The following is a 72,089-nucleotide window of genomic DNA, read 5'->3' as shown; positions in this document are numbered from 1 at the left end:
ATTTAAACCTGGATTTTTCTGGAAGGATAGCAACAAATAAACAGAAGCAGAGTAACAGCAGCAACAGGAAAGAAATGTTAACAAGTTAGAATATGAAAATTAAAAAAAAAATCCTTTTAGTGCTTTTGAGTAAGCCTACAAATCCCTGTAGTTGGCTCAAGCATTTTGCTAATCCAAAGCCTTACACCTCCAAGACACAAATTCAAATCCAGCCAAAGTTGTCACTGACTGAACATTTCTGTAATGTAATAATGGCTTTTTGGCAGCCTCACCTATTTAAAATAAGAATAATAATGATCCTGCATTTATTTAATAATTAAATTCCTCCACTTTATTTAAATCATCATTTCATTGGTGGGCAAAATGATCCTATACAATCAATCATTTTGATTTGACACACAGACTCTAATAATATCTAGCTTTTATACAGCACCTTTTACCTGTAGATGTCAAAATGCTTTACCAAGGAAGTCAGTATCATTATCCCCATTTTACAATGGGGAAAACAAAGAGTTACCCAAGATCACTCAACAGGTTAGTAGATGAGCCAGGAATAGAACCAGGTTACCTCAGAGCTAGGCCAGTATGTTAGCCACTAGGCCACAGCACCTACTGTAGATAGTGGGATAGTATAATGATATGTAAGTATAATGGGATCATTTTACCCACCACTGGAACACAGCTACCTCTCTGATGAGTAACAACTGTTCGAGGTCCCAAGCCTGCAATAGTCATGCCAGTGACTAATGAGGGTAAAGTTACTTGCATGTGTAAGTGTTTGCAGGACTAGGGCCTGAGACTACACAGGAAAACTACACATTTCAACACAGAAGGCAAAGGCTACTCTGTCAAACTGAAATAAACTAGAATATAGGTAAATGGAATGTAATTACACATGTGAGCATTTAGCCAGGAAATCAGGGTTAACACCTGTACTCTTCTCAGAAGAGATGTAGGATGCTACCACCTCCATTTTAATTCCCAGCCAAAAAAATGGGAGCTCTATGAGCAAAGCAATTTTCTAATACCACTGTAGGGCCATTGGCCAAGTAATGACTAAGGGTATGTGTAGACTGAGCTCATGGAATATGACTGCCGCTTGAGCCAACATCACCACGCTAGCTTTAATCTAGTTTGCTCGGGTACCAGAACAGTAAAGCTTCAGCACCATGAGCTAGCCCCACGCGTAATTACCCAGGGTTCCTGGAAGGTTGCAGCCTGTGCTGCAACCATAGGTGCCAACTCCAAAGTTGGCGCACCCACAGGGAAAAAATCAGTGGGCACTCTGCACCCACCGGCAGCCAAGCTCCCCGCCCCGCCTCACCTCCTCCTCCTCCTCCGCCTCCTCCCCGGAGCGCGCCGCGTCCCCGCTCCTGTGCCTACCTCCCAGCGCTTGCCACCGCCAAACAGCTGTAGCAAGCTCTGGGAGGGAGTGGGAAGGAGCGGGAATGTGGCATGCTCAGGAGAGGAGGCGGGGAAGAGGCGGGGCCGGGGCGGGGATTTGGGGAAAGGGGTTGGAATGGGGGTGGAGTTGGGGCAGGGACTTTGGGGAAGGGGTTGGAATGAGGGCGGGAGAGAGCGGGGAAGGGGTGGAGGCGAGGCGGGGTCGGGGGCAGACGCGGCTCGAGCACCCACTGGCGCCAGAAGAAGTTGGCGCCTATGGCTGCAACAGCTTCACTGGTCCAGGATCTAGACTTTTAAAGCTAGCTTCGGTATGTTCATTGGCTCTAGCTGCAGTCACACCCAGTGATTGCAGTCTGGCTATAACCTAAGAGAAAAAAGTGCCACCTACTGAAGCACCAACCCCTTTCTGCACCTATGTTTTCCTTAAGCAGCCTCCCATCCAAATATTAATTGCTTCAGTTATGAGCTCTGACAAGACCATATGAGATGGCAACTAGGCAAATGTCTAATCGCACAAACCCAAATACCTCTGCCCTGCCCTGCCCCTGCCCCAAGGCCACGCCCCTGCCCTGCTCCTTCTCTAAGGCCCCACCCCCCACTCATTCCAGCCTCCCTCCCTCGGTTGTTCACTCCCCCCCACCCTCACTCACTTTCACTGGGCTGGTGCAGGGTGTTGGGGTGCAGGAGGGCGTTTGGGGTGCGGGCTCCAGGAGGGAGCTTGGGTGTGGGAGGAGACTGGGTCAGGGGGTTGGGGTGTGGAAGGGAGTTAGGGGTGCAGGCTCCAACCAGGAGGTGCTTACCTCAGGGGGCTCCCGGAAGCGGTGGCATGTCCAGCAGCGGCTCCTAGGCTCAGAGGCAGCTAGACAGCTCTGCACGCTGCCCCCACCCACAGGCACTGCCCCCGCAGCTCCCATTGGTCGAGATTCCCTGTTCCCAGCCAATGGGACCTGTGGAGTTAGTACTCAGGGCAGGGGCAGAGCACAAAGACCCTCTGACTCCCTGTGCGCCTAGGTGCCGCGGGACATGGCGGCCACTTCCAGGAGCAGCGTGGAGCCAGGGCAGGTAGGGAGCCTGCTTTAGCCCTGCTGCACTGCTAGACTTTTAGCAGCCTAAAATCTCCCAGATTGGCTTCAGTAGCCTCCAGGAGATCGAGCCTGATTCTGGGAGACTCCCAGCCAAATAGGGAGGGTTGGCAACCCTAGTGGAAGCACTGAATTACTAAGGATTCAGGCTTGTGTATCTGAGCTCCACTTAGCACTGAGGAGAAAGGGACCATCGGGAAGCCAATTAAGAACCCTGATTCAGTTCTGGCCTGGCCCTGGCATTACTTAGAGCAACTGAGGGGTTACTTTAACTCACAGTAGTGAGGAATTGGCATAATGGATCCCAATTCTGCCACATCCCCATGCTCTTTGTCTCACCTGAGTGGCGCAAAGTGGCTAGAGCAGATTGGAGTCCCAAACATTTATGTAGTACATTATTTTTCAAAGTGCTGTCCATATAGCCTTGCAAACTTCCCAACACCCCTAAGCTTTGGAGTATGATGAGGTCTCAGAATTACCAGGGAAGCAGGCAATCCCTTAACAGGAAAGTGGCAAAGGCTTCTACACACACTATTTCTAACCAGCTGAGGGGTTTATTTGTAATAGCACCGATAATTCTGCTATCTGAGCACTCTCTGGGTTACTTGGATTGGCACAGAGAAGTCCTCTGTAGAGTTCATGTGATCTTCAGCTCTTCTCCCTTTTGGTATTTGGAAGCTCTGTTTGAGGTGTGGTTTTGGTTTGGTTTAGGGAGTTTCCTAGTGGTGAGAGGATAATGATAGAAAAGTTTTATCGAAGAGGAAGGTCTTGCAGTACAGCCTGAAAGTGGTATACTTTTTGATTAGTGTAATCTCCTCTGGGAATTTATTCTGCAGTGCATCCACTTGACTGAGAATGCTTTGTCTCCTATCTTATTTGCTTTGACCTGGGCTTTGTGATCTGCATTGCCTAAGAAAGATACAATTGTTTGGGCATTTCACAGATGAAGATTCAGTCTCTAATGTAGCTGGGACCTTGTTACTTAATGGCTTTGAAGGTCAATTTAGACGTGGAATGGGAGCTAGAGGACTGTCCAGAGCAGAGGGGTAATGTGCTCAGAACAGGTAACCCAATGGAGGAGGCTGCATTCTGCTCATGCCTTTGCATTGTTTTCACATGCAGTTTCAGAAAATGATATGAGGTCTGGACTCACAGCAGGCCAGGAGTCTGTGTGGTTTCCCAGACAACTTCCTGGGCCACCCTCCAGGTTTAAATTGTGAGCACAGACCAATCAGAGGGCCACAGAGTGCTATCGCGCTGGACTCTTTGGGCGATACTTCCCGTGGCATGTAATCTCCATGGTACTCCTTGGATGTAGGTCTGCATGGGCTCCTAGTTGAGATGTGGGAATGTCAGCTGGCCCAGGCTCTGTAGATCCAGCTTCCAATCCCATGGATCCTTATATATGGATTACAAGGTCCAGGCCCTCATCCAGAATGAAGGGGCAAAGCTTCCTAGTAAGCAAGAGATGGATTAAGGTACTTTCTGACACTACCTGATCATCCTAGGCTCAGTGCCAGCATGGCTGATGCTGGGTGGGGGAAGGAATCTTTACTTGTCAAGGAACAATAACCGAGGAACCTCAATTGTCATGAGTATGGACGTGTGGATTCAGGGGGAAAGAAAGTAAAAGACTGTCAAGGAAAAAAGTCTTTGACTAGTTTGTTGTGTCACACTGAGAGTCCCCTACTGCAGACGCATAACGTGGATTTTGTTTGAACTTGCATTGTTTTTTAAAGCAGATGTTAACAAAGAGAGGGCACGAAAGAGATGTTGGTTCAACATAAGGTTGTATCATGTGGCCTTTCTGGCCCACAAGCATGTGCATGTGACCATATACAATATGTTTAGTCTATGCCATCACTCTAGCTCCTGTTATAGCAGAACCAGCCTACTGTTCAGCTGCTCAATGGGACTTGGCTGACTCAGCTACCACAAAACCATATCAGTCCTCCAGTAGTCCAAGTCCAACGCAAAATCAACTGCTTCTCGCAACTGGCATTCACATTGAGCAACCAAAAGGTTATAAAGCTCTGTGCAGACAGAATCTTACCAAGTTAAGAAAAGCTTCTGTCACCAGAATCTCTCAGGCTCCATTGTCTCAAATACATTCTGCTCATTTTCCACTTCAACTCATAAGCCAAGTCTTTCCCTTCCTATACAGTTTCCCCCTGCCCCTGCCTGATGGAGGAGAATGCTCATTAGCTAAGACCAGCCTCGTTTTGTCGCTCCACATCACAGAAAGGGTTCTCTCCATTTGCTGCAGAGAAGGCATATACTGGTCATTTCCTTGATCTTGAGCAGGTTTTTAATAGTCTCTCCACTAGACTCAGAACTGGGTCTATCCACTCCATCATACAACTTTATCCACTTACACTGATTTTTGAGACATTATTACCAAAACAACTAAACTCTGCAGGAGATAAAGATACCAGATTAATAGAACAACACTGATTCCATGTCACCTACCCCAATTATTCTACCACATTAGGGAGGCAAAAGAATAGGATTCCATTAAAGCAAAAAATAATAGCATCCATTAGTTTTAGGGTGAGAAAAGCTATCTGGAGATTATGATCAAACAAAAATGTCCCACATTATTCTTATTGGATAGTCCAGTGCTTTTATGGAATATAATACAGTCAAATTTATTATCATATTGATACTATTTTAGAGCAGTCCTGTTCTCATGCCAGGATTATTTGTAGTTGTGGCTGTAAGCCTTAAATTAAAATTTACATATACAAAATTAAAAATTGCACTAAAGAAATTTATTCTTCATTTGACTTAAATTGTCATTAAGGGACCATTTTGCCTAATGCAAGTCAAATTTCTATTTTACTTAAGATAACGTATACCTTTATATGCTAGATTTGATTTTATTGTAGTGACGGAATTATGTATTACATTTTCACAGCAAATCATAACAACATATCTCCTATGCTTAATGAAGGGCGGAACACCTGGCTTTCATTATAATTACACAAACTTTGTTTTTGTCATAGTAAAATAGAGATTGTTAGTATTTTGGGTGGGAGAAATAATTCAAAAATCCAAGGCAGAGTTGCTGATAGTTCCACAGCTCATTTAGTTTACATATTAAAAGTCATTCTGAAACTGAGGTTGAACTGGGTGGAACAGTGTTACAAGTGTTTAAACCATGAGAACAGTATTCTTAATATAGCTGTGTGCAACTAACACAGTGGGTGGAATTCCCAAAGGAAACCAGTAAATACTGTTACCATATGTTAAAATAACTTCACTTTAAAACCCTGAAAGCTGTAATCATATTGATATGAATGTGCTGGAAAAACTGATATGCATTTTGGCTCAAGAAGCGAATGTTTTGATGACAGATTCTTCACAGCAACAGGCACCAAATGCCAACAGTAGAAGTACAAAAAAAAAGGCACAAAAGTGTTATAAAGTGGGAGGGGGCAATAAGTTGAAGAATGCAAAGTAGAACCATGCAATGTGCTAAAATGCAAATGAAAGTCTGTCCCTTTAACACAGACAGCAGGGTCTTTCCCTATACCCCATCCCCATCTGTAGTGTGTGCACATGAATGGAATACAAAAGGCTTTATCTAAGAATGCCAAATACCCTAAAACACCAGGCCATTGACCTTATTCTGACCTCAAGAGGCAACAGTAAAAAGACTCTAGCAACAGAACACTTGAGATATTACAAGCTATGCAAAAAGCTAGGCAAGTACAAATTTAGGTTTGAGATTTTAACTGCACAGCAGTCAGGATATTCTCCCACAGCAAATTTAACTTTGGCTCTTTTTGCATATGCACTCCAAGAAAGCCTTTTGTTTTTCCACATGATCTGCCCTTAAACAGTAATTTTTATGAAATAATACAGTGTTATATGTGTATATTTAAGGTGCTGTTTAAGGTACAATTTAGTGGGAGTGCAGTACTAAAAATCATTTGATGAGCAAATACAATACAGCAACCGTTTTTAACATGCTGGGTGCATTAGGTATGCACATTCTAGGTAGACTGCTATGGGTGCTGCACACTGGGATAAAAGAGATCATATTTTATAAATCTAAAATATAAATAGACAAACAAACAAGCCCTGGCTTCTTTGGCCACTGGTAGTACCTGGCCCGCAGTGCCATTAATTTCAGAATGTAAAGGAAAGGGCAGCTCTGTTCCCTATCCTCCCACTTTCTCCGATTGACCAGATGCCTCAGGAGAGTGGCAGGAGCCAAGAAACAAAAAACAAGGGGCAGAGAGCACTGAAGGAGGTGAGAACAATGGCGCTGTCATGCCCTGGGTCTCCTTCCACTTCCTGCTCATGCCAGAAAGCAAGGGATACAGCAGGCAGCTCTTTAAGCTGCGGTTCATCCTCCTGCAGCTTGCTCCTGAGTGGACTCAACTTCCAGAGCAGCACAGAGCCCTATAGTGGGTTGGGAGAGAAGGAGAGCAGAGCTCCAGAAAGATACAGAGAATCCCCTGAGGGAAAACAATGGAACTGAGAGAGCAGTGTTGAATTGTGGTCCAATGGAGCGAGGCCTGGGGCTGCAGTGAACAAAACACAACGTCCACTAATCAAAGATGAAAACAGAAAATTTTCCACAAATGTTTCCATTTTTGTTTGGATTGGGTCTCATGGTTCGTTCCAGCCCACGGGATAACTCTCTGGTCTTGTGGATGCTGTCTCATGCATTCTTATGCATGCCTGAAGCTGGGAATGTTCACTGAATGCAGCATCAGTAATCTCAATACAGAGCCAATGCAGAGCCTTTGGAGCCTGTGAAGCATGCCCATACCCCCTACCCACGCTTAATCTTGGGGAATGGGAAATGTCAGGACTAATCTCAATTTAAAAAAAATCTAGCCCTTCTCCTTGTGAAGTATCTTGAAAATGTAAATTGATCACTAGGACTGAAAGGCTGTCATTGATTTCTCCTAATGTGTGCTTATTTGGAGTCCCTCTTACAGCCATGAATGGTCCTGTGAAAACCATGCTCTTAGTTCCCTCAGTTTTTGAGAACATCTCAGACTAACTTTGTGGCTGTGTGCAGAAGGACCAAATCAAGCTCCCTCTCAGTCAACTGCCTCCTCTACTGGTTAGCCAGCATAGCTTCTGACCACAAGAAGGAGCAGCTCAACAGCACGAGAAGCAACATGGTCCAGTAAACGAAGTCCTGATCCTGCACCACTGAAATCAATGGGACTCTGCTTTTTACTTCAATAAGAGCAGGATCAACCTCTATATGTAGAACTGGTAGCAAGGGACATCTGTGTTCTAACCCCAGCTCTGATGCTGCCTTGTCTGGAAAGTAGGGCTGTCAAGCGATTAAAAAAAATGAATCACAATAAATCGCACGATTAAAAAAATTAATCATGATTAATTGTGCAATTAATCGCACTGTTAATAATAGAATACCATTTATTTAAATATTTTTGATGTTTTCTACATTTTCAAATATATTGATTTCAATTACAACAGACTGCAAAGTGTACAGCGCTCACTTTATATTTATTTTTATTACAAGTATTTGCACTGTAAAAAAAACAAAAGAAATAGAATTTTTCAATTCACCTAATACAAGTATTGTAGTGCAATCTCTTTATCATGAAAGTTGAACTTACAAATGTAGCATTATGTTAAAAAACCAACCCTGCATTCAAAAAGAAAACAATGTAAAATTTTAGAGCCTGAAAGTCCACTCAGTCCTACTTCTTGTTCAGCCAATTGCTCAGACAAACAAGCTTATTTGCAGCAGATAATGCTGCCCACTTCTTGTTTACAATGTCACCTGAAAGTGGAAACAGGCATTCGCATGGCACTGTGGTAGCTGGTGTTACAAGATATTTACATACCAGATGCAGTAAAAATTCATATGTCCCTTCATGCTTCAACCACCATTCCAGGGGACATGCATCCATGCTGATGGGTTCTGCTCAATAACAATCCAAAGCAGTGCAGGCTGATGCATGTTCATTTTCATTATCTGAGTCAGATGCCACCAGCAGAAGGCTGATTTTCTTTTTTGATGGTTCAGGTTCTGTAGTTTCCACATCGGAGTGTTGCTCTTTTAAGACTTCTGAAAGCATGCTACACACCTCATCCCTCTCAGATTTTGGAAGGCACTTCAGATTCTTAAACTTTGGGGTAAGTGCTGTAGCTATCTTTAGCAAAAAGAAAAGGAGTACTTGTGGCACCTTAGAGACTAACCAATTTATCCGATGCATCCAATGAAGTGAGCTGTAGCTCACGAAAGCTTATGCTCAAATAAATTGGTTAGTCTCTAAGGTGCCACAATTACTCCTTTTCTTTTTGTGAATACAGACTAACACGGCTGTTACTCTGAAACCAGATATCTTTAGAAATCTCACATTGGTACCTTCTTTGCGTTTTGTCAAATCTGCAGTGAAAGTGTTCTTAAAATGAAGAACATGTGCTGGGTCATCATCCGAGACTGCTATAACATGAAATATATGCAGAATGCAGGTAAAACAGAACAGGAGACATACAATTCTCCCCCAAGGAGTTCAGTCACAAATTTAATTAACACATTATTTCTTTAACAAGTGTCATCAGCATGGAAGTATATCCTCTGGAACGACGGCTGAAGCATGAAAGGGCATATGAATCTTTAGCATATCTGGCATGTAAATACCTTGCAATGCCGGCTATAAAAGTGCTATGCAAATGCCTGTTCTCACTTTCTGGTGACATTATAAATAAGAAGAGGGCAACATTATCTCCTGTAAATGTAAACAAACTTGTTTGAGCAATTGGCTGAATAAGAAGTAGGACTGAGTAGACTTGTAGGCTCTGAACTTTTACATTCTTTTATTTTTGAGTGCAGTTATATAACAAAAAAAATCTACATTTGTAAGTTGCAGTTTCATGACAAAGAGCTTGCACTACAGTACTTGTATGAGATTAATTGAAAAATACTATTTCTTTTATCATTTTACAGTGCAAATATTTGTATTCAGAAATAATATACACTGATTTTAATTACAACACAAAATACAATATGTATGGAAAATGTAGAAAAACATCCAAAATATTTCATAAATTTAATTTGGTATTCTATTGTTTAACAGTGCGATTAAAACAGTGACTAATCGCGATTACTTTTTAAAATTGTGATTAATTTTTTTACTTAATCGTGTGAATAACTGCAATTAATCAACAGCCCTACTGGAAAGCTCTCCCCACACCTGCTGGCCAAGCTCTCACTAATATCCTGGGGGACATGGATCAGCGTTCACGTCGCACTCCCCGTCAGTACTTGGCCCAAGCCAGGGAAGCTAATGAGCCAACCAGCGGACCAAATTCAGATGAATCCTAGTCATGTGCCACCTGAGGCATGTTGCACATATGCTAAGAAGAAGACTCACATCCTCCTAAAAACTTGCTTCTGCCATTTAACCCAGAAGAAGTGAGATGGTGGAAATGTTCATCAAAACCAAAAGAGGTACCATAACCCTCCAGATGTGTACATAGCTTACTGAGATACGTAACCATGGGATCTTAATATCATGAGGCCTGTCTGTCCTTTCCCCTTGCCCCCTTTTTTGTCTGCTTATGACCTTCATTTTGTTGTCTCTTGACAAATTTGTACTGTACAAACTTCTGGCCAGGGGCTGTTTTTGTTTGTTTATGTGAGGTGCCTAGCATATTTTGGGTGTTCAGAAAATAACTAGTGAATAATTATCGAAGTCTTGATCCTGCACCCTCTTAAGAATTAGAGATGGACAGGAAACATTTGTCCCATTCTGTGAAAATTTTTCAGATTTCAAAACATTTTCCATTCCACTATGGGACAAAACAGGTCTTTTAATTTTTTTCGCATACACATGCATCACACGCACGCGCACACAATAGGCTTGTAGTCAGAGCACTCACTTGAACCCAAGTCTCCCATGTCAGTCCACTAACCACACAACCCTTTCCTGAAAAAAGTTTGGTTAGACAAATCAGTATGTGCTGACAGAAAACCATTCAGTCAGATTCCCAACCAGCTCTACCTGGTGGGGTGTTGTGATAATGAATTAGTTAATGGTTGTAAAGCACTATGTAACTGCTAAAATTCACCAAATACACATAACCCCTCCTGTATCTACTAGAGGCTCCCAGATCTCCAGTTTAGGTGTTGAGAACTATGCATTGACCCTGGCAATAGCAGCTGGGTTCCACTTCTCATACAGCTGGAGGGCTGGTGATAACCTGAAGATTACCTGCTTCCTTTTTATATAAAATAACTCAGATTTGGGGGATGAGGAGTTGGTGATGGGCAGAACAAGCAAACATACAATCAATCACCTCCCTTAGCCCATGCCAGGATCCTCAGACTGCCCTTGTGCATTGTGGTGTTGTCCCAAGGACAGGAGTTGGCTAGATCTGAGAAGCAAGAAAAATAGTTGGTAGCAAGTTGATTAGTTCCTTTCATCAGGTGAAGGGGGTTAGGGAGCATCAGTTTTAGTCTTAGCCCAGGGTATCAGGAAGGATAGATCTATCACTGGACAGATTGAAAGCAGAAATCTGGGATCAAAGGTGAAGTGCATTTATTTCAAAATGTTAGACGCTATGAAAATGCTACATACTGTGTGCATCTTCGTTTTACGTTATGCTCTGAACTTGTTCTTACGGATTTTAGTCAGTCCTCTAATTACTAATATTTGTCTCTGTACACATGCATCAAACTGCATGGATTCTGGAGTTAATTTAGAGGGAAGAGCACCACCTACTGGCTCACTTCCTGTGCTTTTCTTGACTGGAGGTTTCTTGAGAAGAACTTTTAAATAGTAGTCACTATTTTTGGATTTCAGCTGTCAGGGTAGGATGCAGCTGTCTTGCTACAGTATGGCCCACCTGTTTTTTTTCCAGTTTATTTCTTTCCTTGATAGGGATCAGGTTGATAAAGTCTGTGCTGCATCTCCTGGGAGACACAATACAGAAGGTGAGGCCCAGAAGCACGAGAGGCAAAGCAGGTTTTACAACTTCCTGCAGGTTTTACACCATCCTGCATTGCCTGGATTCTGGGATGCTGCAGGAATCAAAATGACCCAGACGAGTATAAATTTGAGCAGCAGCCTTATTGCCTATGGGCGGCTCTGCAATCCAGAACTTCCATAGCATTAAGTATTACAGGTTCACCCTTTCCCACTCCTTCCCTTGCCCCTCTATACATGCCCCTATACCAGGGACAGCAAAGGAGTACAGCATGAGGCTGTTCAGATGAACCCTATGCGATTCTCAGACCATTGCCTCCCCTTTATGAGCAGAGCAGTGTACAGGTCCTGGAGAAGGGGCCATAAGCTGACCCAAGATCTTTTGTGTTCACTATAGGAACACAAACAATAAAATAAATACTTCCCCAAGACAAACTGTTGGGGATAAAAGCAACAGGAAAATATCATGGCATACCTGATAGACTCTGAAGTGAATAACTCACTTAAATCTCCATTTCATGCAAGTAATTTAGGATTACAGGTTTCTGCTAATATTAGACACAAGTTCAGACACTCCCTTTTAAATAGCTTTGTCAGTTACCTCTGCAGCATGTTAGGAAATATTTCTAAAAATGCTCTGACAGTTATTGCCAAAGCCAGCCCTGGGGTATCACTGTTTCAAATATATTTAAATGAGATTTGTCTGGGAAATAAATAAAATATTCTTCGGAGCAGAATTAAATACATTTGCCTCAATTCCGAAAAGTTTTAATCCCTGAAACTTTTTTAAAATGTGTGCTCTACATACAGAAAAGGGATTACACACAGCAAAAGCAGTAACTTGAGACACTTCCATTTTTAGTGATATACAGAAACAGTTATCAAGTGAAGACATGACTTCAAGAAGAAGAGCATGGTCAATTGTGTCAAAGCTGGCTGACAGAATAAGGAGGATGAATATGGAGTACTGGTTCTGACATTTGCCAAAGAAGAGGTGTCAAGGTTCCTTCCCCACTCTGAACTCTAGGGTACAGATGTGGGGACCTGCATGAAAACCTCCTAAGCTTATTTTTACCAGCTTAGGTTAAAACTTCCCCAAGGTACAACCTATTTTCCTTTCACCCTTGGACTTTATTGCTGCCACCGCCAAGCGTCTAACAGATATATAACCAGGAAAGAGCCCGCTTGGAAATGTCTTTCCCCCAAAAATCCTCCCCAAACCCTACACCCCCTTTCCTGGGGAAGGCTTGATAAAAATTGCACCAATTTGCATAGGTGACCACAGACCCAAACCCTTGGATCTTAAGAACAATAAAAAATCAATCAGGTTCTTAAAAGAAGAATTTTAATAGAAGAAAAAGTAAAAGAATCACCTCTGTAAAATCAGGATGGTAAATACCTTACAGGGTAATTAGATTCAAAACACAGAGAATCCCTCTAGGCAAAACCTTAAGTTACAAAAAGGCACAAAAACAGGAATCTACATTCCATTCAGCACAGCTTATTTTCTCAGCCATTTAAAGAAAACAGAATCTAACGCATATCTAGCTAGATTACTTACTAAGTTCTAAGACTCCATTCCTTTCTGTTCCCAGCAAATGCATTGCACACACAGACAGAGAGAGACTTTATTTCTCCCTCTCTCCAGCTTTTGAAAGTATCTTGTCTCCTCATTGGTCATTTTGGTCAGGTGCCAGCAAGGTTATCCTAGCTTCTTAACCCTTTACAGGTGAAAGGATCTTTCCTCTGGCCAGGAGGGATTTTAAAGGTGTTTACCCTTCCCTTTATATTTATGACAAGAGGTCACTAGAGACTTTGGCGAGAGCAGTTTCAATTGAGTGCAAGGGTCAGAAGCTAGATTGGAGAGAGTCTAGGATGGAATTGAGGAGAGGAATTTCAGAGAGTGATTGTAAACAGCACACAATGACATTAGAAGATTAAAGGGAGATGGCACAATAGTTGGAGAGGCAAGTGGGGCTCTCGTCCTTGACTAGGGCTCCTAGACACTGTAGAATAATTAATTAATAAACAATAATAATAATAATGGCTCTGCAATGCTAGTCCTTCAGTGAGGGGTCAAACACCTTAACTGGCCAGGGCAGCTGTCTGAATGCACTACAGTAGGTTGTCTTTGGTTGATTTCACTCAGAATATAACACGGAGTTCATACTTTGACAAAAATATAGCCCACTTAGTCACAGTTATAGCCATATAAACAGTGTATGTAGACCAGGCCTAAAATGGTGGATAAGGTTTAAATAGAAATCAAACCCAAAAGTGGCCTAATGTCCAGAGATACCTAGAATGAGGGAGGACCTCTTGCCTATAATCTGGTGATCCACTTTGGCCAACACCTAGGCGTGGGGTTGATAAATTCTGAAGGGAATAGCACATAGTCCTCCACAGCCAGAGAGGGGGTCATCATAACACAGAATTCTTGAGGGTGGCAAAGAAGGAATCCAGGAAAACAAAGGAATCCTGTAGGATGTACTCTACTCCTAAAAATGCTGTGATAATTACATCCCATTTAAGAGAAAGGAAGACAGTTTAACAAATTCATACTGAAGAAAACAAACTGCAGCAGATATTACATTTGTCTGCTGCCTCCAGTCAAAAGCCTGTCTTGAGAGGCAAAAAGCGCGTGTTTTTCAATCCTTTTAGCTCAGTCAGGTTTCTTTAATACAACTGAAAAGGCCCAGTAAGATGCAGGCTAACCTGTTTGAAGCCATGTTGTCTGATCCTGTTGGAGTCTAGGCAATAATACAGCTCGCTATGTTTTCACATTTGTTAGCCTGCTTCTTACAGAAGTTTTTCAACCCTGTTAAGCTAAAGACATTGACCCAATGTGATTGAAAAAAAAAACATCCTTTTTTGCCTCTCAAGAGTAATGCCAAAGAGTAATGGGATTAAGAAGTAAAATTCTTAATAGGTCTGTTTAGAGACTAGTGTAATGTATGGATTTGGAGAAGGAAGTAGACAAAGAATTAATGAAGTCTGGTTGACAACACTCAATTGTTGCAACTATTAAATCTCATAGATGATTGGGGAAACTCCAGATAGAATTAGACACACTGGAGGGATTGAGTAACACTACAGATGTTGAATTGGAACTTGGATAAATGCAAGATTATATACACTGACAAAAAATAGTCTAAACTCAAGTACCGGTGGCTCCTGTATGGGTATCCTGCAAGGGAAAGAATTAGGCATCAATATTGGTAGCTTATTGAAGACATCATCCCTTTGTGCAGCAGCAGAAAAATGAAAATAGGAGGCTAGGGTGCATTCCAAGTGATAGAAATTAATGCGTCTGCTAATAACAATGGTATACGTCCCTTTCGAGTGGTGAGTTTGACTTTAGTCAAGCGATAGTGAAGAGATCCAGAGAAGGGAAATGGCGGTGATTATCGTTAAAGCAGGATTCACACACAACAGGAAGTGAGCCAAAGAAGGATTAGTTTGCAATGAAAAGGGGAGTTCCATGGGATATGATAAATGTATTGAACATTTTGAATATTGTAAAAATGGATCAGTCCCCTTTTTTCCTTTAAAACAGTCCCATACTATTAGAACAATCAAATGAAGGTCAATTTAAAAGTAATTATAGAAATACTTCTTTACACATCGTGCAGTCAGCCTGTAAAGTTCATTGCAGCACTAGGTTGCAGAGTCAAATACTGTAGGTATATTTATAAAAGGCTAGAAAATTTTATGACCTATAATATTTACAGTTACACTTCCTAACATAAGATGTTAGCAACTCTCATGTTTCAGGCTTTTAATTCTCTCCTGTGAAGGTCAGGAGGAATTATTTTCCTTCCCATTACACAACTGACCAGCTATCTCATAAGCTTTTTTTTTTTGTACCTTTCATTTTAGTATCAAATATTGGTAACCGGGTTTACAGCTATACTTCAACAAAAAACCCACAGCACCAAGTCTCAGAGCCCATGTCAACTGACTCAGGCTTGTGAGGCCCAAGCTGCTAAAAATTGCAGCACAGACAGTTGCAGTTACAAGTTCATCAGCGCTTCAGCTCAGAACAAGCACACGGTCTTGTGAGGTCTCGGTAGGCCAAGTCCTTCCAATCAACACCTCAGGATTGGATAGATCAGAGGTCCTGTCCATTTACTGGATCAGGAAGAACGTCCTGAGTCAGCTTAAAACCCAAGCTTTTACCCAGAAGTCTTTTCATTTGTCTGTTGGTCTCTGCAGAATCAAGTTTGAACTTGTATAGGCATATCTCCCCAGGAGGGTGGCTTCAAAGATGGATAACTAAGGACATTCATCAGCATCTCCCCTCCCTACTTGAGAAGGTACATATAATGCCACAACACATACACAATTGCATTTTTAATACAATGGACCCTCAAAGATATTAACTCTAATTCAATAAGGTTTAACTTAATTCCATACAGTTTATCTTAATTCCATAAGGTTTGCTCAGGATATTGTCAGCCTGCCACAGTTTTAACCTGTAAGAACTGCTGCTGTTTTTTTAAATTAACTGCTTTTTTCATTTGGAGTTTGACCTCAATGCAGGTCAAATGATGAATAATTAAACAGGTAGGTACATGCTCATATTTCCTAGAAGTTTACCAACAGGATATGGTCGCCTCCTTAATTTCATCTAAGCAATCATACATATGTAATCATGTCTGAGCATGTCGTATGGTACAGAATAAAGAATGACTATATGAAATAAATTATCTTTATTTTCGTACTGCAGCGAGTCTTTCGTTGTCCTTTGAGTTTCAATGCTGACAAAGTTGAGTTTTTTAAACATTTTCAACTCTACATAACAGTTTTAGACCGAAAGCTTAAAATCACATATCCAATTCAAACTAAAGGGGAAAATATCGGCAGGATCAACTGTAATTACCTCAGCTGGAATTAGACCTGACTGTTATGGCTAAACTCATAGTAAATGTTTGCCCAGCCCAGTTTTAGTTGATTTGCATTTGGCTATCCCGAAATAGTCTTTGGGGCTGGCATAATATTTTCATTCCATGATATGACAACATTGCAGCATGGCATGATTTTTATGCCCCCATAAAGCAATATCATGATGTAGCAATTCAAACACCACAAAAGCAATATCATAAAGCATCATAAAGCAATATCATGATGTAGCAGTTCAAACACCACAAAAATCATGGCACGATGACTGGAATCATAGTGGGTTATGCTGAATTGTACCGCTGCACTTTTAGAGTATTTTTTGTAATGTATTTTAAACTTATGTCGAGGGCACATGTAGCTTGTGCATAGTAGATCTCTAAATCTAAGGAATAAATTAAAATAAAAGGTCAGTTCCTGCTCCTGTTGAAGTCAATGGCAAAACTTCCATTGACTTGCATAAGGGGGAGCATATTTCTTGAGTGCTTCCTGATGGAGGAGTGTGGTACTGCAGTATTTTTCTCAACTCTGGCACCCCCTGCAGGCTGCCAGCCAACCTTGGTGGGTCTTCAGCAGCTTGACCCTCTGGCCACATCACAAAGTCCAAATGCACCCCCACCAGGGCAGGAAAGAGTCTAGCAAACAGACTATTTGCCCTCTCTAGGGTTTTCAGCTCTGGGTCCTTTAACTTCAGCCACTTGTTCAGGCTCCCAAATAAGGCCAGTTCCCTTTACCTGTGACCAGTGGGGAAACCTGGGCCTGTCCACTACTCCAATGTCCAACCCAGGGACCCTCGACACGCTCTGCTGACTCCAATCTGTTGCTGCTATTTCCCTGACTCTCTTCTTACCAGGCCCCTTTTATCTCCAAACCTATCTCAGGGCCAGAGTCCCCAGGTTCTGCTCAATTGTCAGGACAGGGAGCAGCTTCCCTCCCACCCACCCACCCCCAATCCCAGCCACAAACTGAGCAGCTTAGGCCCTGCACCTCCTCTTATCTGAGTTTGCTAAGCTCTGGCCATGTTCCTTGCTATCTTGTTCCTTGCCCTGCATTTCTTAGGGACCATCATTATATGTGCTTCTAAATCCCCCAACCAAGGGAAAAACATGCCACCCACTGGCTCCTCTGAACAGGGTGGGAGCCCCCTTCTTGGGCCATTTCTTTCACACTCTTGACTTGAACAGCCTTTCTGCTGCTGCCTCCCCAGCTGCCCTGGGCCTGGAACCTCCTCTCCGCATGTCTTTCATGTCTCACTAAGTCTGTTTCTGCTGAGTCTCTGTCTCCATTTGTACTCCTGTGTCTGTCCCTGTATTTATCTGTCTCTACATGTGCATATTTCTGCATGTTCTGTGTCTCTTTCCATCTGCATATGTAAGTCTTCATATGTATAGCTGGTTTCAGAGTAGCAGCCGTGTTAGTCTCTATTCGCAAAAAGAAAAGGAGTACTTGTGGCACCTTAGAGACTAACAAATGTATAGCTGTGTCAGTGTCTGCTTGTGTGTCTTTTCCTGCTTGTGCATCTGTCCCTGTATGTTTCCCTGCATTCAGACTGTGTATGTATGTCTCTCGCTCTCTTGCTGTGTGTTTGTGGCTGCCTGTGAGTGTGTGCAGGTCTTTACTTCTGTCGTGGCATGCCAGTGTATCTATGTGTTTCTGTTTCTGCATGTCTGTGCATCTCCATGCATCTCTCCCTGTGTGTTTGCATGCTTGTCCCTGCATGTCTGTGTCTCTGGAAGTCTGGGCGTCGACCTCTGCACGTCTCTCTGCCTGTCCATGTGTCTGTCTTTGCATGTGTCTTTGTGTGTGCATCTCTGTCAGTCTCTGCATGTATGTGCGTGTTTCAGTCTCAGCGTCTCTGTACCTCTCCCCGTGTATCAGTTCCTGTATGTCCGCATCTGGCATATTTGCCCCTGTTTGTGTGCAAAGACCACGCCTGAAGGAAGCCATGTTTACTCCGTGGCGGGAGGATTTTCCTACACTAGGGGTGCTGTGATCCCGGAAGATTTTTCTGTACACAGTTCTGCACAGTCCCTGTCCCAATGTGCAAACAGCAGCCACAGCTCGGTTACATGCCACTCTTCCTGGTGTTAAGTTGGGTGGCAGGCAGAGGCTGGGAGTCTCCCTGGGGCATGACTGGGGTTTCGGCATTGGTTACATTCCCTCCTTGTGAATTTAACGAGCCCAGGAGAAAAAAACATCAGCTACCAGGAGTGGGGTTCGAACCCACGCGGACATGCGTCCATTGGATCTTAAGTCCAACGCCTTAACCACTCGGCCATCCTGGTGCAGGTGCAAGACTTGCACGCAGACACTACTACATAGCTCGCGCCGCCGCCAAGCCTAATTTGCCCCATCTACGGGAGGAGAACGGGGCCATGAGCCCCCAGCGGGGCCCCCCGCAGCTTGTCATCATCAGCGCGGGAGGGCGCAGAACCCAAAGCAGCGAGCGGGACGCGCCGGGAGAAAGGCGGGCCGCGCCCGCGCGGGGAGAAGCGGGCGGGGGATTTAGTGTGAGAAGGGCGGAAATCGCGCCCTGCGCCCGGCAGCGCCAGGTTACGGCCTCATCTCACACCCCCGCTCCCCCACGATGGGAGCGCCTGGACCGGCCGCCCCGCAGCCAGGCCGAGACACGGTGCCCCCGGAGCGCCCCCCTACTCCACACCCACCACTGCAGCCCCCCAATCCACAGGCCACTCCCCCCACATACTGCACCCCCCACTGCATCCCCCATCCACACCCCACACTGTGCCCCCACACTGCATCCCCAGTCCACACCCCACATGGCACCCCACACTGTGGCCCCACTACACGCTGTTTCCCCCACACGCTGCACCCTCCAGCTGCACCCCCCCCACTCTACCCCCGTTTCACCCCTCCCCTGGACACCCTACGTGGCACCCCCACTGCGCACTCCACACTCGTTCCCGACATGCTGCACACCCCACACGGTAACCTACTTCCTGCAGTCCTTCACTAAATGAACCCGCACCCATTGCACCCCTATAGGCAGCCCTGCTTATACGCCACACCCCACTGCACCCCACATCACCTCCCACATGCCTCAGTGCACCCTCCCCCACCCACTACACCCTTCACTGCCCATACACCTGCACCCCATACACACCATTACATTCTCCATACACAGACACTTGCACTACTGTACCCCCCCCCCAAAAAAAAAATCACTAACACACTCCCCTCCCTCACAAACAGCCAGACAGAGAGCATGGAAACTTCTGCCTGACAAAAGGGTAAATTTTTCTGAAAAGTTGTAATTTCTGGAGTTTAGAATAAAAGTACTTCCACCCCCAGCATTCCAGTGCCCTTGTTGGGTCACCAAATGAAATTAATGGGCAGCAGGTTTAAAACAAACAAAAGGAAGTATTTCTTCACACAGTGCACAGTCAACCTGTGGAACTCCTTGCCAGGATGTTGTGAGGGCCAAGGCCATAACCGGGTTCAAAAAAGAACTAGATAAATTCATGGAGGATAGGTCCATCAATGGCTATTAGCCAGGATGGGCAGGGATGGTGTCCCTAGCCTCTGTTTGCCAGAAGCTGGGAATGAGCAACAGGGGATGGATCACGTGGTGATTACCTGTTCTGTTCATTCCCTCTGGGGCACCTGGCACTGGCCACTGTCAGGAGACAGGATACTGAGCTAAATGGACCTTTGGTGTGACCCAGTAGGGCCGTTCTTATGTTCTTGTGGTGCTGTGTCATGAAAGTGCCACTCTTAATAACCATAACAGGCTACTGACTTTGCTCCATTTTGCGCAAAGCCAGCAAGAAGCAGGTATCATGGCTGAAATGCTGCCCCTCACTTTCTGTTTAATTTATGTAATAAAAGCAGTTTTAGAGGTCTTCCCTTTCCCCTCAGTCCTGCATGTGGTACACACCCTTGGGCCTACATGAAACTGAAAACAAATCCTTCCTTGCTCTATTTCACACTTATGGAACAAATGACATTTTGTTTGTTCTTTGGCCATTTAATTAATGCTCTGAAAATGAGATTAAGTTGGCAAAACAGTCACATTCTAAGGCAGTGAAACCCTATGGTGCAAAGTATTTCCTGGCAAAACTGTGGTTTCTTTAAGGAAATGAAGAACTGTTTAGAAAAAGTCCCAATCAATTGTGATAATGAAGAGACCATCAGTCTACCAAAAAGGAAAGAAAGAGAAGAAAACAGACACTAACTTTATTATTTACTGGTTTCAGAGTAACAGCCGTGTTAGTCTGTATTCGCAAAAAGAAAAGGAGTACTTGTGGCACCTTAGAGACTAACCAATTTATTTGAGCATGAGCTTTCGTGAGCTACAGCTCACTTCAAAGTGAGCTGTAGCTCACGAAAGCTCATGCTCAAATAAATTGGTTAGTCTCTAAGGTGCCACAAGTACTCCTTTTCTTTTTATTATTTACTGACATTTTACTTATTCCCATTTAATTGTATGCTGGAACATACGTGCCCTGGCCGATAGAAACAGGATTCTCTAGTTAAACAGGTTTCTTTAGGGGGGCAAGTGTTACTCCTGGAATTGTATGGTGTCGCCACACCTTTCCCTTCAAAGGCATGTTCGGTCCCACAGAAATCTGAGCACTATGTATGACACATGAAATCAGGCAAATAGTTACATATTTTCTGTATGTAATAACTAAAGGCAAAAGCAGGATTTGACAATGAAAAATGTTTCATGTCTTTCAGTTCTTCTTTTTCTGTAAATATATAGGTCATTTTATATTGAGGTTCCATTTATAAATAGCATATATTAACACTTTAACAAATCATTAATCAGTTGCTAGTATCGCACAGGTCACTATATTGCTTCTAATAATTTATAACTCCTTTAGCTGATGTTCTTGGAATTCTATAACATATGCTATCTATATTAATGGATCCTAAGGTTAGCAGTGCTGGATTTACAATGGCGCCAATGGCACCATGGAGCCGGACCCATGCTCAGAAGGGGCCCTGGCCTGCTCCGCTTGCACTGCACCCCGAGACTCCTCCAGCCCGCTCTCCTGCCCCACGCCCACCACTTGCTCCTCTCCACCCTCTGGCCCCACCTGCCTGTTCCTCTCTGCCCCCTGGATGGAACCCAGTGCACCTCTGGCTCCGGGAACTCTCTGCTTCCCACCACCTATGGGGACCCACCTGTCTCCCCGGAACTGAGCTGCCTGGGACTGGTGCAGAAGCCTGGCCAGTCTCGGCCAGTTGGGGCGGGGGGAGACAGTGCAGGGGGGGTTGGCTGGATCCCTCCAGGCAAGTGGACCCTGAGGGAGCCCAGCCGGGGCAGGCCCTGGCCTGGCTGATTGCGCCACTCCCAAGGGGCGGGAGTGATTCACCGCCCTGGGACGAGCCCTGGTTGCACTGGTTCCTCAGCCCAGCAGACAGTCACCTCCCAACAGGGCTGGTGAATGCGGCCAGGAGGCAGAGAGTGGGGTTGGACTCTGGGGAGGTGTTCTGGGCTGTGTGGGGGGAGGGAAGATCTCTGTGTGTTGGGGCACTAGGGAGTGGGGGTTCTGTGTGGGGTGCTGGGCAGTTGTGGTGGGGCTGTGGGCCGCTGGGCAGGGGTGGTGTGCAGGGAGCTGTGCATTTGTGTGTGTGTGTGGGGGGGTGCTGGGCATAGTGGGTCCAGGGGACTCTGGCCATAGGGAGTCAGGAGGGTGTTGCAGAGCTGCCGACTTTCTGATTTCCCTGGGGGTGCTTGACCCCCCACTCTCTCCCTGGCCCTGCCCCCACTCTACCATTTCCCCCAAGGCCCCACCCCTGCCCCGCCTCTTCCTGCCCCATTCTGCACCCTCCCCCGACTGCCCCCCATCCTCTCTGTGACGTTGCACTCTATATGATTTTTATGAAAATATGCTAATGAGTGTGAATATAATGTAACTGAAATATGCTTCATGCAAAAGGTCTCTTGTAAGGTATCATTACAATGCTTATAATCTACTGAGTGTGGTCATCCTATTTGTATAAATGTATCACTCTTGTATCTGAAACTAGAAATATGAAATATAACTCTGAGGGCCTATTGTAGTTATGCAAAGTGTGGGACATTAATGGTGGTTTGGAATCTTGATGGCTCCCATCAACCAGGACAACTGACTGTGGATGGCTCTGTTTGCAGGCAGGCCTTCCAATGAGTCAGGCTGGGAGGAATGAAGGCTTGGGGGTCTCACAGGACATATGATCATGTCACCTGGTACTGGAATCCATCTTAAACCTGGTGCTTTTCCATTTAGAAGGAGGGGTGAAAACCCAGAGAGAGACAAAGGATTCCTGCCTTGTGCAAAAGATATATAAGTGGGTGGAATAGAACAAAGGGAGGTAATCATGAGAAATCTCCGAGCTACCACCTTGAGCTGGAATAAGGGCTGTACCAGGGGAATGGATTGTGCCCAGACCAAGAAGGTGTCCTGTCTGTGATAGAAGCTTATTGAAACATCTGAGGGTGAGAGTTCATCTGTAATCATTAGGTTTAGACGTACGTGTTTTATTTTATTTTGTTGGTAGTTTACTTTGTTCTGTCTGTTATTACTTGGAACCACTTAAATCCTACTTTTTGGTATTTAATAAAATCACTTTTTACTTATTAATTAACCCAGAGTATGTATTAATACTGGGGAGGCGGGGGGCACACAGCTGTGCATATCTCTTTATCAGTGTTATAGAGGGAGAACAATTTATGAGTTTATCCTGTATAAGCTTTATACCAGGTAAAATGGATTTATTTGGGGTTTGGATCCATTGGGAGCTAGGCATATAAGTGTTAGAGACAGGAACACTTCTTAAGCTCTTTTCAGTCAAGCCTGCAGCTGCTGGGGGATGTGGTTCAGACCTGCGGCTGTGTTTGCAGCAGGCTAGCGTGTCTGGCTCAAACCAGGCAGGGCACTAAACCCCAAAGCTGGCAGGGAAAGCGGGCTCAGGGGTAGTCTCAGCACACCAGGTGGAAGTCCCAAAGGGGGTTTCTTGTAATCCAATCCATCACACTCACTTCATCTCTTCCTGCCCCTGTCCCTCCCCCTCCTCCCCAGCACCTCCTGCCCGCCACTGAACAGCTGATCAGCAACGGGCAGGAGGTGCTGGGGGGAGTGGGAGGAGCTGATCAGTGGGGCCGCCAGTGGGTGCTCAGCACACACTATTTTTTTTCTGTGGGTGCTCCAGCCCCAGAGCACCCATGGAGTCGGCACCTATGGGGTGTTGAGGGAGGGGGGCTATGTGGAGCGGTATGGGCCCACCCCTGAGGGCAAGGGGCACGCTGGCATCACAAGGTCGGGCGGGCCAGTGTGCATCTGACAACTGCCAGTTTGTAAATAGTGTCCTCGCACTGGGCTGGGCAGAGCGGGGCCACCCCTGCCATACCATGCCCCATTGCCTTTGGCTGGCCCCACGTTCTGGGGACTGACCTCCCCGTGCCATGCTCCATTGCCTCCATTGCGGCCCACAAATGTGTTTGGCTCTGGGCCCACAAAAGATTAATCCAGCCCTGAAGGCCAGAAGAGACCATTGTAATCATCTACACTGACCTGTAAAACACAGGTCATGGGATTTTCCTGCATTAATGCATGTGTGTATTAGAACATATCTTGTAGCAAAACACCTGTACATATCTGTAACATGCTCATGACATTAATGATTTATTAAGCCATATTATTATAACATATGACCAATGTAATACACACACAACCGCACATATGATGATATACACACAAGACATTAAATGTCATGTAATATATTAGTAGCCAGAACCCCAGATCGAGCCAAACATGCCTTTGAATGGAAAGGTTGATCAACTCTTGTTATTAGAAACAAACAAAAAAAACCCAAACCCCACTGTTTATATTATACATAAGAGAGAGAGAGACTCACTCAGGTCTGGTCTACGCTACAAAGTTAGGTTGACGTAACACCTTGCGTTAACCTAGTTGTGCATATGTCTATACTTAAATTTTTCTCCCACCAATGTATGTGCCCCATTATGCTGTCGTAGTAACATCAGCTCCCTGAGCAGCACTAAGTCACGGTCAATATACGGAGACTGACACAACACGACTGTAGACCCTATGTTACCGACGTCAACCCTAACAGCCCTCCAGCTGCTGTTCCACAATGCCCAGCACTGACCACTCTGGTCACAATTGTGAATTCCACTGCCCAGGTGTCACACATACTTGGAGTGTCCGCCCCCCCCCCCAAATCCTTAAAACCCCCACAAATGCTTGAAATGTCTTTTTCTGGTTGTCGAGCATGGTGAGCGCACCTCTATCTGCTCTCCGTTGTTCTGAGCAACTGCCCAGCTGACCATACGAGCTACATACTCCAGACATGCTCTACTTGGAGTAGACAGGAGATTTTAGATTTCCTGGGCCTGTGGGGAGAAGATGCTGTGCAAGCACAGTTCCAAGCCAGCTGTAGATATTTTGACATCTATGAGTAGATTGCTTGGGAAGTGCAGTAGATGGGTATGACAGGGACCAGCAGCAGTGTCACATGAAAGCCAAGGAACTGCAGCAGGCACAGTAGAAGGCCAAGGAGGTTAACTATTGATCCAGTGCCAAGCCACAGACCTGCCACTTTTACAAAGAGCTGTATGCCATACTTGGAGGAGACCCTTCCACCACCCTGCATGCCACCGTGAATACCTCCAAGGAGCTTGAGTCACAGGCCCCTGCCATGAACCGTGAGGAGGAGGAGGAGTATAGCGGCCAGGCGACCAGGAAGTCCAGCTGTGAGCCAGGACCTGTTTTTGACTGCACCAGATTCAGCCAGTCCCTGAAGCTGAGTATGGATGATCCTAATAGAGGGGAAGGAACTTTGGGTAAATGTGTAAATACATTTCTCATTATGGTGATGCCCCCCTCCCCCACAACTTCGTTATTATCTGCTTTTCATTCTCCTCCAGAGTTAGGTGGGAGGGGCATGCATAGCCGTTTGTTTCTGTAAATAGGGATGTCACTTGAATCCTCCTGAGAGATCTCAATGAAACTTCCATGGAAGTACACTCTGTAATCCTCTCCTGAAGGTTTCTGGGGATGGCAGCCTTATTTCTTCCTCCACAGTAGGACACTTTCCCATGCCAGTCAGTGATAACTCCAGCAAGCACCATCGCAGTAAACAAGCTATCGGCATATGGGCCTTGTTGATTTTGGGATGCCAGCAGCAGCTGTGCTCTCTCTGCCATTGTTAACCTCAGGAGTTAGACATTTGCTAGAACCATTGCCTGTGGAAAATGGTGCCAGTATTCATGGCCAGTGTCCTATACTAATAGTTTCATGGAACTAAGCAATTCCCTCCTCATTTCCCTTACCCCTGGTGGGTCAGACTCACCATGGCTTGAGCTGAGAGTGGTACCAGCACAAACACTCAAAAGTAGAAGTGTCAATGAGCATGTCTTGTTTCACACTTTAGGGGAGCAAGGGAAGGGGGGAGTTCTGAATGTTAAGTTTTGCTTTCCATGGTTATACTAACAATGGGGCACCTGGCATTGGCCACTGTCGGAAGACAGGATACTGGACTAGATGGATCTTTGATCTGACCCAGTTATGGCTGTACTTATCCTCTAATATTTTTATGTTCTTAAGAATAGTACTTCTGGGAGTTTTATCTGTAGCTGTGGCCTTGAGAGGGTCCCCTTCCACACCAGTGAAACAACTGGTAGGACATGATCTCTGAGATTCTGGATGTCAGTGCAGCATCAGACCTTGAACAGAGGGCATGGAGGGTGAATACTGCAGACTGTATGGAGATGGAAAGAGCAGACAGGAGAAAGACACAGGAAAAGGAGAGAGGGATACACCAGGACATAGCGAATGGGTCTTCTCCATCAGGAAACTCAGATGCTGCAGTGTAGACTCCTATGGAGCTCCAGGTTCAACAATCCCAGGCTCGACTCCCATTGCAGTCTGTGGAGAACTGCAGCATAGTTGTTCCCTAAGCACTCCCCCGCCCCTACCTAGTATTCTACATGGCCTCAGGGCCTTCACATCTGCTTCCACTCCATGCTGGGAGAAAGCATGGACAACCCCAGCTTCATCTACACTGACGTGTGAGAGCCACGGTTGATATTTGTGTAGCTACAATGGACATCAGTGTCTGCTTTATTTATTAAGGTTCCTAAATATTTTTAAGTTAAAATGTATTTACTTTTAAGTTCTTCAGGAAATTTTTGAGCTATTTTCATAAGTGAATAAAACTCTTTTGTTTTGAAAGTGAGTCATCTTCATTAGTTTACAACACATGGTGTATAATGCCTGCTGGCGGTAAAAGTAATGGTCTTGCATACTCACAACCCATAGGATCAATGCCAAACAGTGTAGTCATAAATGTATAGCAAGCCCCCACCATTAATAAGTGCACTGTCAGGAAGCACCACACAATTCCTAACAGGCCCACAAACTGCAGTACCACGTTGAGTCTAGTACACTACAGCACATTAACAGTGAGCCACAATAAAGTGCTCTTTCAAAGCCTCCCGGAGCTGTATAGCTCCTCGCTGAGTTAATCAGATAGCCCTTGTGTCTGGCTGTTCAAACTCAGCAGACAACCACTCACCCTCCAACCCTGCAACAAGTTTTCTCCCCTTGCTTAACAAATATTATGCAGGACACAATGGGAAGCTATACCCACTGCAATATTCTTTCGCACTGAGATCCGATCTGGTGAGGAAACACCACCACTGTCCCTTCAATCTATCAAAAGCACATTCAACTGTCATTCTGCACCTGCTGAGCCTCTGGTTGAATCTCTTATTCATGCTGTCAAAGTGGCCAGTATATGGCTTCATGAGACAGGGACTAAGGGGTAGGCTGGGTCCCCCAGGATCACTATTGGCATTTCAGCATTGCCAATGGTAATCCACAGGTCAGGAAAGATTGTCCCTGCTTGTAGCTTTCTGAACAGTCCTGTGTTCTTAAAGATGCACATGTCATATACCTTCCATGAGCAGTGCACACTGATGTTGGTGAAGTGCGGGCACGACCACGTAGCCCATTCTGCTGATGTACTCTGGGGCTAAAATAGGGATATGCGTGCCTCTATTGCTCCACTGCAGTTTGGGAACCCCATAGCTGCAAAGCTATCCACTGTGTCCTGCATGTTGCCGAGAGCTGCAGTCCTGTGTGGTTGGAGATAGTTAATGGCCCCAGGCACTTGAATGAAAATGGCCTCCACCGTGGATCTTCCCACTCCAAAATGATGTCTCGCTAACTGGTAGCAACATGGCGTGTAAGTTTCCGCAGCATGATAGCCACTTGCTTCTCCACTGTCAGTGCAACTCTCAGTTTGGTGTCCCTGTGTTGGAAGGCTAGGGGAAGCTCGGCACACTGATCCAGGAATGTGGCCTTGTGCATCCAAAAGTTCTGAAGCTGTTGCTCATCATCCCAAGCCTGCATTACATTGCGGACCCGCCAGTCAATTCTCGTTTCTTGAGCTCAGAAGCAGCTCCTCAATGAATGCCACCAATAACCTTGAATTGGTTCTCGCAATGACCCACAGCAAACTGACTACCAGGAAATCATCATGTTCCCCACAGTTCTTCTTGTGGCTCTGCAAATACCAGAGGATCATGCATCCTGTGCTTGCAATGCTTCTGACAATAGCGCAAAGACGTGCAGACTGTACGGTGGCCAGCTATAGGTCCCATGTGGGCTCATGGTAAATTGAAAATAGGCACAAAAATTATGGGATAGAGATGATATAATGAGATGAAGAACATTGCATTATGGGAAGTTGACCCCTTTTTCCCAGTTAGCTCCAGGGGTCTCGTTTCTGCCTCACCACTCATTGCCACAACTTTCCAAAAGTCAGCGTGCTTATTGGTGGCAGGTTGCAAATTGAAATTCCTACTTACGGTGCACCACACTGTGCAACAACACAAGCCCTCTTAATGAGTACATGCAGCACTGGTGCAAGGAATCAAGTATGCAAGCGCACAAGTGATATGCTAAATGTGGTAGCTATATGCTGCTGTAACTTGCGTCAGCACAACTTTGTAGTGTAGACATAGCCTTAGTTTGAGTCACCCAAATTTGGGCCTTTCCCCCATAAATATATCAGGACCTGTCCCTGACTTCAATAGGAATTTACAGGACTTTACAACAAAAAAGTGTTAATATGACTAGATCCAATCATCACTGTCCATCTTCTTTTTTGGTTAAAAATAAGCGTTCTTGGTTGCTAGGCAGAAGTAATCTTGATAATTGTCTTTCTTTCACAAATTGCAAAATCATTAAGATAATGGTTATGAGAGAAGTGAGAAGGAGCTGGATAAGTAGTATAATTAAGATTTCCTTAGCATTATGGATATGTGGCCAGGTTAAAAGTGACATACAACAGTTTCCTAAGAGGGAGCAGTTCTTCCTTGTAGTACAATGAAATGCTGACACCTTTCAGAGACATTTGGCTCCTAGGTGAACAAATCACAGGCCTATGCAAAACTAGAATTGAAACAGCTGGGTGTGTGCACATGTCAATATGTATGCACTGAATGCAACGTCTCATTAAGTAACATTCAGTCACTATTTGAACAATGGGGTATTAATATTTTAATTTGTTAATTGATAAAAATACATATTTCAGTCATTAGCGCACCCCAATTCAATAGTATTTAAATTATTGTAATTCTTAATCTAAAATATCCAATTAATTATTTTCCACCTCTCCCCTTAATTACTATTTTAATTATTTTGACTAAAATTTCCTCTCTGTTCTCAAGCACTGAATTATAGTGAATGTTTATTATTGAAGGGAATTGTCTATTGTCTATTATTGAAGGGAAACTGCATATTTTACAGTTTGTGCCACACCACCACGTATTGTTTGTATAAATGCCAATGCTTAAAAGTAACCTCTTTAGCTAACAGAAAAGGACTGATGATAATAAAAGTTGAGAGGCTACAAGATAAATATTTTTAAGAACGTTTTCACTCTTCCGAAATGCTTAAAAGATCTTGTCGGGAAATTGCAGATCAGCAGCATCTACAAGAACCTGAATGCTGAAAAGCTTCCCTACAGATGTGTACCCAAGCACTGCACTTCACAGCTGTTTACAATTACATATCACCTTCTCTACAGTAACATCCAGAGGAGTGAGGATTTCGCCTATGTATAATTTAGTTTTCTGGAACTTCACACTTTTAAGTAGCCTCTGCTAACCCTGTTGTGAAATTACAGAAACAGCAGACAGCAAGCTCCATTTTAAGTTCCTTCTATTTGTAAATGAACCCAAATACTACTACATTTATTGTCATCTAAATTACAGAGTTGTAGAGATGCTTCAGTATTCTCTGGGGATTCCATGTTGGCACCTACAAACTAGTGAATCTGAAATTTGCTGGCATGGCCCTTTTAAGATTGAGTGTTCTGTGTTGACTTGCATCTTTTGTGTGTGGGCTCCAATTTCTTGCAGGTTCTCTCCTTGAACCAATAATTATTTGCATGGTGAGGCTGTTTCCCACAGTTAAAACACACAATGTTTGAGTGTTCTTCATGTGGTGCTTTCTGCTTGACCCAAATGTGTGTTGCTCAGTTTTCTTGATACTGTTGCAACTCTCTGGCATCTTTACTAGATGTCTCCATTGCTGCTGGTGGTAAAACAGTAGCACAATGGTGAGATTTGGGGCTTATAACTGGGGAACCCTTCTGAATGGCTTTGCAGAGGTCCCCCAACTTTGTGAAGAGGTGGCACTGAATGCTCCATCGACCACTGAAATAGCCCTGCTCTTCCACAACATAGGTCCAATATAGGCCCTACAATGAAACTGGTAAATGGAATGTGTAAAACTGTCTCTTCTGTACTCTCTCATTATTGTATATTTCCCAGGGTGTTTGCAAAACCATCCTATTTGTGCACAGTGTGCATCTAGAGCGCTAAAGTTAAACATCTGCATTTTGTCAGCACATTTCAAAAACAGGGTTGTAATTGAGACTAGGGCACAGTGGCTGGTTGTTTATTACATTTCTGAAGAAAAAAGTATTAGGTTCACATGAAAATCACATTGTGTTTTATCTGCTGTAGAGGCAGTCATGTAAACGGTCTATAAAATGATAGTTCATTTCCTGTCATGGTCATATCCTTTTCATTTTTAGAGAGATCTGAAGCATCAAGTCTTGCAACTGTGCCCATCTCCTTTATCTTCCAGTTGTTCCTGGCTTTCTGACAAGGCTGGAAAGTTTATTCACATTTCTAAAATGTAACTATATGTAAAATTAATGTAACAGTCTAGTGTGCTGGCCAAAAATCCCATAAATATCACAAAGTAAATAGAGGGCTACCAATAGATATATTCCATTCAGCCCAATCCCTCCTCAGTCGCTTTAGAGAAAAAAAAAAAAGAGGAAAAAAGTTTGGGCCAATTACTCTATTTTTATTGCTTCGATGGGGGGGAAGACTAGAAGCTGTACAACCTTTTTTCCTAGATGATTCTCTCAAAACAAGTGCCAAAAGAGATGCCCCCTAGACTGCTGCAGTTCTTGGGATGGCCTGAACCCTTCACGTTGAAGTTACAATTTAAGAGTGTGTTCTACCCCAATAACTCAAAGCAAATTTTATAAAGTGTAGCAGAAACACTGAACCCTCAAAGGTGCAATGGAGTAACCACTAACATATAGTATTGAATATTCCTCATCCATTAGCGAGTGCATGGTATGAGTAATACAATTTTTCCTTCAATGCCAAGCGCATAATTTTAGAGGAAGTGCGGCACTGTGTTAGGGCTCGCTTGGTTTTCAGTTCCCCTCTGCCAGTACCAGGAGGATCCTGCCACTGTCACCAATTTCCTCATGAAGCGCCTGCCATTCCCCTCACTTCCTCTTTCACATTAACTGCCTCCTCCCTACTCCTCAAAGCCAAAACAAACCAAAACACCCTCTTTCTTTAAGGCCATTGCTCCTGGCTCGAATCCTGTGGCTTAGAAGGTAGTGCCGTGTATTTGGCAAAAGGAGGGTACATGCAATCCAACTGTTTGCATCTCCCTAAGCATGGCTCTAGATTTACTAGCAGCTTATTTTCCCCATGATTCCTTCCATTCCCCAGCTTGTTTTATAAATGCACTGACACGCTATCAAGCCCCTTTTATCTTCTTCCCCCACCCATCCTATGGGGACCTGACATTGTGTTTCATTCTCTGTAACTACAGTGAAACCCATCCTTTCCAAAACACTATGTAATGGTGACAAGGCAAGTTCAGAGACTGGTAAAGTCAAAAAGCAGAGCATTAAGCAATACACATTTACAAGAAACAGAACTCTTAATTCCTGAAAGTAGTTCACTATTTAACTTCACAAGCTTTAGATTTCTTAAGAATATATTTTACAAGATATATTATATACTAGATATAGTTTTTCCAGCTTGGACTAAACTATTAATTGGGGCTTGCTAATCACAGCCTGTTTGGATACATGCAAGCCTTAACTACTTTCACAACATAACTGTATTTTTCTTGTTTCAAAATAGGTTTCTTCTTCTTGTTTGTCTCAGTTCCTTTTCCTGTGTGCCAGTGAGGATGCAGCATTAGAATGGATATTAGCAATGTGATGTTTTAAATATGATCTTAAGGATCTCTCAGAACTGCTGGATTTAATGTGTACCCCTTCTTGCAATGGAGGAATGTTTAAGATTTTCTGAAAAAACCTGAAGTGTGAGTTACATTGGCAGGGAACAATAGCAGGACATTTTTTCACATTAATGTTTCAGGCACACGTGTGAATTGATGAAAGAGGGTAATGTTTGGTAATGTGACTTTTTCCAAGTTCCACAGAATATCAATGTGCATGGAACCATTTGGATCTGCTGATTCAAGGTGCGACTCTCTGCATCTTTACCATTATGCTGAAACACTTTTATTGCATTTCTAGATATATACATGTACAAAAAAGAAATACACTTTACATAATTTTATCATAAAGGGGGAGGAAAAAGCTACAATACACAGAGCAAATAGATTCACGTTTTTCTGGGGCCTGATTTAAATCCAGATTCTGATATCCTCGCTTTGTACCTTTCTTCAGAAACAGTCTCACTCACTTGATTGGGACTACTTATGGAGTAAGGTGCTACTCAACATGACAACGGCTCTTAAATATTAGTAATGGGTGCCAGCCAGTGCATTTGACATCCCAGTCTCTTCCCCCTTACAGTTCAGATTTGAATTGTTTGAATTTTCCCAAGCAAATGTAACACTAATGGCTTCAAGACTTCACTGTATACCACAAACATTCTCTTGTTTGAGGCTCATTTGTCCCCTACATAAATTCTAGCTAATGAACACATGCAAATACAGGCACAGGTGCTTCATATAGTATTTAGTTCAAAGCAGTGACTTCCAGCTTGAGAAAAAAAAGAAAAGTTCTTGTCCACAGTTCTTCATCTAACTCCCTCATCCTCCATGTGGCAAGCCTGTCCAGCAAGCAACATTTTCTTGCTAGGCAAAGAAAGCTTAGAAGTGTGTATCAATTTGTTTTTGCAAGGCCTTATTGTTTTATAAGTAATTTAAAATAATTTGTTACAATATACATTTAGTGTGCAAAAGACAGAAAGAGAAACCTTTCATTGTGAAGGGTGCAGAAGGATAGCTGGGTGCATCTGGGCAGGAAATCACCAAAATAAAAATGTGAAATGTTAAAATATAATATTATTAAAAGGACATAAAAAAGGGGAAAAAGTTAACCAAACAGAAGATCTCTGAAGTCACTAACTTCTGGAAAGGGGAGGGGGAAAAAAATAAAAAAAAAGTCTTGTATGAGTTCAAAGTACCAATAAATCACAATGTAGCAGAAAGCTGCTTAGAAATACATACTGTAGTTGGAATATTGTGCATACTTTTGGCATTGCCCTCTGTTCTCATTAGGACTAACACGGAGCACAAAGGATTTCAAAAGTAAGGGCCAAATTCTTCAGCTTTCAATCAAGTGAAACCAATGTAATCAATTAAGGACTGCAAAATTTGGCCTTAAATTTCTCTCTTCCTCCCTTTTTGTCCAAACCTAATATGGTCAATCAGAAACGATTTTACAGGGAGGAGGGAAAAAACTTTTCAAACCCAATAAAAGGAAGTGTCATTTTGACTCCAAAATGTTGGCTCATACAGGAGTATTGAATAAAGGCGTCTATTCTCTCTTCAATATGCAGTTGTCCCAGAGGCAGAAGACAGTCCCATCTGTCTTCATATACAAACCAGAGTAAACATTGTTATTAATACCTTCATGTTAACAAATACAAAACACAATATATCAATACATTGTCTTACAAAAATAAGCATCTATTTACAAGGTAAATCTGTCACTATAACTTCAAATTTGTGTGTGTATGTGAATCGCTAAAATGTTGCATTTGCCTTCCAGACAAATGTCCATTTATGGGTGTTAAGTCACATTTGAGAAGAGATGGCTGCATTAATTTTATTTATAGGGCTAAAAATCTTTGAAAAGTTTGCCATGACCATTTTCAGTCCTCCAGCAGACGACATTACAACCTTAAAGAACAACATTAAAACAGAGTATTTAAATGACTAAAGTAAAGAGTCAATTGAAGAGAGGTCTTAATTTTTCAGTGTTTCCTGTGACCTGGTCAAAATTCTGGTGTGTTCACAATGGGGGGAGAGGAACGACTACTTCTTGGGACTGAGTTTGATCTTATCTACACTGGAATAGATCAAAATTCACTTCGTTCATTTCAATGGAGTTCCACTGGTGTAAAACCAGTGTGAGATCAGAATCAGGCTCCTTGTGTAAAAAGGTTTAAGAAAATAATTTATATTTTCTGTTAATAGTTTAACAGACTTACTGTTTCTTCAAATGAATGTGGCAATGAATTGCTTAATGATTGCATCACACTGGCTCCAAGTTTCCTAAAGGCAGGCAAACTTCCAAAGCACCACAGAATTACATCACTACAGCAACAGAGCTGTACCCTATGCAGTCTCACTGTGGAAGACAGAAAATAGCCATCTCGTGGTACACCAACACTCATCCTTCATCGATTAACCTATGAGCCTTTCATTCATTCTTTTAAATTAGGTGGTGTCAGGTTGGAGCATGTATCATTTTATGAGGCTCTTTTAAGCACTCTAGCCTAGATTACAACCAGATAGGTTAGGCTTGAATTTTTTTTTTTTTTTTAAAAGATAATAAAACTTGCCAGCAACATTTGGCTTTTATTAGCACAAAATCTAAGACAAGGGGTAACCACCCCACCCCCCCCAAAACCAAAAGCAATCCTGTTCCAAAAAGTAGCCCATTTTAAAAGCACTATTTCAACTGTACATTCTTAGGGCACGTTCAAGTTGGTCTGTAAGGCTTGAGTAGGAGAATCAGCTTTTGCAGCATGAAAAGCAACAGCAGAGGAGTGTTCGACAAGGGTGTTTCCGCCTGTATTCCAAAGCTTTCCTCACCTGACATTTAGCCTCTCCTACATAGTCCTCAACTTTTTCCACGTTCAGTTGAATGATGTCGAAGGTGTCAGCCTGTTGCTCCACCAGTAGTGCCACCTGCAGAAAGAGCTCATGAACTTCCCTGATGCGAGTCTCCAGCTTCACCAACTCTTTGTGCCGCGTCTCTATCTCATTCAATGCTGCACGAGCCCCTCTGACATCAGACAGGAGATTCTCAGAGAAAACGTCCCACTTGCCTTGCTCAATCATGTCCTCAATCTGGTTTCCGGAAACATCCTTGCCCATGATCTCCAGCTGTCTCTGGATCCGAATCTTGCAGTTCTCCCGCTGGTTCATCTCTGCCTCATTGTACTCAAACATGGCTTCCTGAAAGGCATGCATGAGGTCAACATAGTGATTCTTCGATACACGGGTGATGACAGACATCGTGCCATGTTTTGTTTCTGCATCTTCACTGAAGTCTCTCATTGTCTGGAGTTTCCTGTGGATGCCTTCTCCACGGGCCTTGATGTCTTTGGCGATGCTGTTGGTATCTCGTCTGATACTACTAAGACGGCGCATGGAGGTAAGAAAGCGGTTATTTTGTTTACCTAGCCGTTTGACGTCCTCTTTCAGGTGGAGGTTGTCTGTCCTGATACTCTGGACATCTTTGTAAAGAGCTGCGAGGGCATCATCCGTCTCGAACAGGAGGATTTCATGAGGTAAAATCTCATCATCCTCATTGTTAGGAAACTGTTGGTTATAAAGCCTAGCTAACTCATACAGTTCATATAACCGGTCTTTCATCCTGCCTGTAGGCAAAGAGAGTTGGGGAGAAGGGAAAAAACAAAAACAAAACAGAAAAATTAAAGAATGTATTAAAATGAAAAAAAAAAATATTTTTTTTTAAAGTTTCACATTTAAAGTATCTTTGCATAAAACACACCATAGAATACCAGTTTCTCTTAAACTTCCCTGCATCGCTTGACACAGGTCATTGGATTAGAGGTGCTAAGACACTGGCACTTGAGTCCCCTTGTGGTAGCAACAGGGCTCAGTAAATTCCCCCCGCCCTCCCACTTTTTTACTCATGCATTATTGAAAGCTGTGCATCCAAAAACCTGTCAATAGTTAAAATAAAAAAAAATTGCCATGATTCTTGTAAACAAATAATTAAGGTTTAATAAGAAGCTTGCAGTCATTACTGCTGTGTGTAGAACAGCACAGATCTAATTGAAAAAAAATCAAGATTCCTCTGCACCTAGATGCCTTCTAGACCCTAACCCTTCACTGAATCACTGACCCCAACGATCAGAAATTCTGCCTTTGCAGTTCCTGCCTCAGTGAAACCTGTCAACATGTTTGCAGAGTACAAACACATGCACAAAAAATGTAGCAGGGAAAGAACTGGTTACAAGGATTGATATGGAAAGGTTCAGGCTGGGATTTTAGGAGAGGAGGGGGGGCACCTAAGGGGATCCATGTCTGTTAAAGCCCAATTCTGGTGTCCTTCAGCGCACTGAACTTCTGTTGAGTTCAGTGAGCGCTAAATGTGGAGCTGTCAAGGTTCCTTTCCCACTCTGAACTCTAGGGTACAGATGTGGGGACCTGTATGAAAACCCCCCTAAGCTTCTTCTTACCAGTTTAGGTTAAAAACTTCCCCAAGGTACAAACTTTGCCTTGTCCTTGAACAGTATGCTGCCACCACCAAGCGTTTTAAACAAAGAACAGGGAAAGAGACCACTTCGAGAAGTCTTCCCCCAAAATATCCCGCCAAGCCCTACACTCCCTTTCCTGGGGAAGGCTTGATAATAATCCTCACCAATTGGTACAGGTGAACACAGACCCAAACCCTTGGATCTTAAGAACAATGAAAATCAATCAGGTTCTTAAAAGAAGAATTTTAGTTAAAGAAAAGGTAAAAGAATCACCTCTGTAAAATCGGGATGGTAAATACCTTACAAGGTAATCAGATTCAAAACAGAGAATTCCTCTAGGCAAAACCTTAAGTTACAAAGAGACACAAAAACAGGAACATACATTCCCTCCAGCACAGCTTATTTTACCAGCCATTAAACAAAAGAAAATCTAATGCAGTTTCTAGCTAGATTACTTACTAACTTAACAGGAGTTGGAAGCCTTGCACTTCTGATCTGTTCCCGGCAAAAGCATCACCCAGACAGACAGAACCCTTTGTTCCTGCCCCCTCCAGATTTGCAAGTATCTTGTCCCCTCATTGGTCATTTTGGGTCAGATGCCAGCGAGGTTACCTTAGCTTCTTAACCCTTTACAGGTGAAAGGGTTTTGCCTCTGGCCTGAAGGGATTTTACAGCACTATAGCATATAGTATATAGAAAGGTGGTTACCCTTCCCTTTATATTTATGACAGGAGCAGACGCAGAACCAACTCTTTATAGAGCTAAATAAAAACTAAAACTAAACATCAGATTATCCTAGTGCCACGCCTCTTCCATTATTGGAGCACTGTATGTTTATTTTCAAAATCTTGGTACTTGAGACATAAACCTATCGACAGCAAATACAAGAGATCAAATTTACTAATGCAAGGATTCTGTGGCACTGCAATTTAGAACCTGGAATTCCATGACAGGGCCGTTTAAATTAAAGAGAGTGATTACTGAATTAAATAAGTACATGAATAATACAATAAGCATGCTGCCTCTAGTGTTCTATGTTTTGACACTAAACTGAATTTTACTCTGCCTTACTTTTTCATTTTTCAAGTGCGTGTCCACGCTAGCCTTTACAAAGATGTTAACTACCATGAATTAAATGACACTAAATTATTTCAAGGTTAAAAAAAAAAAAAGCTTAGTGTAGACATGGCCAAAGGGTATAGGTGTGGACCCAGTGAAGACAGTAGCAGTCAAAAATGCAGATTTATGATCTGTTGCATAGTTTTTAAAAGTTAAGGAACAAAAACAAAATCCTAATTGCAGCCCTCTCACACAGTAACTACCCTCTTTGACACACATACCTTAAAGTTTTGTAGAACAGGCTTAGCAGGAATCTTGCTAGGGATTTTAAAGAGCTTTTAAGCCACAATTCTGCAAATGCTCATGCATATGCTTATTTTTATGAACATGAATAATCCCACTTAAAGACACTGGACACATGCAAATGTTTGCAGGATTGAGGCCTTAGGGCTTGTCCGCAAGGCAAAATTTACCAGTGGTACCAATAAAATTATAGTAGTATAGCCACAGAGTAGACACACTTACCTTGGCATAATAGTGGCTTTTTTGGTTTAGCTTTATTCCTTTCCAGGCAATAAAGCTAAAACAAAACAAAACCACCCAAACAAAAACCAAACCAAACCACATTCTTTACACCAGTATAAGGCTATGTCTACACTGGCAGTTGAACAACAAAACTTTTGTCTTTCGGAGGTGTTTAACCACCCTCAAAGCCCCCCGCCCCCCAAAACCAAAAAACAACACAAAAGAAAGGGCAAAAGCTTTGCCGTGACAAGCGCCAGTGCGAACAGCGCGTTGTTGGCAGGAGCGCTCTCCTGTCAACGATGCAAACGCCACTCATTGTGGGAGGAAGTTTTTTGTCAGCAGGAGAACTGACAAACAGCGGTTACACTGCACGACTTTTCTATACTACAGAGAGCTAATAGCATCAAGCTGTTTGTGGTGATTTAAAAATACATACTACAGTAGCAGAAATGAGCTAAGGCACATAAATCTCTGTCATTTTTTGAGGCCAAAAAGGTTTTTAATTTGTTAACTTAAATGCAGTGTTGCATGAGACATCTCCCCACCACCACCACAGAGAAAAGAAAAAGATGGTTTGGGTCCTGTTAAGACAGAGAATTCAGTCTTCCACAAAAAGCTTGTGACAAATTAAGAACGGAGACCTAGCATGAGGTTTTGTTGCTGGAATGTTTCTTGCCTCTTTCTGCTCTAAAAGCAGGCCCTGAGCACCTTCTCATGAAACAGAATGATTTACTCCTAACAATTTCAAAGAAGATATTTGTTTTCCTGTTCTCATGGTCAGGTTTTATAACCAAGTTTTACATGCCACCGTCAATAAAATGGAAAATGTGAAATAATATGAAATTATTTGGGCACTGTTGTGAAGTACTGGAGAGGCAGACTATGGATTCAGCCACTCTAAAAGGATCAAACTGCCCGTGAAGTACTACAGTAGTCTAAATCCAAGATAAAAATAATTGAAAATTAATTCCTTACTCTTAACAGTATCTGAAATTTTTTAAATTGCAAGAATACTTTTAGAGAATCTAAATTACGCTTCCCCATGTGCACTCTTTGTTTGTGTGTTTCATCTAAACTGAATGAAATACAGAAAACAAACAGGATAGCTTAGATAGTTTTGCTTATAAATTAGTTTCCTTTTTCAATTCTCATGCACTAGTACAATGCTAAAGCGTTTGGGGATAGCCACCACAGGAGACTATTCAAAACAACAACAACCAAAAGCCCCACAGATAGCCACTGAAGTTAAAAATAAATACATAAAAAGTAAAACAAAAACAATTGTGTTAGAGAAATATAAATAGCTATACCCACTTCTCTCTTTCATGAGAGCTAACCCCTAAAAATGTGTCTCTCTTTAAAGTTCTAACTTGTCCTCTTCATAGGCAGCCCATGAAAGGGAAACTGCTTAAGTTTGCAAAAAGAAAAGGAGTACTTGTGGCACCTTAGAGACTAACAAATTTATTTGAGCATCCGATGGAGTGAGCTGTAGCTCACAAAAGCTTATGCTTAAATAAATTTGTTAGTCTCTAAGGTGCCACAAGTACTCCTTTTCTTTTTGCGGATACAGACTAACACGGTTGCTACTCTGAAACCTGCTTAAGTTTGGTTCAAGATTCACATTTTGCAAGAACAGCTTATATAAAACCTAGGATCGAGGGAAGCATTTCCACCTCAAAAAACAAACAAATCCAATTACAATTAAATTAAAATAAGCATCCTCCAGCAATATTGAAAATGCATCTATTGCTGCATGGAGGACCCAAAAATGAAAGTGTTGATACAAACATTAAACTGACCTCATTGATTTTTATTGTCGAAACTGAGAGAACTTCAAGAAATACATACACAACCCTCCAACAACAAGTGACAAAACACACTTCTAGTGATTTTAAATATTAGTAACATAGGTAAAGAAGTGTGGTTATAAATTGACAATGTTCCTTTAAGTCCATTCTACATCCTAAGGCGTGAAACTAGTGGTGAAGACTGTAGGGAGCTGTAGTCGGTCAAAATGACAGCTCCGCTGGACTTTTTTTTTTTTTTTTTTAAAGAGTTAGTTGGTACTTCTTAGGGGTGCAAAGATAACCTGACAAAACCCAAAGCTAAGCTGTCTGAGAGTGCAGACAGCCTGAAAGAGGTGAAAATGAATCACATTCATCTGAATCAAGTGTCATCGCTGTAACCTAATTAACTACGCTGTCATTTTAGCAGAAACATTTCTAGTATGGTTTTATACTGGGGAGTCCAGTGATGCAAAAAATATTTTACTGCAGGTCATCTAGCCCATACTCAGTTTCAAATGTCATAAATATATAGTGATGCTAGTTCGCTTTCACTAGATCTAAAATAAATAAAAGCACTATTAATGGTAAGCTAATTCTCTGGGTGAGGTGCAAAGGTACTAAACCGGTGTCAGTTGAGAAAGATTTCCCCATTTAAAATCCTTTAGCAGTAAATAAGAGGCAATTTGAAGCACAAGCACAGAGCACTGCTCCAACTTCAATGAATTAGCTTCACAACGCCCTTTTGAGATTAAAGGAAGGGTCATCACCATTTTATATATCAGAAAGCTAATACATGCATTCTCTCTACAAGGACACTGTTTTTGAAAGTTATTCACTTCACAACCATCAATATGGCTCCAGCATTGCTATCAGAGTACCTTCAAGAAATGCTCCAAGAATTAATTCCTTTAACAAGAGCAAAGAGGATTATATAGTTAGACTTATTTACATTGAGATTCTCACATTTGTTCATAGTGTGGACCACAATTTTAGTGAGCCTGCCTTGTGGATCACCTCCCTCCCATTCACAGTCATCATGACACATCCCTGTAGTAACTAGAGAAGTTACTGTACTTACATTTAAAAAAAGAAGTCAAGCAAGGAGTGTATTTTTAGTAGTCTTCTCATACGATTTAGCAGTTGGAAGTTAGAAAAGCCTGCACTATGTGACTAGCCAACTCTTTTCTCTCTCTCTTTCTGTCACACACAGAGAGCGTTTAATAGAAGGTTGCAGTTCTGGTCCATATAGTGAGTGCTCCCCAAATTAGGTAAATAAGAGGAAAGCTAATCAAACCCAAATTCTAGACACAACAGAAGCGAAGAGAACTGGATATGGGTCTATATGCATAGGCTGATTATCAGAATTGTACAGCTCAACAATTAGTCTAGGGCAAGATTTTCAGTGCCTATTTAGGTGCCTAAAGATGCAGATAGGTTTCAGAGTAACAGCCGTGTTAGTCTGTATTCGCAAACAGAAAAGGAGTACTTGTGGCGCCTTAGAGACTAACCAATTTATTTGAGCATAAGCTTTCGTGAGCTACAGCTCACTTCATCGGATGCATACTGTGGAAAATACAGAAGATGTTTTTATACACACAGACCAGAATTTGTGCTGAAATGGCCCACCCTGATTATCATACACATTGTAAGGAGAGTGATCACTTTAGATAAGCTATTACCAGCAGGAGAGTGGGGTGGGGGGAGAGAACCTTTTGTAGTGATAAACACCCATTTTTTCATGGTCTGTGTGTATAAAAACATCTTCTGTATTTTCCACAGTATGCAGCCGATGAAGTGAGCTGTAGCTCACGAAAGCTTATGCTCAAATAAATTGGTTAGTCTCTAAGGTGCCACAAGTACTCCTTTTCTTTTTTTAAAGATGCAGATAGGTACTTCTGAAAAATCTCACTAGGCACCTAACTTCCCTAAATCTGATGTTCACATGCTGATTAAAACACCACCAACAAAACAAAACCCTACCTGGTGGTGGTCAAAGCCTCCTGTTACAGCCCAGTAACTAGTGTTATCAGCTTAAGAAAAATATTTACAAAAAGTTGAGTGTGAAAAGCAGCTGAGCAGGCAAGAGATATAGCTCATAATTCTACACTTATTGTAACGCCACAATCGACTGAAGACGACTTGGAATATCTCATCAAAGTGGTTGATGTCAATTCACACTTGTGGCGACAACATGTAACATGAAACTATTGTACCAAAACTCCTTCCTGGCAAGCCTGTAGAATCCGGGTTAAAGCACCATTGTCATTTTAACATTCTGTGAATATAGTTTTTGTATGTTAAAGTTGTAAAACCAAGCATTAAAAAAACTGGGAAATGCCAAGATGATGGTTGTCTGTGCAATCTTTGTTTGCGCCTCTCTTGTGTGATTCAGTCTTTAAATTATATGATCACATATTTCCTCCGCCCCCACACACACAGTGCCCCTGCCACATTCACTGAACAGGATGGACAGTGCTCACCAAATGAGCAGCTATTCAATATTTTATATTCAATGTATGACCTCAGGTTTTATTTATTGCAAACCATTCCAGCCATGCACTGAGTACAGTATTAATTTCCGCATGGGCTTTGCCATGGTACTCACTGTAATATTTGAGTGTTCAAAAACATTAATAATTTATCTTTGGATAAATTACATCTGTGGGGAAGGGTGTTATTGCCCTTTTATAGATGGGGCTTTAAGGCACAGAGAGATTAAGGGCAAAACTGTCATTAGTCCACTAGTTTTGGGTGCCCAATTTGAGATGCCTAGGGCCTAATTTTTCAGAGAATTGCTTTTGTACTACTTCACATATTTGAAGCACAGTTCCCACTGACTGCAGATGCAGCAGTGAGGTGTCCAGGTAGCGTGGTGAAAGGGGAACACCCTGACTTGCTTGAACATATAGGGGGTGAGGTATGGGAGGCAGACAGGAGGATGTGTTCTGGGAACAGAGGGAGAAAGGGGCAGGCTCTGGGAGGATAGGAGCAGAGGCAGGTGGGCAGGAGGGCTCGGATGGGGAAGGAGTGGCAGGGTCAGACTGGGTGATATGGGGCAACTGTCTGCAACCAATAGAACATACTCTTTCAGAATCTGGAATAGAACCCAGAATTCCTAGTCCCCACAGTTCTTTGTTGTCAATCAGTAGCAGTAAAGTGGCAAAGAGTGTGTACTCCTCCTCTAGTGGCTTGCCCAAACAGCCTCTTAATGCTACCAGTTGACCCATTAACTCAAGTGGAAGAGGTCTGTTCTGTGGATCTGCTGCTGATCCTCGAAATTGCAAAAAAAACATATTCAAAGAACATTACGGTTGCAAAGTCAAGCATTCAAAAGTTAGGAAATGCTAGGATCGAGGTTGCCTGTATTCTGATCCTGCCTCTGCCATAGAGTTGCTCTGAGGTGCTGGGCAAATCTCAAACTAAACTTTGCGTGTGTAGCCACTAATTGTGTGTTCCACATTAACTTGTGCCCAACTTCACTCTCAGACATAGCCAAACCATTTTAGCTAAAACATTTCAAAAAATTCAACATGAGGCAGGCATTCGGCATGAAATTTCAGCCTGAATGGCTGTTTAGCTAATTATAAGCAACTGAAAGCAGGGTCTTAAAATGGACAGTATCAGGCAACCTTAACTATGGGTGGCGTAATTATAATTAAATAGCACTAGGGTATAAAATATTATTCTTTGACAAGTACAGGCAGTCGAAGTTGGTCCAGTAAAAGATATTACCTCATCCAACTGGTCTCTCTAGTATCCTGGGACTGACAGAGCTACAGTCACACTGCATACATAAGTATAGGCCTAAACATTCACCCTTTGAAATTAGTGGTAACAGTCCCATTGATTTCATTAAGCTCTACGTGAACAGGTGAGAGTATTTTGCACGCTATCATAAAGACTCACTTAGGAATATGCAGTATTGTCCAATGCTGTGATATTGTGAGGACCAAGCACAACGGGGGAAGAGATTCCAGAAGACTGGAAAAGGGCAAATATAATGCCAATCTATAAAAAGGGAAATAGGACAACCCAGGAAATTACAGACCAGTCAGGTTAACTTCTGTACCTGGAAAGATAATGGAGCAAATAATTAAGCAATCAATTTTGCAAACATCTAGAAGATAATAAGGTGATAAGAAACAGTCAGCATGGATTTGTCAAAAACAAATCATGTCAAACCAACCCGATAACTTTCTTTGACAAGGCAACAAGCCTTGCGGATTGGGGGGGGGGGGGGGGGAGGAGGGAGAGAAGATGTGGTATATCTTGACTTTAGTCAAGCTTTTGGTGCTGTCTCGCATGACCGTCTCATAAACAAACTAGGAAAATACAACCTAGATGGAGCTACTATAAGGGCAGTGCAAAACTGGCTGGAAAACTGTTCCCAGAGAGTAGTTATCAGTGGTTCACAGTCATGCTGGAAGGGCATAACGAGTGGGGTCCTGCAGGGATCAGTTCTGGGTCCGGTGCAAATGCAAAGTTCTCCATTTAGGAAGGAACAACCAGTTGCACACATACAAAATGGGAAAGGACTGCCTAGGAAGGAGTACCATGGAAAGGGATCTGGGGGTCAAGCTAAATATGAGTCAACAGTGTAACGCTGTTGCAAAAAAAGCAAACAGCTTTCTGGATGTATTAACACGAGTGTTGTAAGCAAGACACAAGAAGTAATTCTTCGGCTCTACTCCGTGCTGATTAGGCCTCAACTGGAGTATTGTGTCCAGTTCTGGGCACCACATTTCAGGAAGGATGTGGACAAACTGGATAGAGTCCAGAGAAGAGCAACAAAAATGATTGAAGGTCTAGAAAACATGACCTATGAAGGAAGATTGAAAAAATTGGGTTTGTTTAGTCTGGAAAAGAGAAGACTGAGAGGGGACATGATAACAGTTTTCAAGTACGTAAAAGGTTGTTACAAGGAGGAGGAAGAAAAATTGTTTCTCTTAACTTCTGAGGATAGGACAAGCAGCAATGGGCTTAAATTGTAGCAAAGGAGGTTTAGGTTGAACATTAGGAAAAGCTTCCTAACTGTCATGGTGGTTAAGTACTGGAATAAAATGCCTAGAGAGGTGGTGGAATCTCCATCATTGGAGATTTTTAAGAGCAGGTTGGATAAACACCTGTCAGGGATGGTCTAGATAATACTTAGTCCTGCCATGAGTGCAGGGGACTGGACTAGATGACCTCTCAAGGTCCCTTCCAGTTCTAGGATTCTATAAAAACCTGACTGAAAATGTCCTGGTTTAGCCTTCATTTTTTTCATATGTAATTTTTAATATTCATTTTGAAATGTATACTTTCAGCAAGTCTGTCCCTCTAAGGAGTATTTTCCTTTTGCAATTCAACTGTTCTCAGACACACACGGAATGTAGACTACCTAATGTCTGCAACAGTCGGGTTAGGTGCTTGAAGCTAGATCCTCTCCTGGTGTAAATCTTACATTTAGCCAGCTAAGAATCTGTCCCATAGTTATTTTCCCATGACAGAATGAAACTTCTGTCTATTAGTCACAACCCATACAGTTTTCCCATGATGCACAGGAGAGTTACAAATTCTTGATGTGGTATGTGTTGCAATAAGATTGCAACTACTGTACGTTTAGCTCTCTGAAATACCTGGTTACCGAGTGGCTTGGGCAGAGCAAACTTTAAGTACAAGCAAAAGCTGTGTCAGCTAATGAGGGCTCTGAATTGACGCAATTTAAAATATCTGTCAAAACAAGATATTTGCAGTAACGGAATTCAGTGGCACAGGTGACCTATTATTTCACAGTGCTGCAAGTATTCATTTCTACTATTGCTCCAGTGTTATGCATCATGCTGCTTCACTAATTATCCCACTGCCACGCAGCGTTCACTCTCCAAATTTAAAAAGGCAAAAACCAAACAATTGTCTCTGTAACTGCAAAGGACTAGTTTCAGTTTAGGCAGAGTTGTTACTGCTTGATTCAGGCAGTCAACTAAACCCTGATGTGTATCATAGCAGGCCAGATCTTTGATAGCAGATAGCACCAAAAGGTTAATTGATGAAATGAGCTGTAGCTCACGAAAGCTTATGCTCAAATAAATTGGTTAGTCTCTAAAGTGCCACTAGTACTCCTTTTCTTTTTGCGAATACAGACTAACATGGCTGTTACTTTGAAACCTGTTAATTGATAACCGGAACTTACAACAACAAAAAAACACCTTTGTTTAAGTTTTAAGATGTACATGTCCAGTGCCCTTGACTTTTGAGAAGGAAAATTAGTGAAATTTCCAAAGGCTTCAATGCTCCATATATCACAAACGGAACTGGGGAAATCCAGTGTGCTTTTGTTTCTTTTTTGTAGCATAAATAAATTAATCCACTAAGTAATAATAGTTAATGAGAATTGGTTAATAGCATTTACTTCCCCAAATACTGGCGAAAATCTTAATACTGAAGTGGATGTGGATATTGCAACAGGATATATGGAAACAATGAAGTGTCAGTTGCCACTTAAGAAGATAAAATACAAACATTTCTAAAATGCATTTTGAGCCACAATACACATTCTTCTTTCATCTGCAACTTCTTCCAAGAAGCTAAGAGCTAATACATATTGTAATATAAAAAACATAAGAATTGCCATATTAGATCAGACCAGTGGTCTGTTTACTCTAGTATCCTGTCTTTGGCAATAGCCAGTACTCAATGTGTCAGAATAAGATACAAGAAATCCTGCAGTGGACAATTATGAAATAACCTGGCTATAGGAGAAGTTTCTTTATAATCCCATCTCAGTACATTCCTGTAGTTTTCCCACACTGTGGACAATTTGGTGCTGATGGACTTTCACCCAATTAGATCATTTGACTGTTCAAGCATTCCTTTATGTATTTATGCAATGTTGCAGCTGTGTTGGTCCCAGAATATTACAGAGACAAGGTGGGTGAAGTAGTATCTCTGATTGGACCAACTTCTGTTGATGAGAGAGACAAACTTTCCTTTGTCTGGCAGTAGATTAGAATGCAGTCACAAGACAACAGTCTCGTGCTCTTCCTTAAATTATTCTGATTTTATTTAAGAGAAACATTGAAGTACAGCTGAAATGTTCATTTTAAAAGAGGCTGACATTGATCTAATGACAGTTTTCTAATGACTTATTTTGGTTATGAAAGTAGTACTTATTGTACAGTAGATTTAATAATTTTGTCTGGTGGATGTTAGTGCAGTTGTGTGATACAACATTAACTTGGAGAACAGATGTCTTTTACAACATGGATTTGTTAACAAGATGGCTTTCATAGGAGAATGATGATCCGTCATCTCTCCAAAGGTAACACAATTTTGAGTAGGGTGTGTATTGTGTATTTTAAAAAGTCACTGTGCACATTAAGTAGTAGCTGATATTGAAGTTAGTTCTTGAGATCACAGTACACACTAAACCAAGATGTTTTGAAATTATGGCCTTTGAATTATAGAAATACAAGAAGATCACTAGCTACTGAACTATTTCTGTAGCATTTTTAGAACTTAACACGAGCAAGGAAAGGAAGGGGATGTAAGCAGGGAAGAAAGGGCTGCTTTGGGAAAGCATCCTGTACTTCTGAAGTTATCACAAGCCTGTCAGCTCCCAAAACATCACTCCCTGACAGTCTAGAGAAGCAATTCTCTCCACTATAGCCAGCAGCTTGTAGAACTACAGACTGCGATCCCTCAAGCCATGTATCTGTTTTTCCTCTCTCTCACAAACTAGCTCTGCACAAGGCTACATACGGTATATATACGAGGACTTGTGGCACCTTACAGACTAACAAATTTATTTGAGCATAAGCTTTCATGAGCTACAGCTCACTTCATCGGATGCATCCAGTGGAAAATACAGTGGGGAGATTTATATACACAGAGAACATGAAACAATGGGTGTTACCATACACACTGTAAGGAGAGTGATCACTTAAGGTGAGCTATTACCAGCAGGAGAGCAAGGGGAAAAAAACCTTTTGTAGTGATAATCAAGGTGGGCCACTTCCAGCAGCTGACAAGAACGTCTGAGGAACAGGGGTTGGGGGTGGGGGTGGGGGAATAAACATGGGGAAATAGTTTTACTTTGTGTAATGACACATCCACTCCCAGTCTCTATTCAAGCCTAAATTAATTGTATCCAGTTTGCAAATTAATTCTAATTCAGCAGTCTCTCATTGGAGTCTGTTTTTGAACTTTTTTTTGTTGAAGAATTGCCACTTTTAGGTCTGTAATCGAGTGACCAAAGAGATTGAAGTGTTCTCCGACTGGTTTTTGAATGTTATAATTCTTGACGTCTGATTTGTGTCCATTTATTCTTTTACGTAGAGACTGTCCAGTTTGACCAATGTACATGGCAGAGGGGCATTGCTGGCACATGGTGGCATATATCACATTGGTAGATGTGCAGGTGAACGAGCCTCTGATAGTGTGGCTGATGTGATTAGGCCCTATGATGGTGTCCCCTGAATAAATATGTGGGCACAGTTGGCAACGGACTTTGTTGCAAGGATAGGTATCTGGGTTAGTGGTTTTGTTATGTGGTGTGTGGTTGCTGGTGAGTATTTGCTTCAGGTTGGGGGGCTGTCTGTAAGCAAGGACTGGTCTGTCTCCCAAGATCTGTGAGAGTGATGGGTCATCCTTCAAGATAGGTTGTAGATCCTTGATGATGCGTTGGAGAGGTTTTAGGTGGGGGCTGAAGGTGATAGCTAGTGGCATTCTGTGAAGCAAATACTCACCAGCAACCACACACACCACACAACAGAACCACTAACCCAGGAACCTATCCTTGCAACAAAGCCTGTTGCCAACTGTGTCCACATATCTAATCGGGGACACCATCATAGGGCCTAATCACACCAGCCACACTATCAGAGGCTTGTTCACCTGCACATCTACTAATGTGATATATGCAATCATCTCATTCTCTCCAAGTTTAGAGATGTAAGTGTATCTTGGGGTGAGAAAAGTCATCCTTTAACACCAACTGTAACATTTAGAGACCTACAGAAATCTCATAAAACTATCAAAAATTCACCAACAGAATATTGCAGGTTACCCATTGCAGGTTACAGCTAAGACCTGCTTCCTTTCCTCTCTGGTAGGATGAGCGCTCTCTCTGCTTATCCACCCCTATGTTTTAAGTACTCTACGTAGGAGTGTGTCCAATTGCCAAGGTCATAGGCCAGTTCTCTTTTAAAGACTTGCTCACACACAAGGGTCTACTTCTCTTTTCCCTTTCTTATTAAGATTTAATTAAGCTTTTCAGGATAAGCTTGCATCCCCCACCCTATCATTTATTTGAATAGCTAAACAGCAAAATTCTTGAATACTAAGTCCCATCTCAGAGCATGATGTCATCCCAGAACACGTTAATTACCCATGTCTAATGCCATATCTAATTCCCTGGACATGTTAGTTTTTAATGATGCTTCCAGCCTTTAATGGCTTTGTTTATCCAGTAGACTCAATCTTCAGGATGTCTATTGTCTTCCCCAGCTGATAAGAAGAACTAGGAATCAAAAACAATTAACATTCAAATGCTTGGTGCCTCTAGCACTATGAAATGAGGCATTAACCACTTGAATGTTAATTGCCTTTGAGTGTCCTGTTCGACTAGTCCACATTTCTGTAATAGTGTTCAACACAGAGCAAGACTGTATTGCATCTCCTGAGTAACACTTCCCACGTCTATTTATCTCTCATATTTCCCAGGCTTATTTCATGACCCTGTCTACCTTGATATTTCCAACATATCATTTATCATGTTATCTGGATGCTAATATTAATGAGTCCCTTACTGGTACCAGCCATCTTTTGCAAGGAAAAAGTTTTAGTGGAACTTTTATCCAGAAGGCTTGGGCTAAATGAGGGTTGGGAGCAGGTGAAGATATAGATAGATGTGTAATTACTTTGTTTCCTTCCTTGATGTATTTATGCGCCAGCAGTGGGCAAGAATTTTAACTTAAAGTATTTTTTATTGTTTGTATTCTAGCAGCACCACAACATGCAAGTAAACATAGTTCCCGGATAGTCAGAGTAGAAAGCCTATTTTATTGTACCCAGCTAGGATTCAAATCTCTTCAAGAGTTAATGAGACCATAAATTAGTTTTCAAAGTTCTCTGCGGGAAAATTCTGTACAGCTTGTGTATCACTACTGACCAGTTTCCAGCATCCTAAGACAGTCTTCTGATCTGGATTCGTAATAAAGAGTCCCTTGGTCATCTTGGTATACAGACATGGGAAAGAAGGTATGAATAGTGGAAGTCTAGAATGCTGGAAGTCACTCGTTGAATTTGATTGATTACAGCTAAGTAAGTTTGGTTTCTGAGTGTCTTATACCAGGGCTGTGATGATTGAGATTAAAATTCATTCACCCTCACTGTAAGGCCCATGAAACAGAGTTAACCTTAGCATTTTTGGTCCCCCCTCAATATTGCTGATTCCTTTTGACTGAGGATCATACGTGTATGCCAAAAGCATTTTAAGGATTTGGGTGAGGGTTGGGGAGAGGATAAATTAGTTGGGTGCCCTTGAGTGTACAGGAAAGTAATTCTACAGGCTTGTACTGGAGACTGTGCATGTCTACCAACTTTTTAAAATGGTTTTGCAAGAGGCAGTCATCAGAAACACTGAAGGCTTGGGGCTAGTGGGCCCATTTTGGTGAATTTTAGATTTGTACGGCACTTTATAAACAACATCTATTCATCACAAGACTCCTGACAAAATATTTATTTCTTCAATTTTAAAAAATACAACTATAGCTACCCATCCAGTGTTCTGGGCTCTTACCCTACACATTAAAAACAAAAAACACAAGATAAAACAAATATATCTTTATAGATACATTTTGGCAATTAGGTAAAATAGAGTAGAGGAGTTAAGTGACTTGAATAGAGTCACAGAAATCATACATTATGCAAATTATACAGTAACACGTACATATCACTAATGCAAGCAGTAAGACACAGCCATCCATGCATTTCTGGGCAATTACTATACTTCTTGGGCATCATTATGAGTCACTAGTCACAGCATTAATAATACTAAGCACTTACTCATACTGTAATGTACGTAATGTAATGTTTGAACATATAATCACCACGATATTCCTGTATGGAAGACAGGATCAAGTGACTGTACCCATATGTAACAATCAGGGTGAGAAAATGGGGGTCTGAACCCCAAAGAATAAGCAATTGAATCAGCTGTTCGTATATAGTGTTATGTGTATAAAAAATGTCAAGTAAGATCTTTTATTAAAGCTTGTAATGTCCTGAACTCAATGGTCATTAGGATACACACACACAGGTTTTTGTTATAAATGTATGCATTATGTGTAGAAAATTGTAATTGTAACTACAGTACCTCTAGAACATCATCTCACAGCAGTGTGGTGAGGCAACCAAGCAGGGAGGACATCTCCCAGGCCAGGTGTTTGTAAAAAACCAGCTCCAAGCACCTACATTGTCCAGCCAGTAACAGACATTATGGGAAAACACAAACAATTTGAAACCTGAAAAGAAAATCCCAGTCTGGGAAACCCCCCTGCTCTGTCTCACCATGAATTACCACACTCTGAGAAAAAGGGAAGGGGGAAAAAAAAAAAAAAAAAAAGAACTGCAAACCCTGCTAAAAGGGAAGGGATTTGAAGTGAAGGCTATCCAGAAACTGAGGGCCAGCAAGGAAGTGGGATCCTGTCTGGGAAGCACTGGATCCCCTCTAGGACCAAGGGCGTACTGGGAAACTGTTCTGAGGCAATAGGTAACTTGTATTAGAAAAGGGAATACCGAAATGTAAAGTCTGAGATTACATCTTTATTTTCTGTGTAACTTGGATGCATTTGCTTTCCCTTACTATTTCATCTTTGAATCCATGGATTTTTCTATTAAATAAACTTTTTGTTTATTTTTACCCCAAGCAGATCTTTATTGTGCAAACTGTGTGGAGTGTGTGTGCCAAAGTGAACTAATAATTGGGGGCAGGTTTCACATCTTTGAAGGTGATGAACCAGAGGGGAAAATTCCAAGTGGCTGATAGTCGACAACTCGGGGAGATGGATTGGGGGGGGGAGGTGGGAGAGGAGAACTCGGACCGAAAGGGATTGTTGAGGTCACCATGCAAGTAGTAACGAGGCTGGTGGAAGCCAGAGTGGGACCTCATGCTTTAAGCTGGCTACTTGTGTCAGAGCACTGAACCATAGCAGCACAGTATTAAGATACCCAAACGTACAAGGCAGATGTGACAGAACCCTTTATTGGTCTGGGTGATGCCCCCAAACGTCACACCACGGAAGTACAATATGATCATGGAAATACTATTTCTATTATGAAATAGAATTTATAAATAAAAAACAAGCAAGAGGACATTAAACATACATCTGAGCAGTAACATCAGGTTGTCAGTGGTTATCAGTCAGATAAACCAATTTATACGGATAATTCTAAGATAGACAATTCTGAAAAGTCCAAGGTCACAGACCATACATCCTGGTGTAATGAGTAAGTTTATGAAGATAAGAGTGGAGGAAATTTTTAGTTTCAAATAAATCACAGAATTTAGAATACATATATTGAAATATCATGGGGGGGGGCAAATGGGGAGGTCTGCATTCTCATATAGTTATGCTGCTGATCAGACAGCATTTTTAAAAACTATCTCCAGCCAACATATTGTGTTTCAACAGATTATTGTTCAATATTATTATTAATCTAAATTAGTGCCTTGATACAGTTAGGGCCCCAATTTTGGGGGTTACTGCAACCACTACAGCAGCTCAAAAGCTATAAAGCGTCCAAAAAGCCAGCTTAACTGGCCCCAGGAAATACCCCCGGCAGTTACACCCACATCCTGCAAACTCAGTACAGGGACATGCCAATAGTTGGAATGCTTTGTACTGATTATTCTGTAGTGCATACCAATCCATGTCAGGGACTGGATCAGCCCATGTAATGAGAGAATCCTGGAAGTGAAAATCCACTTTTGCAATGCTAGCCTTCCCTTCCCACCCCATCCCTTTCCACACACACCCTATTACACTTGGAGAGAGAGCACAGATCGTGACCTTTAGTCTATAGCTGCAAAATACTGACAAGCATTCCACTCCAAATACAAAAAATGTAACCACTCTTGCAGAACTGGACCCAGTGGCACAAAGCACTTCTTCCCAAGGCAAGCCCCTGATGAAAATGAATGGGAATCATGCCTGAGAGCCCAGGAGTCGGTCCATATTAAATTGTTCTTTTTCTGTGGCAGGATCATGTTGTCCCTATCTCATTTGTGTCTACAATGCATATATACTCTTTTAGAGTAGATATTTTTTGAGATGTAAACTGAAACTAGTTGAACTAGAGTGCAAGATCGACCCTCTGCGTTAATTTCAGTCCAGCCATGTGCAAGACCCATAGTCGTCCCCCGCCCAGCTTGCAATTTGAGTTAAAACGGAAAGCCACCGCCATGAGGAAGTTAACCTCTACATCTTCTTGTACATTTAAAGCAGTAGCTTGCAATCTGCCTTGGCCACTTGTCATATACAGAGTTGTGTCTGTAAAGGCAAGTCAAAGATTAAAATCAGCAGCACTGATTAATGAGATCATCCTGCACAAGAAAGATTTCCCTAAACAGAGAGAGCAATGTATTCTTTGTTATACTCCTGGGACACCAGCAATGTTGACAATGGTGCAAAAGCATAACTAGAAATATTATGGCATATGGCACTTAGAGTATCCTTTCCTGATCAAGTATATAGAACCTCACAAGGTGTTTTTCTTGTTTGTGTTTACAAATTGACTTCTAATACACAACTGCAGCCACACAAGTCAGTATCATAAAAGGCTCTGCAGTGCTAGATCTATTTTATGGATAATGAGGTACTGATCTGTAGAAGTATATGAGACTGCCTTTGGTAATTTTTGTTTCTTTTCTTTCTAATAGATTCTTGAGGGTAGTTTGGGTACTTTCCTGTTCTAGATGCATGAAAGACTTAGCAAGGAGGCATGGGCTGAAGTGTTTTCAGAATGACGGCAACATTCATCAGCTTTATCTCCGGCCTGGAGAGTGTAGCTGAGTGTCTCTTGTGGTTCAGGTGAAATTGAGGAATGGATAACAGTGAGCTGGTTCAGACTTGAGCCAAATAAAACCGAGATGTTTATGGTGGATGGGGGAAGTAACCATTAGGTCTGCTTTCATTCAGGGAGGCCACGTGTCGTTTGTTACAAGAAGTTCACAAATTGAGGAGCTGGTCAGATTTCCAGATGATTTCAGACAATCAAATATCATCAGTGACCAGGGCTACTTTCCCCCCCATTTGTGTGTAATCTCAGTTTGCAAACTTCTCTCTCAAATAGATATATTCAGTGAAACAATCCAATACTCAGTGGTAGAGATGGCTGGAATCATCCTGAAAACATTTTGACTTTTCATTTAAAAAAAAAAAAGTTTAGCAATTGCAAATGAAAACATTTTCATTTTTTGGGCAACCATTTTCAATTTAAAACAAACTGAGGAAAGCAGACACTGCATTTTTTTAATAGTTGAAAATGTTTCTTATGGAAAGAAGTAGTGAACTTAAGCATGTAAGTTACCACGCTGCCACTCTATTACTCTGTACCCTGGTACAGAACATGGCTTTAATCTCTTACTAGATCCCGCCTGCAGTGTGGAACCCTATTTGTGCTGCTCCAACAGCACAAACCCACAGGAAATTCCTCTTGCTCTCTCCACCCTGCCTCCCCTTCATTCTGAGTCAGGTACAACACATGTGCCCGTCTATAGTTGTAATGTACTATAGTACTGTCCCCCCACCACTCCTCACACACTATTTTTGCTCCATAAGCATGCAAAGAAACTACTACAATAAAAAGAAAAGGAGTACTTGTGGCACCGTAGAGACTAACAAATTTATTTGAGCATAAGCTTTCGTGAGCTACAGCTCACTTTATGTAGCTCACGAAAGCTTATGCTCAAATAAATTTGTTAGTCTCTACGGTGCCACAAGTACTCCTTTTCTTTTTGCGAATACAGACTAACACAGCTGCTACTCTGAAAACTACTACAATAAAGCAATTTGTGATTTTAATGTTAAATTAGTGTTACCTTGCTGTCAAATAGAGATCCTCTCCTTCTCACATTCTGCCCCCCAGACACATAAGTATACGTCTAGACTTCCCAGCACTATAAAAATAATAACGTAACAGTTTATTAGTTACCATTAAAACTATAGCAGTAAACCCAACCAAATCACATGGTTAACCTTCACGACAGTATGGCATGGCATGTGATTTTGTATGCTGTTGTGTTGCAGTTATTTGCAATGATCAGAAGCTACTATTACCACAGAAAATGATAATCTGAAACATTAGGCACATTATCCACGAGAAGATGATGTGTCCCACCCTTCTATTCTTAATAGAAACCTAACCCTAACAACACCTGTCATCTTACCGTTTTACACTAAAGGGAAAAAACAAAACATGGAGACCAGCTGGCTAAATCCATTGTTTAGTTCATAAATTCACCTGCCATATTTAACTGGTCACTCAATATATTGTCTGTCCTCTAAAGCCTTAAGCAGAAAAAAAAATTATTCATGGGGGAAGGGCACCATAAGAAAGAATAAAGGTTCAGCCTCAGCTTCTCAATCTGAGAAATAAGAATACTGTCTTACCTATCATACAGGAGCATCACAATTACACAGCCCTTTGAAAATTTGAAGTGCTAAGTAACAGCATTATCAGAAAATCATGCCACGGTTTAAGTTCTCCTCAAACTGTGAGGCCTTGCATAAAAGCCACTGATTTTCCTTCTTCGATGTCTGAACACTTAAAAAAAGAAAGCCTCACAATTCTAATTCCTACTCTCACAATTCAAGGGTAGGAACAGGAAGTTTAAATTACCATTTTCAGGCCAATGCCAGTCCTCTGGTCACTTCCTGTCCCACTAACATACAGTTTGTATTACAAAAGGCCATCTCAGGTATATGCAGGTACTCATTCATTTTAGCAGGAATGCCAATTCCAATCAGTTAGTAGGAAGAGCCAGAGAAAACTAACTTGTTCAGTCAATTAATCATGGGTCATTCTGGGGTGGCTAAGGAAACAGCAAATGACTTTTATATTTTGGATCTAAAGGCAAATACACATATTAGCTGGGTTTGGACTGTAATACACTACCAGAACTGTTAATGAAGTTAGCATTTGTTAGGGTACATAGACTGGAGGAGTAGGGAGATCCTGATTTTGTTCTTCTTAGTGACAGGATTAAGAAGTTACAGCTGAATACATTAATAAAAAAGGATTTAAAATAGTTTTCAGCCAGATATCATAAATTCACCATCTAAACCTGGTACTTTCTTGAAAAACAGACACACTGCATCTCTTTTCCCTGAGATAAGAAAGAAAGAAAGAAACTATTTCAAAGCACAACCAGGTTCAGAACACTAGCTCGGTAGGACACCATAATATTGTTCTCTCTTTTGCTTCTGTTTGAAAGGGCCGTGGTACTTTACCTGGGGCTCAAGCCCTTCTCCGGAGAGATGGAAAGGAGTCAGTTCCTATGTTCCCCTGGAGGTTTCCAAATGTGGCACAATTTGAAGGGCACCTGAACTGTGCTAGTTTCTTACTGGCTGATGGTCTTCCAGTTAAAGCAACCATCCGTTCCGTGTTACGAAAGGGAAATACTAGGACACGGGCGCCCCAAGTCCCCGTCCTAACCCGGATTGTTCCCTTAGTCCACGGCCACCCCTCCGCCCGCCTCCGGCGGGTACCGCATCGGCCTATTCGGCGAAGTTCAGATGCTACAACGTCCCCCGAAGCCAGCGGCTCGGATCACGCCCACCCCACCCAGCCGAGCGCGGGGCGCGCCCCTCCCCAGGCGGCGGAGAGGCGTCAGGCGGACTCGGGGCTCCCACCAGCCGCCGAACGAGAGAGGGGCGCTCGCCGCCAAACCTCCCCTCCCCAGGCGGGCCCCGGCAGCCCTCGGCTCGCTCTGCCCAAGCCGCAAGGCAACAGGGCCCCCGGCGGAACTCACCGCTCCAGGAAGATGGGCGAGAGGCGGCGCCCTCGCTGCTTGCTCCAGCCGCGTCCTCGCGCAGAACCGTGCCGCTTCCTCCAGGGAGCCCGTCAAGCCGGGCTGGGCGCAGGGAGTTTCCCCGGCCCCTCACGCGCCCCGCCCAGGCTCCTCCCCCGCCCGGGCCCATTGGCCGCAGGTCCAGGGCGCTCGGGTGACCGGCCGCGGGCTGTTGCGCTGCGGGGCGCGGAGAGCGGGCGGCGAAGGGGGTTTCTAGAGCCTGGGAGCGAGCGGGGGAAGGGGTCTCCAAGTGGCTGCCTCGGCATGGGGGGAGGGGGAAGCCCGGGGTCCGTAGGTGGAAATGGGGGGTGCGCGGGGCTCTCCCAGGGTCTGTTGCGGGAGCCGTGGAGGATTTGGGGAGCGACTGGTACAATCCCCTCGTACTCTCCCACCAGGCCTGCTTCAGGGGAGAGGCTGGCGGTGGGTCACTTCCGAGAACGGGCTGAGGGGTTTCCCCAGCTGCTAGGAAGTGTGGGTGGCTCTGGTTATAGCCAGCAGCTGGGTCTGCCATGCTCCTTGCTACCTCCTTCCTGGTGCTCTGGTTCAGAAGGGGCCTTTTGCCAGCTGTGCCCAGATGAGCACCTCGTGCACACGTGCAGGGGGCCAGCACAACCTCGCTTAAGTGGCTCTTTTAACCCTGCTCTGTGCTGCTGATACTCTCACCTTCTTGTTAGCTGTTTGAAATGGGCCACCTTCATTGCATTGGCCCCATTAGCACTACAAACATGATTTTCACGTGGTATTCACCCTTTCTTGTCAGCTGTTGAGAATAGGCCACTTCCACCTTAATTGAATTAGCTCCTTAGCACTGACACCCCCCCCCACCCCCACCCGGTAAGGCAACTCCCATCTTTTCATGTGCTGTGTATTTATACCTGCCTACTGTATTATCCACTCCATGCATCTGACGAAGTGGGTTTTAGCCCACGAAAGCTTATGCCCAAATAAATTTGTTAGTCTCTACGGTGCCACAAGGCCTCCTCATTGTGAGTGCAGTTAGAGCAGGTCGGGGAGCTAAATAAGGGGGTGTGGAGCAGAGGGTGCAAGGTAGGGGAATGAAAGGGGAGGAGATGATTGAAAATGGAGTATCAGAACAGAGAAACAGCAGGGTGAGTGGGGGGACGGATGAAGGAGTGACAGGGTGAAGAGTAAAGTTAAGGGCAGGGTAGAGGAATAGGAGTTCCTGGGGACCTGAGTGGGGGTGGGGGGTGCGATGGAGTGGGTGCGATGGATAAGAGCATGAGATATCGGGAGCAGTGGCGTAGCTAGGATGGGACATTTGGGTGGGTGGGCAATGATGGGGGGAGGAGGGATCAGGCATCAGGCCTGCCAGCCAGCCTTGTGGGGAGTGATGGACAGGGCACCAGGAGCACACCCAGCTCCATGAGGAGAAGCTGCTCTCCAGCAGCAATGGCTCCCATCCCAGTCCCACACCGGGCCTGGCTCCCCAAACAGCAGGCCTACCTTTTTTGAGGATTCCTCTGCTGCCACTGGGTCGCCTGAAGCTTGCTCCTCCCAGTGGCAGATTAGCCACTGGGCCAAAGTGGTGTGGCAAGGGCCCCCAGCCAATTGTGGGCCCCTGGAAAAATGGGCACCCTGTCCGCTCTGCCTCCCTGCCCGGCGCTCCAGCCAGGGAGCATGGTCAGGGTGCGGGGGCTTGCCCCACTCTGCCTGCTCCCCAGCTAGAGCACTGAGTGGGTGGAGTAGGGCAAGTCCCCGCGCCCCGACCACGCTCCCTGGCTGGAGTACCAGGCAGGCAGAGCAAACCCCCACGTCCCGACCCCGCTCCCTGGCTGGAGCACCAGGCGGGCAGAGCGGGGCAAGCCCCCCACTGCCTGCAGGAGCGCTGGGTGGACAGAAGAGGGCAATGCTCCGCGCCCTGCCCTCTTCTTGGCTGGAGCACTGTGCGGACGGACCTGGGCAAGTCCCTGACCCCGCTCCCCGGCTGGAGCGCCGGGCGGACGGAGTGGGACAAGCCCCCACACCCCAACCCTGCTCCACGGCTGCAGTGCCAGATGGGCAGAGTGGAGCAAGCTGGGGCCGAAGCAGAGCTGGGTCTGGGTCTGGATGCTAAGTGGGTGGGCTGCGGCCCATGGATGCCCACCCATGGCTATACTCCTGATTGGGAGTAGGAGGCACTGCACAGAATGATACAGGAGAAGGGAGGTAAGTGATAGACTGAGAATTGTGGATGGAACAGACGCAGCCCCAGTGAATGTCAACAATCGCCAGTAGCAACAAAAGTGGCAGAAAGTCAGACTACAGTTTTCTGGGCCCTGTTCATGTTATAAGTTGTAATCAGTTGCTGGCATGGCTGGCTGTACACATGGCTTGTGTTTGAACACAACAGGTTAAAACTTTATTTGTGAGTGTGGTAAGTATAGTAATTGTGTTGCGCTAACCGTATTTTGCTGTGCCAGAGGCCTAGGGGTAGACAAAGCATCATGCTGTAACAAGTACAGCTTTTTTGCGGTGTGGACCAGACACCCTAACTAAATTTGTATAACCAGTTTGACGAGTCCTTCTTCACTGCTCTGTGTGAAGTACAAAGCCCATGCCAAATTCAGTTGTGAGTCTATTAGTGTAATTTACCCAGGAGTTGTACTAACATACTCTGCCTTAAATTGGGTCTGTACTGAAGAAAACTTCCCCCAAATTCTAACCAGTTTTAAAAACTCATTCAGCTAAACACTGTTAAAACTAGATGGAGTGTAACATTTCTCTAGTGAAGATGAAGCATCTAAGTTACTTCAAACTTGCTGAGCTACGCTCACTGATGTGCATCTTTCACGCCATTATATCTGACTTTTGGATCTTATCATCTAAATCTGGAAGTTTCAAAATACAGAACTTAGGTTTAGTCTTTGTAGGTCCCACGCTGTAAATGAAATAGCATCTGTACTTTCTTCATAACTGTTGTCCATTATAGGAAAGTTTTAAGCCACCTGTATTATTTCAGCAATACACTCTTGAATGTGTTATGTGAAAATTCATTCACATTGGAGATTGTTGCCCTTAGATAGTCTTTGATGCAAACTTGCTTTTTCCCTATTTGCTGTTGCTTTTCCTGTCACAAAAACAGCACTCACTTCAGCAGCACGAGAGGATTTAAGTGTTTTACAGTTAGTGGTCAGTTAAAGAACATAAGAATGGCCATGCTGGGTCAGACTAAAAGTCCATCGAGCCCAGTGTCCCGTCTTCTGACAGTAGCCAATGCCAGGTGCCCCCGAGGGAATGAACAGAACAGGTAATCATCAAGTGATGATAAAAGGTGATAAAAAGGTATTGAGCATTATACCTTTTACCCCCTAAGGGAACAAAAGGCCACATTTAAAAACAAAAAACCACCCATTTCCCTTCAGTGAATGAACTCACTCAGTTTTTATATGTAATACATGTGCCTATGTTTTGTGAAACATAAATCCAGAACTGGAGATTAATTTAGGTCGGGGTGGGCAAACTACGGCCCGCGGACCGTTTTAAGCCGGCCCTCAAACTCCTGCTGGGGAGCGGATTCTGGGGCTTGCCCGCTCCAGCGCTGCGGCTGGGGAGCAGGGTCAGGGCTGTGCCACACGGCTCCCGGAAGCAGCCACATGGCCCCGCTCCGGCACTCAAGCCGTGGAGCAGAGTTGGGGTCTGCTCCAGGAAGCTATGACATGGCCCCACTCCAGCTGGAGAGCAGGGTCAAGGGCCGCTTCATGTGCCTCCCAGAAGCAGCAGCATGCCCCTGCTCCGGCTCCTACGTGCTCCAATGGCCCCTTCTGGCGCTCCAATGGGAGCTGCAGGGGCGGTGTCTGCAGACAGAGTAGCATGCAGAGCTGCCTGGCTGCGCCTCCACGTAGAAGGGACATGCTGCTGCTTCTGGGAGCCATTTGAGGTAAGCGCCACCTGGAGCCTGCACACCTGAGCCTCTCCCCATGCCCCAACCCCCTGCCCCACCCCTGATCCCCCTCCTTCCCTCTAAACCCCTCGATCCCAGCCCAGAGCACCCTCCTGCACCCCAAACCCTCATCCCCAGCCCCACCCAGAGCCCATACCCCCAGCCGGAGCCTGCACCCCTTCCCACACCCCAACCCCTTGCCCCAGCCCTGATCCTCCTCCTGTTGTCCGAACCCCACAGTCCCAACCCAGAGCACCCTCCTACACTCGAAATTCCTCAGCCCCAGCACCACCCCAGAGCCCGCACCCCCAGCTGGAGCCCTCGTTCCCCCCCCGCCCCGCATCTCACTCCCCCTCCCCAGCCCAGAGGCCCCTCAACTCCTCATTTCTGGCCCCATCCCCGAGCCCGCACCCCCTACCAGAGCCCTCACCTTCCTGCACCCCAACCCCAATCTTGTGAGCACTCACGGCCCGCCATACAATTTCTATTCCCAGATGTGGCCCTCAGGCCAAAAAGTTTGACCACCCCTGATTTAGATCATGGATCTTCCATTGGTGACACAATCCTGCTCTCCACAGATGTAGAGGGCCCTAAAGGCAGCAGAACACAGCAAGGGAGAAACCTGCAGAGGCTCTGCATGTTTCAAAGAAGAGCTCTCTCGCCAACAAAAAGCAAAGAGGCTTGCAGGCAGGCTTAAGGAGGAGGAGTGGTGGTATGGCCAACTGTTCCACAACTACATAAACCTAATGATTAACTTAAAACCCCTCAGAAGGGAGAAGCAAGTGCCAGGGTTGCTACTTCAGCTAGAAGCAGATCAACTCCACTCACTTCCAGGGACATGGCAGGGAAGAAGGAAGAATTCTCTCCCATCCATCCACCCACAGAGAATTGCTGTGCAAACCCCATTTGGCCTAGGTTTATAGGTGGGACTGGTAGAGCTGTCTATTATTAAGGTTACCTGACACAATTCCCATTATAAAATCCTGTTTTCAGTTGCTTATAATGTTGCTGGATTTTATCTGCCTGGACTGAAGTTCTCCATGCTGGGTTTTTGCCTCAGGTTTAGTTTTTTGGGAAAATTCTAGGCAAAACTCTTCAGCCATTTCCAAAAATAAGGCTAGGGGGAAATGCATTGCTTTGCCCACACTAAAAAAAAAAAAATCCATTGACTTTTTTTTGAATACCTCTAACATCTCCATGTTTTGGAAGAGGGACTTACAATTTGTGAGGGGACTGGCCTTAGTATCAGGCCACATGCCTTTTGCCAGCCCTGTAAAAATCCCCCTGAATTTAGCCAAGTTATAAACCTTAAAAAAAAAACCCCAACTCTTCCGTGCACACAAACTCTTAAGAAGACTCTACTGAGCATAACAGCTAAAATTTCTAAAGAGCCCATCATCACTGAGCTTGCTCAAGCCTCTCAATGCTCCTAATGCACATGCGCCATCTCCTCACAATTCCTACATGGAACTGGACTGCACATGTGCCATCCCCACATTGTGTGCTCCAGGCCAGGGCTTCAGGGGCAAAATTGGATTTTCCCTTTAATGATTGCTCCAGATGGGGTGGGTCCAGGCACTGTCTCTCCTGTGCGCTTACTAACCCCCCTGCTTGCACCCAGGCATTGTGACCCATCTGATTTGAATGCAGAAGGGACAAAAGCTAGACTGGGGAGAGGGAAAAGAGTAGATTGAGAGAAGGAGTCCAGTGAGACCAAGGGCAACAGGTGAACCCACACTTCTGGGAGGTCAGCCCCCTGGCCCTATCCCCCTGCCCGAGCCCCCCCTGCACAGCCAGAGCCCTGAGTGCCCTAGCTGCACTGGGCGCCTCAGCTCCTGGCCGCTAGTCTGAGTTGAGCCTCTGCCGGCTTCAGGGCAGCGTGGGTGAGGCCACGGCCTGGGTTAAGGGAGGCTTAGCTTCCCCTGACCTTTGATATTCACTGCCCATGGGTGAAACTGGGACTGGAGTTGGGGAGAAGCCTGGAACTGTGAGCTAGGGTGGGGACCTGGGAGACAGTTGGCAGGGGAGGACAGAGATCTGGCAAGGAGGTAGGGGGAAAGACTGGGACCAAGAACCAGTCTGTGTGAGGAAATAGGAGTGAGGGGGAGGGGAGACAGATCTGACAGGGAACTGGGGTGCAGGGGGAGAACTAGGACTAGTTGGGCAAAAGAGTATGACAAAGGCCAGGAAGGGAGAGACTAAGATTGGATGTGGAGCCTGGGGAGGGAGACTAGGACTGGGAGCCAGTGGCAGGGAGGTAAGAGGCAAATTGTATGGAGAGAGACAGGGAGGGAGAAAGTGTGAACAAAGAGTTGGGACAGGAGGACTCGCTGGGTGAGAAAACTAGGACTGAGTACGTGGAGGGGTGACAGTGGTGGGTTTTGGGACTCAGACTGTTAGACTAGGACTGACTGGGCAAGAAAACTGGGACTGGAATGAGAAGACTGAGGAGTAGAGACTAGGACTGCATAGTGTCACAGGGTCCACTCGCTGCTGGTGGTGCCTCCTGCTGGCCATCCTGGGGATTAGCTCTGGCCAGGCATTGCACCCTCCTCTGGTGGGGTCTCTCCTGTCCTCCGCTCTTCCTACGGACCCCTCTCATTCCAGGGACTGCAGCCTCCTCTTCATGACTCAGCCCTCCAGCCAGGTCACTATGTGGTTCCAGTAAGTAACAAAGTCTTTCCCAGACTGAGTTGTCCCAGGCAGTTCACAGTCCTTTGCTTGGTATTTGCCACATCTTCAGTGACTGGTAGGAGAACCTGGGCCCATCCTCTACTCTGGGTTCCAGCTCGAGGGCCCTCCAATTAGCAGCCAAGGCCTGCACAGCTATTCTTTGCTGCTATTCCCTGAGCCTTCTCCTACCTTCCTGTCTCCCCACTCTCTGGGCTTGCTAGCATCCCAACTCCCTTCACCCAGGGAGAAACCATGGATCACCCTCTATAGTCTTAACATACCTCCCTTGGAGTGACTTCAGCCTGCTTTCCTGCAGCCCCCTTCTGTTGTCTGCTCCCTGGCTTTATGGAAGTCCTGCTTTTTCCTGCCCTGCTGAGCCTGCTCCCAATCAACCCCCTGCTCTCTGGCTCCTCCTCCAGGTGCAGCCAGTGGAGTTAATTGGCCTGCCTGGTCATCTGAATCCTTTCCAGTCCTGTGTGGGTAGACACCCCATCATCGTAGGCAATGAGAATGGTTCTGCGACAAGGGCTGGGGTAGGAAACAGACAGGACTGGGAGAGGAATAGATTGGAGGGGATGGGCAGATGGGGTCAGGCTTTGGAGGAAACAAGCAGAAGAGCCTGTGCCCACTACAGCACACTCCCTTGCAGAGCCTGGAATGGAACCCAAGACTCACCTTTCCTCTGCTGTCAGAAAACCCACTGCCAAAGTGTGTGTCTCCTCTCCCCTAAGTGCTGGTCCACCTGGATGATGACAATTTACTACTGCTATCAGTTACTACCTTAGCTCAAGTGACTGAGGTATGTGCAGTGGATCTAAAGGTTCCAGACACATAGATGCAATATGTGGGTGTCCACATGATGCCAAAGGATGGAATTTCTGTCTTTCAGTTAGCTTTTTAAAAAACCCTAGGAAATAGTATATGATCATGTAATTAAAGACAATTGTTATGCTATCCACCAGGGGCCAAATTAAGATTGAACAAGCAACCTTAGTTCTCACATTTTCTACCTTTTGAGTGCTTCACTTTGCAACATTAATGTTCTTTGAATGTAGCTTTGTGTGCGTCATAACTGATATAGGCTTATAATTGATATTTGTATGCTTACTTTTATAGTAAATAAGGGGGTCATTTTTGATGTATGTAATAGAATTTGAAGATATAAACTATGACTGAATTTGAATATTTAAATACCCTCCCTTGGCTGTTCATTCCTTGACACACATACCTACCAAGAGAACTGAAAGCCAAGTCAGTTCACAGACACAAAAATTGTTAACAGGAGTTTTGACTGAATAAAGACTTAAAGATTTGGGGCCAGATCCTGCAGCCTTTACTCACGTTCAATATGAGTACAAGCTATAGAATTGGATCTTTGGCCCTCTTAGTCACATAACTGACAGCACAATATGTTTATGTTGCATCAGTAATCTTATGTAATATGTTCCAATGCTGAGCCTATTTAAATTGGTACATTTACTCAATATCTAGTTCTCAAAACCCTTTTTGCACCATGTGACATTTTCAGATAAGGAACTGATGAAAGAATGAAGTGCAATAAGAACAACTTGAAGACAAAGCCAGAATCAAGCTGTGAAAGAAACAAACAGCGTTTTATTGAGGAAGATTTTTCCAGAGATGTTCAAAGGCATACTTAAAGTGCTCTCCTTCTCTCTCTCTCCCTCTCTCTCTCGGAGACAATTACTTTCCATTTGACGTGATGTAGTTGGGGCTTTGTTCTGATTTTGCAAACAAATAATTTTAACTAAAATTTCTTTAAAAGTTTATATTAAAGAAGTAATTTCATACATTGCATGACCTCTTCTCTTATCCTCTAAATCTCTCCAAAATTACTGCTTTTATATAATCTCCCTCCCTATTCATGAAATATTTCTGCGGCGGTTCTCAGCTATGGGTTGGGTCTCCAAAGTGGGTTGCGACCCCGTTTTAATAGGTTGCCAGGGCTGGCGTTAGACTTGCTGGGGCCCAGGGCTGAAGCCCCAGGGGTTCCGTCCCCTGCCTGGGGTGGCAGAGCTTAGGTGGGCTCAGGATTGGCCTCTGCTCCTGGGGTCCTGTGGTAATTTTTGTTTTCAGAAGGGATCACAGTGCATTGAACCCCTGGTAGAGTATCCCTTTTATTGGGTGAAATCCTGATCTAAGTGAGGTCAATGAGAAAACTTCCAAAGACTTCAAAGGGGCCAGGATTTCACCCATTATGTTTTTCTGAATCAGAGTGGGAAGGACCATAGGTCTATTACAAAGCAAAGTTTACACTTTAAAAGCATTCTATAAATAATAATAATAAGCAGCCATAAAAGAAAACCCTACATTTCTGAGTACAAGATTTGTTCCTCCTCTTCCCTCTCTTTTTCACATCCATCTGGATCCATCTCCTTGGTAGTATTGATCAGTTAGGCCTGGATCCCAGCATCCATTTAAAGCTATCTGCAGGATCAGAGGATTGGATACTTTCTTGCTTTCCCTCTTCAAACATAATGTTCCTTCATAAGGCTGACTACATCACAAGATTTCAGGGATACAGCTTTCTCCTTTACACTGGACTGAAGAAAATAAATGAAACAATTTAGAAAATAAAAACCATTATAGCAAACATCTAGAAATAAAATTGCTTGTTAATGTAACTGCATGGGTCATCAAGGATATATTCTGGCTGGTATAACATAAAACATTGATTGAGAATTAAGTAAACCCGTAGGCTGTTCCAGCAAAACTGCAGTTAACAATGTACTGTGTGACAGGCTAGTTGACCGAGAGAGGAATTAAATGCTTATCCAGAAACATTTGCTGCCTGCAACACCATTGGTGGAGACTGTTACCTGCACAGATTAGGGCACCCCACCTTTTCCCAGTCCGTAGGGCTCCAGGCAAAAACCACCTATCCTTATCCAAACCATAGGGCTCAGGGCCATCTGTACCCAATTCATAGGGCTCAGGGTGCAACTAACCTGGTCAATTTAAGTATGCACACCCTTTTCCAATACATAGGGCTCTGGGTGTATACTACTTCTGCAGTTTTGCAGGACCTTTTACCAGTGAAAGAACCTTACACAGTAATATACTACATAACCTCTATTGATTAACAATCACCAAAACCAGACTGCCCACGCTACACATACAGTGCTCACCACTCCCAGTAAGACAGATGAACTTTTTTTGATGGCCAGTCAGGATCAGGTCCACATGGGGGACTCCAGTTTCTGCACAGTGTTATTGGCAGAATGTTGAGGTCTGGCAGCTCTGATCTTTGGGGCTGTGTCCTGGAGTTGGTTCCCAAAGAACTTCCTTTTGGACCTTAGTTTATATAGTGAAATTTGAGTCCTGTTTAGCTGTACCTTAACCAATCATTATACTAAAATTTTACTAACCAATCCTAACATAGTGTAACAATTTCTCTAACCAATTCTACTCCACCACGTTAATTAATTTACACCGAGCAAAATTAATTATGTAACAGACAGAAACAATTAAAGAACCAGACAGAGACCATACAGATAAACAATAGGGGAATGGGGACCATAATGATAAAACAATAAATTAGGATTTCACAACCACAACTATTGATAAGTGATTTCTTGCCAGACAGAATGCTATCAAACTAAGTTTTCTTTAGCCATCTTAAGATCCGTTTCTTTATCTGGTGATAGTGGGTGCTATTAGGACAGGGTCTCCTTCTTAACAGCCTGATTTTTTCATTGTTTTAATGTAATTTAGATGGAATATGAGGATGTGACTTCCTGCTTCTCAGCTAATGGCTGCTTCTTGGCTGCTCTTTTAATCTGGCTGCAGACAAAGGCCTTAGGCTTTAGGCCTTACAATATGGCTGCAGACAAAGACCTTCTCCTTACAGAGACGGTATGGAAGATCAGATGGGTCAGGACTGAGGCTCCTCCTGGGCTCTTGCCTCTCTCACGATTTATGCAATTTTTATTATCTCCTCAATATATGTGCTGCAATGCTGTATTACTGTTACTAATTAATGTTATGGAAAAGGGAATGAACAGTGAGATGGTATAATTTGCAGAAAATAAAATAATTTAAATTAGTTAAGACTAAACGAGACTGTGTGGAATTTCAGAGGGAACTAAACAATCAATCTGAATGGTCAGCTTGATGGCAGAAACACTTCATCACTGACAAATGTAAGGCCATATACTTTATAAGAATAATCTGAACTGCTTCCTCTATATTAGGTATAGCCACTCAGGCAAAAGACCAGGGTATCACTGTGAACAGCTCAACGAAAATATCTGCTCAATGTGCAGCAGCACTAAAAAACAATCAAGATGCAAGGATAAATTTAAAAATAGGAGAAATAATACTGAAAGTATTGTTATGCCATTATAGATCAATGATATGCCCATGCCTGGACTATTTTGTTCAATTCTGGTAACATTATCATTTGGGGGATGTTCTGTGGCCTGTGTTTTATGGGAGGTCAGACGAGATGAGCACAATGGACCCTTCTGGCCTTGGAATCTGTGAATCTCTATATATAGCTGAGGTGGGTGATGGAATGATTTATTTATGAAAAGAGATTGAAAAGTATGAAACTTTTTAGTTTAGAGCGGGGACATGATAAAAGTACACAATATAATGAATGCTATAGAGAAAGTAAATCTTGTACTCCTATTTACCCTCTCTCATAATACAAGAACAAGGGAAAATATCCTGATTATTTTCTGATTGTGTACTCTTTTTGTTGGGTATAAACTGTTATGGTTTATTGAGTTACATGTGTGTATCAGACCCAATAATCAGTTTTAAGGATATTGCAGCAATCCAAGATGGAGTCTGAACTGTCATCTTGTGACTCCATCTTGTGACCCCCTGTCAGCCTGGCCTAGATGTAACTGGATTGAACTGTTTTTACTTGCCACTGGGCGATCCCATGGCCACACCACCTCAGACTGTTTCCCACCTTTCCCAGGATCATACCATGTTTTCCCACCACAGACTCTATAAAAGAACTGTAATCACAGACTGGTGGCGCAGTCCATCACAGTGACTGCGTGTGCGCGGTTCAGGTCTTCATGGCACCAGTGCACCACCGAAGAATATCATTCATCCCCGGGGCGAGAAGAAAGAAGAAGACGCATTCCACCTTATCTGTCCTGCTCCTGGGAACGCCAACATCCAGCGGGTTCTCGGTCCGCTTCTTCAGTTCCAACAGTCATCGAGGGACTCTCCAGCGCTCCTCCTCCACAGGTTCCAATTACCCATGGAGTAGAGGTCCTGGACTTCGCCGCCGCCGCCGCCACTGAAGTGCTGGGAATACAGTGAGACAAATTAGGGTTTCTTAATTGGGGTTATATTTTCTTGAATGCCAGGGTGGGTTCGGTTTCAATTTTCAGCCTGAGCTTTATGCTCATAGGAAGGGCTGCTGTGTCATTGGTTTTGTGTTCTTTATATAGTTATTGCTCATTCACATATATCCCTTCCCTTATCTGTAATTTATTCCTTAATACACTTACCTGTTATTTAACCCTTATTTCTTTGTCAGCTTTTATTTATTGCACACCACACAAGGGAAGAGGGGAGGAAATCTGCACCAATCCACTGGTGACAGATACGGCAGAGGGCGAATCTGCTCTTTTGGGAAAAAGGGGCTTGTTCCTATTCTGATACCTACACCATTTATACATTCAGAGTTATCTTGGCTCCCCTTTGAGATAACATTTCTGGCGACCGCAGCAGGACTCTCTGGGGACTGGATTAGCCATCTCCTTAGGGTCCCGTTAGGCTATTTTATTTTTATTATGTGAACAGCAGCAGTTTCGGTCCTTGAGACTCGGGGAGGGAGTTCTTACTGGGATATTATTGTGTTAGCCGAAGGGCAAGTGAATCAGTTGGCTCCTTTCCCACCTCTTTTGGCAAAGGGTGGGATTTTATCCTAGCTCCATTGAAATCCTGTTATTGTGGATCAGAGGTCACGGGACGCCTGCCCACCCCGCCCCTTTGGTAACAGATAGCGGTTACTGGTTGCCCTGTCCAGTGACGTTAGTACCTTTCTCTGTACAGGGTAGGTACGGAGTGGTCTGGGCCCCAAAAGGTGGCCACTTTTCTTTGGCCGAAGGCAGTGTATTAGACTAGCCTAGCCCGAGCTGAGGTGCCACGTATAAAGGCGCGGATTCTTACCGGAGCCCTCCTATCTTCATTTAAGTTACCCTTTAAATTCTGTAGTTGGGCAAGCAACTCCCTACAGCACGATGGACCGAATTTTCAGTCTGCAAGGATGGACTCCCCAGTCTAATAAAAATTCTTTGGATCATGCTATTGATTCTTTCGGGAAGGGAGAAAATCCTTGGCAGCAGGAATCACTAGCAGGAAGGGATTCCATGGGTAAATTTTCCATCTTGTGGGCTCCCTACCACTAGCAAGCCTAAGCCCAGTAAAAAGGAACAAAAACGAGCTCTAATTTACAGCCTGACCATGGTCGGCCGGGAGCTCAATTCTCAAGTGATGCTGCTGAAAGAGCATGCAGACCAGGGACTTGAGAAGTGCAAGCAGCAAACCAGCAGGCTGAACAGCAAGCCGCTGAGCTGTAAGCAGCTAAGGCCACTGTGTCCACTCTAATATTACAGGTGGCTCAGCTTGAACAGCAGCTGAGAGACCTTAGCGCTAAAACTACAGCGGCTGAAAGAAAAGCAGACGTTAAAACACAAGAACTGCTGGAATCTCAGGCAGCAGTTAGACAGTTAATTAAAGAGGCTGCTGACAATCGGGAAAGGTCTGTCTCCCATGCGGGGTGTCAACGCCATATCAAACAACTGTAAGACCAGCTGTACTTAACATAGGCGTTAATAAAGGCAGTTGACACTAACCCCTTGGCTGCCTTAACTATGGATTGGTGTGAGGAACATCCACCAGAAAATTGGTATGGGAAAGAGCAGCTACCCTCTGCACTTCAAAGCTGGGAGGAGGTGGAAGCTGCACAGAAAGGATGCCCGTTGGCTCCTGTGGTGATCACAGTTACACAATTTGAAAACACTGGGCAACCCCCCTTGGTAAAACACCAGAGCAGGCTAGAGCCATGGGAAAGCACATGCGCCCTTCTAACCAAGATACAGTGCTTAACTGGTTAGCCAGATTATCTGTTACACCACATTTGACTCAAGATGATGTGATATGTATACTAAGGGAATGTATGTTTAATGATGATTTTGCAGCTCTTCCTTATAATGTATTAATTGATGCAAATAATGAACCATCTACTATCTATTCATGTGTATTTTGACTGTTTTATCCACATGATAATGTAATGGGCAAGGCATATTCAGAAAAGCAGAGTGTAGAGGAAAGGCCAGAAAAATATTTTCTGAGGAAAAAATTGTTATTCTGGTTGGCTAGACTAGGGGTGAACTGAAATGGGGTAATCATTTAAGATACACCAGAGTTAAGAGAACTTTATGTGCAGGGTTTAGCTCCTAGCATATGGCTAGCTATGGGTCCAGTAGATATACGTAACACTCGGCTGCCTTTACTAGAAGCAAGAGCTTGGGAGATTTTTGAACTCCAGAAACTAGCCCATCAAGGAACATCAGCAAAAAGGAAGGTAGCTATAACAGTAAGGAGACAACAAATGGTAAAAGCAGCAACACAGGACAAAGTTCCTCCACTACTAAACCCCTGGACAACAGAAACTTTATGTTCAGAGGAACTGGAGATGAGATAAGGATTTTTAAAAAGCGTAGGCTAAAAAGATTATCTCAGTACGAGCCATGGGACAAACTAAATAAGCAGAGACTGTCAGGAGAGGACATGTTTCTAAAATTGGCTAAATATGAATCTGGGCAAAAGGCTGGAGGGCCAAGTTCCGACGCTCCTGTAGAGTCTGTCTCAACTAGCAGTACTTACTGAGGAGGCCGAGCTTCCCAAGCCCCTGGTATGGTAGCCTCTGTAGTTAACGATGAGTGGGGCAGGCCTACAGTAAAAATTAAAATCATGGGAAGCTTTGGAAAAATAGAACAATCAATGCTGGTGGATACAGGGACCTGCACTAGTTTGTTATGTCTCAAGGGAAATACTACAGCTAAGAACTTGCCAGTAAGAGAACTGAAATCTTTGGTCTCATATAACGGTGAAGAAAATACAATTCCTTTTACTTATGATGTTACATGCCATATCGGGTCTCTATCTACACAGGCCTCATTTGGACTGCAAAAATTGGATGGTACAGGCATAATAGGAATAAATCTGTTGCAACGATTGGATATAACTATTGACTTACCTAATAGGATGTTGATTCAAGCCAAACACGGAGAAGCAGGTATTCTAATCCCTGCAACACACCCCATCTGTGCTGCCAAGGCTCCAGAAGAATTGTGGTTTCCTGTATGGGAGACAGAAATCCAACAACTTATCAACAAATACAAGGAGGTATTTGCTCCTAACGAACTAAGTTGTGGAAAGGTTCAAGCCTCAATAAAGGTAGAAAGTCCTGATGCAAACCCTATACATCAATACCGGTATTCTGCAGAGGTGAAGGAGGAGATTCGACCCACAGTAAAGGCATTATTGAATCAAAAAGTGCTGATACCTTGTCAAAGTGTCTGCAACTCTCCTATCTGGCCGGTTAGAAAGGCCGATGGACGCTCCTGGAGGTTAACCGTGGACTATAGGGGATTAAACAAGGTGACACCCAGGTTGGCCCCCGTTGCTGCTAAATTTCCAGAGGTGATGAATTTAATCACTGAAGGTGCGTGCTGGAACAGCATCCTAGACATCTCTAACGCCTTCTTCTCCATACCACTCCATCCCTC

The 72,089-nt window shown here is 43.6% G+C and overlaps 1 protein-coding gene and 1 non-coding gene across 2 annotated transcripts; both read right to left on the bottom strand.

Moving 5' to 3' along the window:
* Positions 1 to 18,514: 18,514 nt before the first annotated feature.
* On the bottom strand, positions 18,515 to 18,597 carry TRNAL-UAA (transfer RNA leucine (anticodon UAA)). Its single transcript has one exon. It is a non-coding gene; the product is annotated as a tRNA-Leu (tRNA).
* Positions 18,598 to 33,845: 15,248 nt separating this feature from the next.
* Positions 33,846 to 57,022, bottom strand: STX11 (syntaxin 11). Its single transcript, XM_074946979.1, is given in 3 exon segments — positions 33,846 to 35,486; positions 56,718 to 56,950; positions 56,952 to 57,022. Coding segments are annotated over 3 exon segments (1,176 nt in total). The 3' UTR covers positions 33,846 to 34,614.
* Between the last annotated feature and the right edge of the window lie 15,067 nt (positions 57,023 to 72,089).

This window comes from Natator depressus, chromosome 3, assembly GCF_965152275.1.
Source record: "Natator depressus isolate rNatDep1 chromosome 3, rNatDep2.hap1, whole genome shotgun sequence".
Classification (NCBI taxonomy): domain Eukaryota; kingdom Metazoa; phylum Chordata; order Testudines; family Cheloniidae; genus Natator; species Natator depressus.
Note: the sequence above shows the minus strand (reverse complement) of the source record. Positions and strands in the feature narration are given on the sequence as shown.